A 65,195-nucleotide genomic window follows, 5' to 3' on the forward strand; every position below is an offset into this window, starting at 1 on the left:
GGGCAGCAGGTCTATGGAGAAGTAGCCAGACTGCTTTTTCATGCGGTCTCAGATTCTGTTTCTCTTCACTGGGTGGAATCTCCTGACTGAGGTTCACAACCACCCCAACCAGTGAGGTTGACAACCCCATCCCAGGTCTATACCTCTCTGAGATGAGCTTCTAGAGGCAGGGGCAGGCTGCTGTCTTTGCTGTTTCACAGCTTTCACTGTTGATACCTTCAAGTGCTGGAAAATCTGAGGTGACTAGGGACTGAAGCAGATCCCTCAGCATACTGGAGCAGCTGTAGGAAAAGTGGCCAGACTGTTTGTTACAGGACTCCCAATCCTATATCTTCTCAGTGGGCAGGTCCTGCTGGCCTGGGTCTCCAGTCACCCTCTGCTAAGGCTATCAAGCCATTAGCAGCTTTGTGACTCTCTGGGACAGAGCTCCCAGTGGGAGACAGGTTGACATCTTCACTCTCTTGCAGCTTTTGCCCTTGCTGTCTCCAGCTTCTGGAGAATCCACAAGGACCAGGGGCTAGTCTGGACCCCAGAGCACAGAGCATTCACCTCAAAGAAAAGTGTCCAAACTGTTCTCTACGTAGATCCCAGTTCTCACTTCTCATTAGACAAGACCACCTGACCTGAGACTCCAGTACAACCACCCTGCCCCTACCTGACTACTTCAATCAGTTAAAGGAACACCCACACACAGACATGAGAAAGAACCAGTGCAAGAGCTCTGGCAACTCAAATGCCTAGAGTGTTTTATGTCCTCCAGATGATCACACTAGTTCCCCAACAAGAGTTCTTAACCAGGCTGAGTTGGCTGAAATGACAGAAATCAAATTCAGAATATGGATAGGAATGATCATTGAGATTCAGGAAAATGGCAAAACTCAATCTAAGGAAACAAAGAATCACATTAAGATGATATAGGACAAACAGATGAAATAGCCAGTATGAAAAATAACTGATCTGATAAAGCTGAAAAACACACCACAATAATTTCACAATGCAATTATAAGTATTAAGAGCAGGACAGACCAAGCTAAGGAAAGAATCTCAGAACTTAAACACTGGCCCTCTGAAATAAGAGAGTCAGACAAAAATAAAGAAAAAAAAAATAAAAAGGAACCCAAAAAACCCTCCCAGAAATGTGGGATTATGTAAAGAGGCCAAATCTACAAAGTATTGGCATCCCTGAAAGGGACAAAGAGAAAGCAAGAAACTTGGAAAACATAAATTCAGGTTATCATCCATGAAAACTTCCCCACCTCACTAGAGAGAGGCCAACAGTCCAATTGGGGAAATAAAGAGAACCCATGCAAGATTTTACACAAGATCATTCCCAAGACACATAATTGTCAGATTTTCTAAGGTTAAAATGAAAGAAAGAATGTTAAAGGTAGCTAGAGAGAAAGGGAAAGTTACCTACAAAGGGAATCCCATCAGGCTACATGCAGACCTCTAAGCAGAAACCTTACAGATGAGAAAAGAATATAGGGGGCCTATATTCAATATTCTTTAAAAAATCTTCAACCAAGAATTTGATATCCAGCCAAGCTTCCTTAGCAAAGGAGAAATAAGATCCTTTTTAGAGAAGCAAATTTGGAGGGAGTTCATTACCACCACAACCACCTTACAAGAGACTTTGGAAAGGAAACTAAATATGGAAAGGAAAGACCATTACCAGCCAATACAAAACACACTTAAGTACACGGACCAGTGACACTGTAAAGAAACCACACAAACAAGCCAACATAGTAACCATAAGCAAAGCCAGAACTGAACTGAAAGAGATTGAGACACAGAAAATCACTCAAAAGGTCAACTAATCCAGGAGGTGATTTTATGAAAACATTAATGAGACAGGCCACTAGCTAGATGAATAAAGAAGAAAACAGAGAAGGTCCAAATAAACACAATTAGAAATGACAAAGTGAGTGTTACTACTGACCCCACAAAAATACAAACCATCAGAGACTATTATGAACACCTACCTCTATGCACACGAACTAGAAAACCTAGAAGAGATGGATACATTATCGGACAAAATCAACCTCCCAAGACTGAACCAGGAAGAAGCTGATTCCCTGAACATACCAATAATGAGCTGTAAAATTGAATCAGTATAGATAGCATATCAACTAAAAAAGAAACCCAGGACCAGATGGATTCATAGTGGAATCCTACTAGAAGTACAAGGAAGAGCTGATACCATTTCTACTGAAACGATTCCAAAAATTGAGGAGGAAGAACTCCTCCCCAACTTATTCTATGAAGCCAGCATCATCCTGATACCAAAACCTGACAGAAGCACAACATACACACAAAAATTAACACCAATGTTCTTGATGAATATTGATGCAAAAAACCTCAATGAAAAAATTGCAAACTAAATCCAACAGCACATCAAGAAGCCAATCCACCATGACCAAGTATATTTTTTTCCCTGGGATGCAAGGCTGCTTCAACATACACAAATCAATTAATGTGATTCATCACATAAACAGAACCAAAGACAAAAACTGCATGATTATCTCAATATATGCATAAAAGGCTTTCGATAACATTCAACATCCCTTCATGTTAAAAACTTTCAACAAACTAGATATTGAAGGATATACCTCAAAATAATAAGAGCCATCTATGATAAACCCACAGCTAATATATTGAATGGGCAACAGTTGGAAGCATTTTCCTTGAAAACCAGCACAAGACGAGGATGCTCACTCTCACCACTCCTGTTCAACATAGTGTTGGAAGTCTTGGCCAGAGCAATCAGGAAATAGAGAGAAATAAGGGGCATCTAAGTAGGAAGAGAAGAAGTCAAACTATCCCTGTTTGATATCATATGATTCTCTCTCTAGGAAAACTCATACACTTGGCCTGAAAGCTCTTGGATCTAATAAACAACTTCAGCCAAGTTTCAGGATACAAAATCAATGTACAAAGATGACTGGCATTTCCTATACACCAACAATAGCCAAGCTGAGAGCCAAATCAGGAAGGCAATCCCATTCACAACTGCCACAAAGAGGATAAAATATCTAGGAATACAGCTAACCAGCAAGGTAAAACATCTCTACAATGAGAAATACAACACACTGCTGAAAGAAATCAGAGATGACACAAATGGAAAGACATTTCATGCTCATGGATAGGAAGAATCAATATCATTAAAATGGCCATACTGCCCAAAGCAAGTTACAGAATCAATGCTATTTCTATTGAGCTATCAATGACATTCTTCACAGAAATAGAAAAAAAAAAACAATTTTAACATTTATATGAAACCAAAAAGAGTCCAAATAGCCAAAACAGTTCTAAGCAAAAAGAACAAAGCAGGAGGTATCCCATTACCTGACTTCAAACTATACTACAGGGCTACATTAACCAAAATAGCATGGTACTGGTACAAAAGCAGACACATAGACCAGTGGAGCACAATAGAGACCCCGGAAATAAATCTGTACACCTACGACCACCTGATCTTTGACAAAAATAAGCAATGGGGAAAGGACTTCCTACTCAATAAATGGTGCTGGGATAACCAGCTAGTCATATGCAGAAGATTGAAACTCGACCCCTTCCTTATACCACATGCAAAATCAACTCAAGATGGATTAAAGACTTAAATATAAAACCCAGAACTGAAAATCCTGGCAATATCATTCTGCACATAGGAAATGGCAAAGATTTCATGATGAAGATGGCAAAAACAATCACAACAAAAGCAAAATTTGACAAATGGGATCTAATTAAACTAAAGACTGTTAGTAACTCAGCAAAGTAAACAACCTACAGAATAGGAGAAAATATGTGCAAACTCTGCATCTCACAAAGGTCTAATATCCAGCATCTATAAGGAATTTAAACAAATTTACAAGAAAAAACAACCCTATTAAAAAGTAGGCAAAGGACATGAACAGATACTTTTCTTTTCTTTTTTTGCGAGATGGAGTCTTGCTCTGTCCCCCAGGCTGGAGTGCAGTGACATGATCTTGGATCACTGCAGCCTCCGCCTCCTGGGTTCTAGTGATTCTCCTGACTCAGCCCCCCATGTAGCTGGGATTACAGGTATGCACCACCACACCCAGCTAATTTTTGTATTTTTAGTGGAGACAGGGCTTCTCCATGTTGGCCAGGCTGGTCTCGAACACCTGACAGGTGATCTGCCCGCCTCAGCCTCCCAAAGTGCTGGGATTGCAGGCATGAGCCACCATGCCCGGCCAAACAGATACTTTCCAAAAGAAGACATACATGTGTCCAACGAGCCTATGACAAAAAGCTAAATATTATTGATCACTAGAGAAATGCAAAGGAAAACCACAGTGAGATATGACCTCACACCAGTCAGAATAGCTATTGCTAAAAAGTCAAAAAATAACAGATACCGGTGAGGTTGCAAAAAAAAAAAAAAAAAGGGAATACTTATAAACTGTTGGTGAAAATATAAATGTGTTCAACTATTGTGGAAAGCAGTGTGGTTATTCCTCAAAGAGCTCAAAACAATTAACATTTTACCCAGCAATCTCATTACTGAGCATATACCTAAAGGAATATAAGTTGTTCTACCATAAAAATACATGCATATCTATGTTTACTGTAGCACTATTCACAACAGCAAAGACATAGAATCAACCTAAATGCACATGAGTGGCAGATTGGATAAAACAAATTAGGTACATAAACAACACAGAATACTATGTGGCCACTAAAAAGATTTGAAAGCAACCTAAGTGTCCAACAACAGATGAATGGATAAAGAAAATTTGATTCACATACACAATGGCAAACTATTCAGCCATAAAAAAGAGTAATATCCTGTCATTTGAAACAACATGGATGGAACTGATGGTCATTGTGTTAAGTGAAATAAACCAGGCACAGAAAGACAAGGTTCACATGTTCTCACTTATTTGTGGGAGCTAAAAATGAAAACGATTAAACTTAGAGAGATAGAGAACAGAGGATGGTTACGAGAGGCTGGGAAGAGTAGTAGCGGATGTGGAGAAGTTGGAGATGGTTAATGGCTACAAAAATTAGAAAGAATGAATAATATTTAGTATTTGACAGTACAAGGGATAATAGTTACAATAATAGTAACAATAATAACATAATGTAGTTGTACATTTAAAAATAATAAAATGATATCATTGAGTTGTTTGTAACAGAAAGGATAAATACTTGAGGTGATGGATATTCAATTTACCCTGATGTGAATATTATGCCTTGCATGCTTATATAAAAATATCTCACATATTTCATAAACATATACACCTATTATATACCCATAAAATTAAAAATTAAAAACATTTCTCATCTCCAAGTTACTCCCCAACTAATTGCAATCATACTGATATTCCCATAAATAATAACTATAAATTCTGGACAAGGTACCAAAATAAGCAACCTGAATGCACTGGAGAATTAAAAAAATACAGATTCTGGAGGGAGTCAACACTTAAGGGAACTGCACTATCCAACACTTGGGAAAAGCCCAACATCAGTTGACACGTGGAAGCAGGAAACTGTATTGGGTGAGTTTCTATTTTCACAGCTTCTAGTCTAAGGGCAGAGCACATAGGCTGCTCAAAGCCCCAATAGAGAAGACTTTCTGTCCTAAAAGAACTGAGGACAACCACAGCAGCTGGAAAATGACGGTAAAATCTCAGAGAGGAGAGTAAAGAGAGGGGAAGCCTGAAATTCTACAAATAAACTGCCCAAATCCCTGTCTGACCCCTGAATCACATATGCAGGAGAAAAGTTCTAAGCAACCTAGTTAAAAATCTGAACTGAGTTTGAGGTGATGAATATCTCAGTTACACTGATTCAATTATTATACGTTGTATATAGGTATCAAAATATTGCATGTACTCCCAAAATATGTATAACTATTATATATTCATTTTTTAAAAGAACACAGAAATCTTAGTCAAGTAAAATAAATTGTATCTTGAGCTTGGAAAGAAACAAAAAGAGCACAAACTGAGATTTGATTTGAGAATCAATCTCAGTTAACTGCCTGCAACAAACAAACAAAAAAACCTCAATGGTTTTCAGAGGGAGATAACAGAAGCCAGCATCTCTACAATATAATATTCACAATTTCTAGAATTCAATCGCAAATTACTTCACAAGCCAAGAATCAGATAAATGTGGTCCCTTCTCAAGAGAAAATACAATCAAAAGCCCAATCCAAGATGACTTATATGTTGTAGACAAGGACTTTAAAACACCTGTTGTAACCATGCTCAATGACACAAAGAAAAATATACATTTGTAATAAATAAACAAATAGAAAATCTTAGCAGATAAATAAAAACCATACAAATAAACCAGATGAAAGTTCTAAAATTGATTAAATATCTAAAATTAAAAATTAACACCCGATAGATGACAGAGGAGTCAGTGAATTTGAAGCTGGATCAACAGAAATTATCTAATCTGAAGAAAAAAATTAAAATAGAAGAGATCCTCAATATCGGAATGTCTAAGATACTTTTAAAGAGTCCCAGAAAAAGAGAGAAAGAATATGCAGAAAAAAATATTGCAAAACAATGGCTGAAATTTTCCCCAATTTGGTGAAAGACATTAATTTGCAGGCACAAGAAATTCAGCAAACCCCAATCAGGATAAAGATGAAGAAAACTACACCTAGACAAATCATTATCAAACTAATGAAAACCAAAAAGAAAAAGAAAATCTGATACCTGTCAGAAAAATGACAGATTACACACTGGGAAATGACAACTCAAATGACCAGGTATTTCTTACCAGATACCATGGAGGCCAAATAACATTTGTAATGTACTGAAAGAAAAATAAACGGTCAACCGGAATTCTACTTCCAATGAAAGTAGCCTCCAAGAATTAAGCCAAAATAAAAGCATTTTCAGATAAAAGAAATCTAAAATAATTCATTGCCAGCCAGGTGTGGTGGCTCATGCCTATAATCCCAGCACTTTGGGAGGCTGAGGTGGGCAGATCACCAAATTTGAGACCAGCCTGGTCAACATCCTGAAACCCTGACTCTATTAAAAATGCAAAAATTAGCCAGGCCTGGTGGCAGGCACCTGTAATCCCAGCTATTCAGAAGGCTGAGGCAGGAGAATTGCTTGAACCCAGTGGGTGGAGGTTGCAGTGAGCCAAGATTGTGCCATTGCACTCCAGCCTGGGCAACAAGAGTGAAACTCCTTCTCACAAAACAAAAAAACAAAACAAAACAAAAAACCAAAATACAAAAAACAAACAAAAAAAAAAAACACCACCATCACCAAAAAGAATTCATTGCCAAAAGACCTACACTACAAAATAAAAAGTCCTTTAAGGGGAAGGGAAATTAAAATGTATGGAAAGATCTTCAATAAAAACTCTGGACAGTGAAGCTCAGGTGAGCTCTGTGATAGGTGATCATACATCAGTGTGCTAGGAAGGTGATGCATCCCCAAGGGTAAATTAAAATGGAATTCCAAAAAATATTTGAAGAATCTAAAAGAAGGCAAAAAAGGAGAAACTCGGGAACAGAAAACAAGGCCCATATGGGAAAAACAACAAAAATGTTGCAGACTTAAATTCAACCATATCAATAATTATATTAAATGTTAATGTACTACTTAAGCACTCCAATTAAAATATGGAATTGGAATTAGCTCTCCCAACTTACTGCTTGTTGGGGAAAAGGAATAGATCATCCATTCCCATTGCTTCCATACTCACTTGAGATATTTGGTATGTCTATCCAAAAGTAATACGCTGTTCCACTCCCGTGTACTCTGCCTTCAGCCTGGAATGTCCTTCCTATCTCACATCACCCTCACCCCCAGCATTCGACACACACACACACACACACACACACACTCATACTCCCTCATCTCTTACCTTCCCATGAAGGTGTTGTGAACTGACCACTTCACTTACTCCAATTAAAATAGATCCAATTTATGCATGGGTGAGATTATATCTTGCTATGTGAACTCACTAAGAGCTGGGATTTTATTTTGTTAGTGATTGTAGACCCTGAGCCAGGTGTATATAGGCTATTTAGCTATCAAAAGCATTAACTAGTAATCAAAATTAAGTGGTGAATATGGTAGGCTGTTCCCCACTAATATAATTTATAATAATAAGCTTGAATAGGGGAGTAATTCAACCCAGACTACACCCTCTGCTTTTTAAAATAATACCCTGCCAACTTGACATGGCATTGTATTTTTTTTCCCTGACCAATACTGACATACTTGCTCAAACAAATCAATATTCTTCCTTTGATTCACTTTTTTTGGGGGGAAATAAGTTCATATGTCAATGTAAAAGCTGACCCTTCCAACCTCTCCGCCAAATGAATTTTTATATCTTCAAGATAACAAGATAATTAAGGAACAATAAACTTTTCTTTAACTTTGCCTTTTTTTCTTCTTTACATTCCCCTGAACTTACGTGCGGAGCCCTCATTACTGAGATAGAAAAACAGTGATGCTAAATATTTACCAACCAGCCCTTGGGGAGAGACTCTGATTTGTAGCATTTTCCCATTTCCATGCTTTACATACTCTCATTATGGCCAATTTTAAGGTATTGGCATGATCTTACAAATGGAATGTTAAGAAGAGATGGACACAGTATCTCAGGCCAGTGTGAACCACTGTGAGAAAGACCATGTAATGTCAAGGACAGGGTAGGAAGAAACACAATTTTCCATTTTTAAAAATTAAAACACTAGTTATTCTCTAAAATGAGAGTCTGAGTGGCTGTTCATTGCCACAACTTATCCATGTAAGTTCACCCCAAATTCTGAGTGACAAGACCTTGAGGCTCTGAAATTTTTCTTTCACCCCTCCACCTCCACCATAAAAATCATCAACAAAAAAATGGACATATATGGTCATTTGTCCTGAGTTCCATGAGATCTGCAGCAACCAAGGTGACCACACTATGATCAAGATATTAAAAAATTGGTTGGATGCAGTGGTGCATTTCTGTAATCCCAGGACGAATCACTTGAGGCCAGGAGTTCAAGACTAGCCTTGGTAACATAGTGTGACTCCGCTTCTACAAATTGTTTTTTTAAGTTAGCTGGGTATGGTAGTGCATGCCTGTCTTCTGAGTGGAAGCAGGAGGATTGCTTGAACCTGGGAGTTCAAGGCTTCAGTGAGCTCTGATCACCACTGCACTCCAGCCTGGGTGACAGACAGAGACTTCATCTCTTTACCATATATATATGGTAAATATAGATATACCCTTTTCCCAGATTATTTATATATATAAAATATATATAGTACATATAATATATATTTTATATATACATTATATAATAGGATATATATATATATATACACACACACAATCTGGGATATATATATCTCTCCTTTTCCCATGTTTTTTATATATATTGTTTTATATATAATATATATAAAATATATATGTAATATATAATACATATGTTATAAATAAAATGCATATATAATATATAAAAATATAACATATAATATGTAATATATATTTATAATATATTTATATTATAATATATTATAAATATATAATATATCTATATTATATTCTGACTACTAATTATATATATTTATATTGTATATATATTGTATAAATATATATATAATTAGTAGTCAAAGAGAGACATTGCTGTATCTGCTTATTATGTATATAAACATATATATATATATATATATATATATATTCTGGGAAAATGAGAAGGCTCATAACACTGACTCTTGTAAATGTCAAGGAAGAGTCCTTGGCGTTTGGGCTGTGATTGCTGATTAGACGGGAATGGGTTGGTGGGGGAAGTGGGCGAGGAGATGTTTTAACCAGGAAAAAACAAACCAACTAAAACTATGAATGTGTGAAAAGAGACTTCTCACAGAAAGAAAGGAAGAGAACAGTACTGGTCACTCCCCACACAGACAGAATGCCATGGAGTTGCTGTTTCTTGCCCATGAGTTTAATGACAATCTTCCTTCCCCTTCACATGCCAACTAAGCAGCAGCCAGCAGGACATTCCCCGACTGTGCTGCCCAGCCAGGCCTAGAGTCTGCCCCAAACACAATCACAGATATTCCCAGGCTTGAATGCCATCCAGAGACTAGTCATTTGATGCAATTGCATGTGGTCTGACAAACTCCCACCCAAACATGTTGTACTTAGGGAGTCTGAAATCTATATGATCACATCTCCCAGAACTCAGGCCCACTCTGACCACAGGATTCTTCTAAAGACAACACCGACAGAAGTGTGTGCACTTCCACCATATAATTTTTGTCTGGGAAGTGAAATATCTCTGTCGTTACATCATCTTCCTTAGCATAGTGATCCCTTGAAAGAAAAAGCCTATATAAGATCCCTTCTCAAAGCCAACTGTTAAAACAATCACTTTTAAATATTCTCTCCTCTCTTCCATGCTGTACAAGTACAGCTTTCACGCAATTTCTCTTCTGATCCTCAAACGATGCATGGAGGTGTGTATTATTCCTGTGTCTTGGTCCAGCCAGGACTTCCTGCCCCCTTTTTCCCCTATTCCTGCAAAGGTGACATGGCCAGTTCGACCAATTCACGTCTGAGAGATTGGCTTCCTGTGACAACCTTCGCCCCCCCTCCCCTGACCCATAGACCTGACACAAAAGAGACTGCCGGAAACTCCCAACAACAGCCAAGTGGGTAGCCACAGTGTCCTGGAAAGGAATTCTAAGCCCACAACAGAGCGTTTCACATCTAGTTTTTTCTTTCTTTTTTTTTTTTTTTATGGGATTGGGGTTGGGGAGGGCTTGGCAGCCAGCCAAAGACGGGTGGCAGAATGATGAAATCATGCAAGCCCACGGCACCGAATGATGTCGTAGTGGAAATGGGAACAGGCTTTTGTGCTAACCAGAATGTTCCTGCATACAATCTCAGATCCTAATAGTGATGGCCCAGGAACAGCCATGGTAGTCAAAGAGAGACATTGCTTTATCTGTAATATTCTATTTTTTTTAAAGCGTGCATATTCATGTATTAGTTATGTAATATAAGTTATCTTGAAAAATGAAAAGAAAATGGCCATTGCTGCCATTTTGACAGCCCTCAGATTCTGGGGTGTTGTGTGTGGGGGAGGAGATTTCTAACTCCCTGCTTAATTATCTCAAAACACCCCATTCATTCAGGCCAGCCAGCATTTGACTGCCTGCTACTTGCAAAGCCGAGTACTGCACTGCCTAACAAGCACAAAGCCCCCAGTCCCTCCAGGAAGGCAGGGGGCGTGGATCAGAAAGAGCTGGCTCTCAAATTGCCCGTGCCTGTGATTGGATGAGAAGAAGTTGAAGAAACAAACAGGCAATTCACCATAACCAGAGGCAAAGGAGGTAGGTTCTGTATCAGTGATGGCATAGGAGTCGGTCCTGAAGAACTGCTGGGATTTTGATGAGGAAGGGAAGGGGTGGTGTGGGTGGGACAGTCTGCAGGAAGAAACATCTTGGAAGAAAATTAGGATGTAGATGAAAAGCAACCTATGGTCACTTCTGATTCCACCCCCCTGCCCTGTCTGCAGGTTCCACTCCTCTAAGATGTCCGATCTATACACCCATCTCCTGCCACTACCCCCATCCCATCTCAGCAGGAGACAATGTGTGAAAAGAAAGCTCTTCGTTTTTCATTCTTGATATTCACAGACTGCCCAGTTACAGACAGGAGTGGGCAGTGAAGGTCAGAAGGATGAAGGAGCTTGCCTAGCCGATGAGGAAGGGAACAAGATAAGATGCAAACCTCTGTCTCTGACTCTTGGTCAAGTGCTCCTCACCCCAACTAGCTGTTAAATGAGGTGGATGGGGTTTAGGTTAGGTACAGAGACAGCTGAGTCAGATCAACTTGGTATAAATCTCAGCTCTGATGTTGAGCTATTTACCTAGCCTATCTCTACCTCCACTGTCTTTTCATTTTTCTTTTCTGAGGCAGAGTCTCACTCTGTCACTGCCTGTTTTCCATAGCAAAACGGAGTTAATAATCCTTACATGAGAGCTGTTGCACAGCTGCTGGAACCTATTCCCTATGAATTCATGGCATAATAGGTGTTAAAAAAAATAAAAGACCACTGGACTGTAAAAAGAAAACAAAGACAATGCCTACATAATGCTTAGTATGATGCCTGGAACATAGAAATGCTGAAGCAGTCATTCCCTCTTCCCGCCTATCACTGTGGTCATTAGTAACACCACACACTGCCCCTCATTTAGTGCCCGAATCTTAGAGCCTGCCTGGAGGCTGGAGCCATGCCGGGACATTTCCCTTAATCTTGTTAACCTCCTCAGAGAGGCAGCACCCACCCCACTGGCGGACCACGGGAATTCTCTGGGTCTGCTTGTCATTGCTCTGGATGTTGTTTGGAGTCTTTCTATTAGCACAGCTGTTTCTGGGGCCTGGGAGAACTCTAATGGCCCTGGGCAGGATACACACCGGAGTGGGTCTGAGCTCACACCACCCTGCATCCCCAGGGCCTCCCTAGACACTGTTTGCACAGTCCTCCTCACCGTCTGGAGGTCCAGGAGCCCTTTTTAGCCCTTTTCTGCTTTTAGCAGAAGCAAAGAGCTTGTTCAGATCAAGAAGAGTGAGACTTTGACAGTCCCTCTTGGGGCACATCCCATGTTCCAGGGACATGGGCATGCGACTCTTCTCGTCCTCTGGCCTTTAGGGCTGTGGCCACCACCTTTCCATTCTTCTGAGCTGCCACAAGCAAGAGCTGATGGAAATGAAAAGGGTTATTTTCTTCTTTTTCTTTTTTTTTTCTTAAGATGGAGTTTCACTTCTTTTTGCCCAGGCTGAGGTGCAATGGTGCAATCTCAGCAGCATTCAAGTTCAACACGGCAAGTTCCCTCTTTCCTGCAGAGGGAGGACCAGAAGGGAGCAGGAGATGGGGGAGAAGGGTGGGAGGTTGATGGTTTGAAAAAGCGATGGAGACCCAGACAGAGCAAAGCCAGCCAGCTACAGTAAGGGAACCAGCTTCTGCCCAGGAGAGGCCTGGCCTCAGTCTCCCACCCTCAGGGAGGTAGACGCGGCCTGTGACAGCAGCACAGCATGGCCGAGGGAGACAACAAGGGCTGGCCAGGCTACAGAGGGGCTTCCTGGGAGGGTCCAGCCACAGGAATCCTGAGCTGAGATTCTGGAGATCTTCTCCCTCCCTGCAGCTGTGGGCTGGGCCACTGAAACACTTTCAGTTTTGTTTCCTTGTCTGCAAGAAACGAAACTCAGCAGAAAGACTGAGCAGAGAACAGAACATGGAAGAAACCTTCTTGCTGTGCAGGAACTGGTAAGAAACACCTTCTCCAGCGGCAGCCCCAGGCTGGATAATGAGAGCCATGGATGAGATAGGGCTGTTGCCAAAGGGAGGAGAAAAATGGTTCCTTCACTTAGGAGAACAAGCAGCTGGAGACCGTGGACCCCAAGGGTAGGAGGGTTTAAATTTAGTCATCTCTGGGTGAGGGTGAGCAGCATTACCTCCACTTCACTCCGTTTCCCCCAAATTTTAGGCTTTCAGGGACAATTCTGAAGCCAAATAGCCAGGACAGTTGGTTCCAACTGGGCTACTCATACTTGTGAGATCTTGGGTTCTAATCTGGGGTTCTGATTCTATGACCTTCACACCAGTCTGTGAAAGAAAGGGCCCCACAGGCCAGGTGCGGTGGCTTACGCCTGCAATCTCAGCACTTTGGAAGGCCGAGACAGTCAGATCATCAGGTCAGGAGTTTGAGACCAGCCTGACCAACACGGTGAAACCCCGTCTCTACTAAAAATACAAAAATTAGCCAGGCATGGTAGCACATGCCTGTAATCCCAGCTACTCAGGAGGCTGAGGCAGGTGAATTGCTTGGGAGGTTACAGGTTCCCTCCCAGGGAACTCCTGGGAGGCAGAGGTTACAGTGAGCAGAGATCGCGCCACTACACTCCAGCCTGGCAACAAAATCAGACTCTGTCAAAAAAAAAAAAAAGAAAGAAAGAAAGAAAGGAAGGAAGGAAAGAAAGAAAGAAAGAAAGAAAGAAAGAAAGAAAGAAAGAAAGAAAGAAAGAAAGAAAGAAAAAGAAAGAAAGGGCCCCACAGAGATCCCCCAGGACTATTCTCACCCTCCTTGGAAAGGGAGCTATGGGACAGGGCAGGGAGGACAGAGCAGGGGGCTGGAGGACCACACCTCTAACGGTGGGCAGAATCTGCCCCATCAAAAATCCCCATTCTTAAAGTTCCCTACCTGTGACAGGGACCAGAGTGGACCCTCCCCAGGGAGCTTTGCTCCAACCAGACCCTTCAAGTTCTCTGGTTTCTCAGCCAGCCCAGGAGGAGCAGGGGGTCAAGGGACCAGGCCGGGAAGAAAAGAACAGAGGAAGGGAAGAAGGCACTACCTGTGTGCCCACTGCCTGGGCAAAGTGGAAGCAAAGAGCTTGTTCAGATCAAGAAGAGTGAGGCTTTGGCAGTCCCTCTCGGGGCACGTCCCATGTGCCAGGGACATAGACATGCGACTCTTCTCGCCCTCTGGCCTTTAGGGCTGTGGCCACCACATTTCCATTCTCCCGAGCTGCCACAAGCAAGAGCTGATGGAAATGAAAGGTGTTTTTTTTTCTTTCTTTCTTTCTTTCCTTCCTTTTTTTTTACTTTTTTTTTTTACTTGAGATGGAGTTTCACTTCTTTTTGCCCAGGCTGGAGTGCAATGACTCAATCTCAGCTCACTGCAACCTCCACCTCCTGGGTTCAAGTGATTCTCCTGCCTCAGCCTCCCGAGTAGCTGGGATTACAGGTGTGTGCCACTATACCCGGCTAATTTTTTATTTTGTTTAGTAGAGATGAGGTTTCATCATGTTGGCTAGGCTGGTCTCGAACTCCTGATCTCAGGTGATCCACCTGCCTCAGCCTCCCAAAGTACTGGGATTACAGGCATGAGCCACCGCACCTGGCCAAAAAAAAGGGGGCCTTTCTCAGTGAAGAGGACGGTTAGAGAAAAACACCCTGCCCAGGAAGTGGGAGACTCAGAACCCTTCCTTCACTGTGGACTCCAGGAAGAACCTCGGAGCCTCTGTGGGTTAGCACAGGTGAACCTAGAGGCAGGAAAGACTTGGGAAGCTCTCGCTTTGGAGATTCTAGCAGTTGGCATGGTCCTGGCAGGAAGCATGAGCCTCGCAGGACTGCATTCCTAACACAGTGGATCAAACAGGGGCAGCAGAAAACAAGAAAAAAAGCTTCAAGAGAATTTGGCACTTCTCTCAAAGCATTTAAATTGAAATAATTTAATTATTTAAATTATTTACAATGAAATGTTATTTCATTTTAAAAACAGCCTTATAGAGGTATAATTGACCTACAGTAAACCGCACATTCAATAGCAATTGATAAGGTTGGGCCTATGTTATATACATCCGTGAAACACCATCCCTATAATTGAGATAATGAAGCTCCCCATCACCCCCAAATCTCCCCTGTGCCCCTTTTGTAATTCCTCACTCCTGGTCCTCCCCAGGCCCCGCCCCAGCAATGTAAGAGCTCTGTGGAACATCCTTACACTTATTCAATGATGATGTTCTGTTCTAATTTTGACCCAACACAGGGAGTGGGGGCAGGTGGTGTCATCATCATTACATGTTCAGTGCTTAAGTCCTCTGGAGATCTAGTCCCGGGTGGGAAATACAGCTCCATGTTTCATAATAGGAAAATAAGTCTATTTTCCTATCTCCCCTCCTTGACCCTGTAGCAAAAGAAATGTATCCTCTGCCCACTTTGCCCTCCACGAGGTGCACTGCCTGAGGTTCCTGGTCCTGTGCCCAGAGTGTGAGGAGCCTGTCCCCAGGGAAAAGATGGAGGAACACTGCAAGGGTGAGCACCAGCAGGTGAGCAGGTGGCAGGGAGGATGGAGTCCGGGAGTTGAGGTGAGGATGCCTGCAGGAGAGATGGGGCTGGGAGTTGGGGCAAGGGTCCAGTCCTCCCTGTGGGAGAGATGGGGTCTGGGAGTCAGGGAGTGGGACCAGTCTTGCCTACAGGAGAGATGGGGTCTGGGAGTCGGGGTGAGGGTCCAGTCCTCCCTGCAGGAGAGATGGGGTCCAGGAGTTAGGGTTAGGGTCCAGTTCCAGTCCTCCCTGCAGGAGAGATGGGGTCTGGGAGTCAGGGAGTGGGTCCAGTCTTGCCTACAGGAGAGATGGGGTCTGGGAGTTGGGGTGAGGGTCCGGTCCTCCCTGAAGGAGAGATAGGGTCTGGAAGTCAGGGTGAGGGTCCAGCCCTCCCTGAGGGAGAGATGGGGTCCTGGAGTTGGGGCAAGGGCTGGGGACTTAAGGCAGGAGTCCAGTCCCCCAGGCAGAGACTCACTTGAGGGCCATGGGAAATCATTTAGTTCCTTCACAGGAAGCCGCATGGGCAGGAAATGTTAATCCTGCCTTTTTCATGCTAATCTGAGCCTACCACCAATTTTCCCATCTCCAGTCCTTTCCCTACAGGCTTATGGGTCTAGCATAGGCAAAAGGATCTGGTTTCAGGAAAGATTGGCTCTTCTCTTGAGACCCGTAAAGAGGGGACATGAAAAGGAAAGCCCCAGAAGGCAGTCAGGTTGAGCTTTGTTTCCTGCCTTTCATGTCCATGCCTCCTGGGCCCCTGATCTGTCTCTCTGGAGATACTCAAGCTCAGGCATCCATTTCAACTCAGACTGGTCTGACAAACACTTCTTGAACACTGGGCTGGCGCTAGAGAGAGACTGAGGTAACCACACTGGATCCCTGCCCTCTAGGAGTTCACAGACTCCAACCTGGAACACTGTGAGCCAACATGGATGTGGGACAGGCCCAGGGTGCTGGGTGGAACCCACATCTGGGGTGTGTGTGTGTGTGTGTGTGTGTGTGTGTGTGGTGTGTGTTTAGGTTGGGTGTACGATGTGTCAGAAGAGCATACAGAAGTCCTCACTGGCGTTTCATGAGGTAAGACTTCATGTGATTTCTCCTTTACAGACAAATAGGCCAACCTGAGAAAAGGAGAGGAAGGGGAAAGGGGAGGCCGATAATAGAGAATTCCACCTGACCACTTTTTACACCCCATCAGGCTTAGAGAGCAGTGAAGAACTAGCCCACTACATGACACATGATCTCCTGTCCCCCAGATACTGGCCAGAAGTGCTTTCCATGGTCCATGAGTTCAAGAGAGCTCAGATCCCCCGAGGGCAGTCCCTCACTCTGGCCCTTCTCATCTGCTATCTCTTATTGGCTGTAATTCCCTAGGGAATTGGGCACAAGTCCTTGATCTGTCTGCAGTCAAAGAGGCCAGTGATCATGCCCTTCCTGCTGCCTCCCACAGGCCAAGGAGTGCCAGGAACACTCCGCTGAGTGTAAGTTCTGTGAGCTGGACATGCAGCTCAGCAGGCTGGAGCTCCACGAGTCCCACTGTGGCAGGCGGACGGAGCTTTGCCCAGGCTGTGGCCAGTTCATCACACGCCGGGTACTCACCGAGCACACACGTTTCTGTTGGAGTCAACAGGCCCAGCTCGGGAAAGGTGAGCACACAAACTGGGGCAGAAGAGAGACATTCTGAGGGCCAGAGCATTTTCTGGATGGGATGTGAGGAATGGAAGCTCTCAGCAGCATGGATGACAAGTGTATTTGCTGTGTAGGTCTCAATTCATCCAGCTATTCTCATTCTAAACCATGCATTAGAGTGGCCTTCCTGTCTGTCTGCCATAGTCTTCAAATGACTGGTCCAGGGAGACCAGGGGGCTGGGGCTAGAGCCTGCCAGCTGCAAAGTTGAGTAAGGAGGCCATGGGGAGTCCCAGGAAACAGGAGGCTTTCTTTGAATGCCTCCAGCACAGTCCTAGCCTGGCAGAGATCCATTGATTTCTCATCCTTTTACAGATGAGAAATCTACACACAGAATAAAGCAGGGGCTTGCTAGAGGCAGAAATAAGACTGGACTTTCACATTTTCCACCAAATCTAGGGCTTTTTCCATTATCAGTAATGGCCAGAAGGGACCTAGCTATAACTCCTGGCCTTGGAGCCTATGTATTGGCTCCCTGGTACCATTTTATGTTCCCTTGACTCACATACCTCTTTACAAGGGTATATTTACTGTCACTGTCACACAGTCATTAATGTGACAGATCCTTTGCTGTCTTTGCTGGTTGTTTTGGTAACATGGTAACATAAGAGACAGCCTAAAACTCCCCAGACAGTTCTCTCCTGATAAACAATCTACCCAAGGTCAAAACTGGCCAATGAAAAACTGAAAAGTGTGAGATTCATGTACATTTCCTTCATCCAGCATGGCTGGATTTCAACAGAACCAAACACAGTCTTCAACACAACAATCAACAAAGATGCGTTCAACCAACACCTGGTCCAATCACAGAGCCTGGAAACTGGTGGGATGAAGAGCAGTTAGATTGGAGAGGATTGGCATCCCTGGCTAGAGTTCCATTCATCCCCATAGAAAGCAGTCCCGCTCCGGAAGATGTCTCTCCATCAGGGTCACTACTGCCCTAAGTGCACATCTGTGGCCATAAAGGAAATGATGTGAGTGACTCTGCCAAGAGTTGCCTGTGTAGTCAAGGATGCCAGCAGTGCAGGAAAGTCAAAGCCAGACAGGCCTGGGGGCAGTTCATGCTCATGAGTACGGGCCATATAGACAGCTGTGGGCGAGCTGGGCTAGCCATCGTCAAGGGCAATCATTTGTGGTGTTGTTTCTGTGCTTATTCAGGGGAAAGAATTTCAGCACCTGAAAGGGAAATCCACTGTCATTATTGCAACCAAATGATTCCAGAAAATAAGTATTTCCACCATATGGTGAGTAGCAGTTAGTAATTTTCTAATGGTGCCAATAGTTAGTCCACATTCTGAAAAGTAGGATAGGAAAGGCAGATTCTGGGCCCAATTTTGCGTAGCATGAATATTAAATGATCATATATATATATATATATATATATATTTTTTTTGCTTTGTTCAAAAAGATATTTTAGTGACTAGCTTAGGCTAATCGAGCACACACAATTGGTCTTCCTTTGTGCCCAGCCCTTCAGGGGGCCTCCCTCACCACTCCTAATACCCGCGATCACCTCTGACCATCTCCAACCTTCATGACCTGGACATTGCAATTTGGTCCTCAGTAGGGCCTGTCTTACTGTTTTCTGTCCCATGTAGGAGTCTTCTCTATTAAACTGTGAGCTTCCTGCAAAACTGAATGACTTTTCCCATTTTCCTGGTATCAGGGCTTGGTGCAAAAAGGGTACTCTGTAGAGATGCAGTCATTGGTTGACTGACGGGCTGGTTCTGTCTGGGAACACTCAGACTCTTCCCTCCATAGCCCTAAGCGCCTTTTCATGCATTGCTGTGCCAAGTTGCTCCCTTCTTTCGGACAGAATGGAGCATTTTTCCTTTGGGAAACTTACCAAGGCTTCTCTCCAAGGAACTCATCTCCTTGGACAGAAAGTTGTTTACTTTCTTAACACTTCAGTTCCTAGAACTACAGAATATCAAAACTAAAGCAGCCATAGAAAGGATTCAGCTCTTTGCTTTTTTGTTTTGTTTTGTTTTTACTAGTGTGGGAAACCACATATAATGTAAAACTTGCCACTACTTTTGAGACAGTTGGTACATTCAGAATGTTGTGAATCTAGTTCTAGAATATTTTCATCATCCCAAAAAGAAATGCTGTGCCCATTTGCAGATACTATCCATTCCTCCATCTTCCCAGTTCCTGGCAACCATTAATCTACTTTCCATCTCTATGGATTTGTCTATTCTGGATACTTCACATCGATGGAGTCATATAACATGTGGTCTTATGTAACCATCTTCTTTCACTTAGCATAACGTTTTCAAGGTTCACCCATGTTGTGGTTGTAACACATATCATATCAACACTTTATTCCTTTTAATGGACTTTTTTTTTTTGAGACAGGGTCTCACTCTGTCACCTAGGCTAGAGTGTAGTGGCACAATCTTGGCTGACTGCAGCCTCTGCCTCCTGGGTTCAAGCTATTCTCCTGTCTCAGCCTCCTGAGTAGCTGGGACTATGGGTGCCTGTCACTGCGCCTGTCTAAATTTTGTATTTTTTTTAAGTAGAGATGGGGTTTTAGTACGTTGGCCAGGCTGGTCTCAAACTCCTGACCTCAGGTGATCCACCCACGTCGGCCTCCCAGAGTTAATAGCCTTTTTATGGTCATCCTACATTTTGTTTCTCTACTTGTTGATAAACATTTGAATTGTTTCCACCTTTCAGTGTGCTTTTTGAAGTGGAGTCTGTGGACCAGCAGCATCAGCATCACCTGGAATCCTGTTAGAAATGCAGAATCTCAGGCCCTCCCCTTAGAAATGCTAAATCAGAATATGCAGGGTCACATGATTTCACAGGCATTTCAAGTCTGAGAAGCACTGTCCCAGCCACATGATTCTCAGCCTCAGCTGTACATGGAAATCACCTATTGATTTGTTTTCCTCAGTACTGATATCTGCTAGATTCTATAAGTGGTCCATGTCTTCTATTTGAATGAGAAGACACTTGGTGAGCACAAAAACAAGAGTGAAGCTGACCACTTCCCTTCAAATGTTCAGCCTGGCAACCAAGGCACCTACATACTTATTTGAAGGCTTCAGGGAGGTGGGGAGCTCTAATACACATGGAACTGTGCTTAGAAACTCTGAATTTTAGTTCTGCTCTGCCCCTTACTGGCTGTGTAACCTCTCTGAGCTTCTTTTTTCTTTTGAGGAAAATGGGGATAATGGTTTGTTCAGGAAAATAAGACATTCACGATCAGCCAACACCAGATCTACCTCCTTGGCAGCATCCACACTCACTTACTTTGCCTTCCCACCTCTCAACCATAGAGGATCTTTCTATGTTCCTATCTAAAGCCTATCCCCTCCCACTGGTTGGTATACTATATCCTCTTTTATCGCCTACACAAGGTCACACAAGGTTATTGCTACACTGCTCCAGCAATTCTCCCCTCTCTGTCCGGCAACAGGGAGCGGTTAAACGAGCTGTACACATAAGCAACAACAAAGTCTCAAAACTCTAGGAGGTCCTAACATTTGTTATGATAAGTTTTTAAAGGGCTGCCACTCTTGAATATTTAGATGTCAATGGTGAATCTTTGGCCTTGCATGAAAAGAATCTTTTTGAATTTGAAAATTAAGGACGGAAATCATGTATATTAGGTGGTTTTGTGGTCTTCAGTCTTTAACTTTTTATTAACATGACCCAAAACCAGAAAAACATAAAGTACTTCTGACACCATTTCCTACAAGCTACCATCTTGTTTCTTTGTTCCCCTCTGTAGAAAAACATTTGAACCAGTTGTCTCTAGTCACGGCCTCCATCTTTTCTTCTCCCATTCTTATTCCCACTCCAATCTGGCTCTTATGCCCACCCCGCCCAATGTTACCAAATCTGCTCTTGTCAAAATCAATTACATCTGCATTCCTAGGTCCAGTGCTTAGTTCTCAGTTCTCAATTGATGGGGAGCAGTTACTGCTCATCACTCTCTTCCTCAGTGCACTTTCTTAGCCTCCAGGGTACCACACTCATTCTTTACCTCTCCAACCTCTTAATTTTGGGGGGAAGTAGGGCTCAGTCTCTGGTCTCTTCTTTACCTATATTCACTGTCTTGATATTTCATCCAACCTCCTGATTTTTATTTTTATTTATTTATTTTTCCTCCTGACTTTTAAAAATGTCATATGTAGTCAGACACTTCCAAATTTATATCTTAGTCTGGGCTTTTCTCCCCAAACTCTAGATTTGCATGTTACTATTTACTGCATCTTCACTTGAATGCTTGATAGATATCTTAAATATAATACATCTGAAATGGAATCCTCTGTCCCACAGCTTGGCCCATCTCAGTTGATGGCAACTCTATCCTTCCAGTCGTTTAGGCCAAAATCTCAGGTTCACTCTCAACTTCTCTTTCCCTCCGTGTTGCTACCCTAGTGTGAACCATCATCTTCTCAAGCCCAGATGCTGCAGGAGTCTCCTAGGTGGTCTCCCTACTTCTCACTTTTCCCCTACAGTCTATTCTCATCACAGTGGTCAACGTGATCCCTTAAAAATACAAGTCTTGTTTGGCTCCTCTGTTTAGATCTCTATACTCATTCTTTCCCCATTTTATGCAAACTCAAAACTACAATAGCCTTAGAGATCTATGTCACCTTTGCCTCCCTTCCTACCTCATCACATCTTTGATCTCATGTACTACTCCTGTTCAGCTCACTGGCCTCCTGGTTGTTTCTTGAGCATACTATGCCCTAGCCTTTTCTCTAGCTACTGCCTCTGCCTAGGAGCTACCTCCTTACCTTCCCCACCTTATTCCCAGAGCTAACTTTCTCACTTCTCCCAAGTCTTTGCCCAGATGGCACCTTCTTAAGGTGATATACCATAACAATCTGTTTAAAATTGCAACTCCCTCTCCATCACATATTCACCACCCCCTGGCCTTCTTCTATTATTTTTTCATAGCCTTTATAAACTTCTAACATATTATCTAATTTACTTATTCATTATGGCCCTTGTGGTTTCCCACCAACCCAGAAAAATTACAAGCCCCACGGCTCCCCTTTATGCTAACTACTCCCTAGACACAAATACTCTACTTTCACTTTTGCTGTTTCTTCTGGTAATCACCTTCATATGTCTAAACACCTTCTTATATTCTTTTTCAATTTTAGATATTACCTATTGACTCATAAGGATTTAGGAATATGGATTTCACTTTTTTATGCCACCCATCCCACACACATACCTCCAAAGTTCTTTATTTCATCCTTCCAATTTATTAATTTCACTCATTCTGGTTAAATATTCAATATTACATCAGTATAACCATGTAAACATTATGCATGGTTTTCCACACGAACTGTGATTATGTGTGCTTTCTCCTACAACTTGTTGTTTTCCTTGGACTTAATAATTGCTTTGGCTTTTCGTTTGCTTCACTTTCTAGGTACCTATCTCTAAATCATCCCTCAAACTCTCTACCAGATCTGAAAATTCCCCTGAGTACAACTAAACACATAAGCTAGTCTATCCATTTCATTTGGGAGCGTGCTGTTCCCCAGGTTTGATGATTAGCTGTTGGTCTGGAATTTCCTCCATTCTCTGCAGTGTCGGAGGCCTGTTCCTCAAGTCTCGGGTCCCGTCTTTCTCTTTTTTAGGTTCCCCCTTGTTGGATAGAACATAGCCTCAAATAGTTTCCTGAGAAAGAACGTAGGAGGGGCAAATTTTTTAGGCCTTATATGTCTGAAAATGATAGCTGGAGTGGCTGTAGAATCTACCATCTTAATTTTTTTTTTTAAGTTTTATTACCACTCTGATCTTTTCAAAAAGACCTGGATTCATGGTCACTACACACTGTATACATATGTTAGAATATCACTGTTCTACAAGTATGTATCATTCTTACTTGTTCACTAAAAGTTAAATTGATTATAAAAAAGTTTCAAACAAATATGAAACTAGAAAGTCAGTACAATAAATCCTCATGTATTCACTCCTCAGATACAAGAGTTGTTGTTCGGAGCAGGGTGAATAAAAATAAATCCACCCTTAGATACATTACCGGTAAAAGGCAAAGGTCGATTTCTCTGAACTCAACCGAAGAAGATTACAAGCAAAGGAATGGCAATTTGGCTGAAAGCAAATATATCAACAACAATAATAGAAGTGGGTATGCAGTGGAATAATCTTCAAAGTGCTAAGAGAAAATAGCTGCTAATGTGTAGAAATCAAAAGTTTTCCATACTTGAACTATTCTTTTTGTTTTCTTTTTTCTTTCTTTCTTTTTTTTTTTTTTTTTTTTGAGATGGAGTTTCGCTCTTGTTACCCAGGCTGGAGTGCAATGGCCCGATTTCGGCTCACTGCAACCTCCGCCCCCTGGGTGCAGGCAATTCTCCTGTCTCAGCCTCCTGAGTAGCTGGGATTACAGGCATGCACCACCGTGCCCAGCTAATTTTTTGTAATTTTTTTTAGTAGAGACGGGGTTTCACCATGTTGACCAGGATGGTCTCGATCTGTTGACCTCGTGATCCACCCGCCTCGGCCTCCCAAAGTGCTGGGATTACAGGCTTGAGCCACCGCGCCCGGCCTTGTTTTCTTTTTTCTAAAGTATGATAAAGCAAATGAATGACATCCTGGTATTTCACCATCATGCTTAAATATCTCAAAAATAGTCATTTACTTAATCACAAGGCCTTTATCACTCCAATGATATTAACAATAATTTCCCCCCATCATTTTGGGGCCCTGCATCTATCATTCTTGTTCATTACTACTGCTGGTGCTGGTGTTGCTTTCTCCTCCCTCGTCTTCTATTGGATTGAGCAAAATGTCTTTATTCTCTTTCTTCTTTTCTACTGATTCAGCAATTTTACACTCTATTTCTATCATTTCAATAGTTCCCCTTTTTTATTGCATCTATTTGATTCTTCTCTCTTTTCTTTTTTATTAATCTGGCTAGTGGCCTATTTTATTGATCTTTTCAAAAAAACAGCTCCTGGATTCATGGATTTTTTGAAGGGCTTTTTGTGTCTCTATCTCCTTCAGTTCTGCTCTGATCTTAGTTATTTCTTGTCCTCTGATAGCTTTTGAGTTTTTCTGAGCTTGCTCCTCTAGTGCTTTCAATTTTGATGATAGGGTGTCGATTTTAGATCTTTCCTCACTTCTCATGTGGGCATTTATTGCTGTAAATTTCCCTCTAGACTCTGCTTTAAATGTGTCCCAGAGATTCTGGTACATTATGTTTTCATTCTCATTGGTTTCAAAGAACATCTTTATTTCTGCCTTGATTTCATTGATTATCCAGTTGACACTCAAGGCCAGTTGTTCAGTTTCCATGAAGTTATGCAGTTCTGAACTAGTTTCTTAATCGTGAGTTCTAATTGATTTGCATTGTGGTCTTAGAGGTTGTTATGATTTCTGTTCTTTTGCATTTGCTGAGGAGTGATTTACTTCCAACTATGTGGTCAATTTTAGAGTAGGTGCAATGTGGTGCTGGGAAGAATGTATATTCTGTGGATTTGGGGTGGAGAGTTCTGTAGATGTCTGTTAGGTCCATTTGGTCCAGATCTGATTCAAGTCCTGGATATCCTTGTTAATTTTCTGTCTTGTTGATCTGTCTGATATTGACAGTGGAGTGTTAAAGTCTCCCACTATTATTGTGTGGCAGTCTAAGTCTCTTTGTAGGTCATTGAGAACTTGCTTTATGTATCTGGATGCTCCTGTATTGGGTGTGTATATATTTAGGATCGTTAGCTCTTCTTGTTGCATTGATTCTTTTACCTTTATGTAATGTCCTTCTTTGTCTCTTTTGATCTTTGTTGGTTTAAAGTCTATTTTATCAGAGACTAGGATTGCAACTCCTGCTTTTTTTTTTTCTCTCCATTTGCTTAGTAAGTCTTCCTCCATCCCTTTATTTTGAGCCTATGTGTGTCCTTGCACATGAATACAGCAAGACCGATGGGTCTTGACATTTTATCCAATTTGCCAATCTGTGTCTTTTGATTGGGGCATTTAGCCCATTCACATTTAAGGTTAATATTGTTATGTGTGAATTTGATCCTGCCATTTTGTTGCTAGCTGAATGTTTTACCCATTAGTTGACACAATTTTTTTCATTGTGTCGATGCTCTTTACCATTTGGTACATTTTTGGAGTGGCTGGTACTAGTTGTTCCTTTCCATGTTTAGTGCTTCTTTCAGGAGCTCTTGTAAGTCAGGCCTGATGGTGATGAAATCTCTCAGCAATTGCTTGTTCATAAAGGATTTTATATTTCCTTTGCTTATGAAGCTTAATTTGGCAGGATATTAAATTATAGGTTGAAAGTTCTTTTCTTTACAGAGGTTAAATATTGACCCCCACTCTCTTCTGGCTTGTAGTGTTTTGCTGAGCGATCCACTGTGAGTCTGATGGGCTTCCCTTTGTGGGTAACCCGGCCATTCTCTCTGGCTGCCCTTAGCATTTTTTTCTTTCATTTCAACCCTGGTGAATCTGATGATTATGTTCCTTGGGGTTGCTCTTCTTGAGGAATATCTTTGTGGTGTTCTCTGTATTTCCTGGACTTGAATGTTGCCTGCCTTGCTAGTTTGGGGAAGTTCTCCTGGATAATATCCTGAAGAGTGTTTTCCAGCTTGGATTCATTCTCTCTGTCACATTCAGGTACACCTATCAAACGTAGATTAGGTCTTTTCAAATAATCCCCTATTTCTTGGAGGCTTTGTTCATTTCTTTTCACTCTGTTTTCTCTGTTCTTGCCTTGTCATTTTATTTCATTGAGTTGATCTTCAATCTCTGATATCCTTTCTTCTGCTTGGTCAATTGGGCTATTGAAACTTGTGTATGCATCACAAAGTTCTCGTGTTGTGTTTTTCAGCTCCATTAAGTCGTTTATATTCTTCTCTAAGCTGTTTATTCTCGTTAGCATCTCATCTAACCTTTTTTCAAGGTTCTTAGTTTCTTTGCACTGGGTTAAAACATGTTCTTTTAGCTCAGAGAAATTTGTTATTATCCACCTTCTGAAGCCTGTTTCTGTCAATTCATCAGACTCATTCTCCATCCAGCTTTGTTCCCTAGCTGGTGAGAAGTTGTGATCCCTTGGAGGAGGAGAGGTCTTCTGGCTTTTGGCATCTTCATCCTTTTTGTTCTGATTTCTTCCCCTCTTAGTGGCTTTATCTACCTGTGGTCTTTGTAGTTGGTGACTTTTGGATGGGGTCTCTGAGTGGACATCCTTTTTGTTAATGTTGAAGCTATTTCTTTCTGTGTTTTAGTTTTCTTTCTAACAGTCAGGCCCCTCTGCTGTAGGACTGCTGGAGGTCCACTACAAACCCTGCTTGCCTGGGGATCACCTGCAGGGGCTGCAGAACAGTAAGGGTTGCTGCCAGTTTCTTCTTCTGTTATTTTCATCCTAGAAGGGTACCTGCCAGATGTCAGCCTGAGCTCTCCTTTATGAGGTGTTTCTGGATATACGGGGATCAGGGAGCTGCTTGAGGAGACAATTTGTCCCATATAGGAGCTCCAGTGCTGTGCTGGCAGCTCCATTGTTCTGTTCAGAGCTGCTGGGCAGGTATGTTTAAGTCTGCTGCAGCAGAACTCATAACCACCTTTTTTCCCCAAGTGCTCTGTCCTGGGAAGGTGGGCTTTATTTATAAGTTTCTGACATGCTGGTACCTTTTTTCAGAGATGCCCTGCCCAGCAAGGAGGTAGTCTAGTCACAGTCTGCCAGTGGCGGCATTACTGAGCTGCCATGGGCTCTGCCCAGCTGCTGTGTAAAATTCCTTGCAGTTTTGTTTACAGAGGTACAGTTAGAACTGCCTCAGTAATGATGGTCTGCCTCAGTAATGGCAGACTGCCTCGCTAGTGGTGGTCTGCCTCAGTAATAGCGGATACCCTTCCCCCCACAGAGCTGGACAATCCCTGGTCCAGCTGTGTTTGCTGCGAAACTCTCAACCCAGAGCATTTCAGATTGCTGGTCTTTGTAGGGGTGGGACCTGCCAAGCCATATCACCTGACTCCCTGTTCTAGCCCCTCTTTTTCAGTTGACAGGGCAGCTCTGACTCCCAGGTGTTCCAGGTGCCAGTTGAAATGGATGCCCAGATTTATGTGAGTTTTTGTGTGGAAACCCACAGCACCCAGCTGAAACGGCTGTGCTGGAAACTCATGGCACTTTTTGGCTCAAGAATTCCTGGTCTGTGGGCAGTAAAAACTCATCTGGAAATGTGGTGATCACTCACCCTCTGCATTGTTCTTGCTGGGAACTGCACTCCAGAGCTGTTCCTATTCAGCCATCTTGGATCTCCCAGAAATTTATTTCTAATAGCTCTGAAAGCTGGAAGTTCAAGATCAAGCACCAGCGCTTGGTGTCTGGTGAGGACCTTCCTGCTGCCTCCTAGCATGGTAGAAGGCAAAAGAGTAGAAGGATGTAGCCAAATGCTTTATGAAGCCTCTTTTATAAGGACCCTAATCCTATTAACAAGGGAGGCACTCTCATGACCTAATCACCTCCCAGAGGCCCCACCTCTTAATTCCATCACATTGGCAACACCTGAATTTTGGAGGCGTCACATTCAAACCATGGCAACCAGTCAGATCTTCATTCCTGGAATGCAAAATTTTCTTTCTTTCCTGCAAAGCCAGGTGTTAAATTGAATGTTTGTCACATTTTATACAGCATATAAAAATGTTTACAGTGGACGTTTTTGTGTTATCTAGTCTACCATATTTTCTGACCATTAAAGCTGAAGTCATTTTAAAATCTGACATATTATTGACAATTGCAGGGTAAATGTTGCCCAGACTCAGAGTTTAAGAAACACTTTCCTGCTGGAAAGCCAAAAATTCTTCCTTCATCTCTTCCAAGTCAAGCTGCTGAAAACCAAACTTCGGCAATGGAGAAAGATGTCCGTCCAAAGACAAAAACTATAAAGAGATTTATTCTTCATTCTGAAAGTTCATCAAAGAAAACACCAAGAGGCAAAAGCAAAACCTTGGATCCACTTTGGATGTCAGAGCCCAAGCCCAGGACCACCTCCCCTATAGAAGATGAAGCAGCCTATGACATTCTGAAGAGATGTTCTCAGTGTGGCATCCTGCTTCCCCTGCCCATCCTAAATCAACATCAGGTACTCAGCCTCTGTTCTTTGTTTACCTGGTTGTGAACCATATGTACAATGTCTTTAAAAAATCTAAGACCTGAAAGATATTCACAAATGTTGTGGCCCTTCTCTGTCTCCCACTTCTCTGGGTGTCCAAATGCACTCTCTTGTAGCACTCACCACCTGGTTTATTTGCATCACCTCTGAGACTGAGTCACCTTTGAAGGTCGAGCCACAGTTTCTCATCTCTGTGTCTCCAGCTCCTAGGCCAGGGACTGACATACAGCAAGTGCTCCAAAACTGTTGAGTAAATGAAAGAAGCAGAGGATACCCAGTCTGTCTCTCCCATGGTGTAGATATGGCACTGAGGCCCAGAGATGAGATATCTTGGTCAAGCCAGTTGGTGGCTTATCTCCAGCAGATCAAAGTTTGCTTCAAGCAGTTCAGGGTTTACAGGCATCTCCCTGAATATCCTGATTTTTACATCCTAGGTTATTTTCTAGTAATAATAGCAATTGGCATTAGAGGTTGTTAACCATTGTGTGCCAGTTAAAATGTGGAGCTCTTTATAATCTTCATCATAAACAATAGGTATGTATTTTATCCCCATTTTTCAGATAAGGTAAAGTAGCTTCCCCATTCTCTATAGAATTAGAGTGGCAGAGTCCAGCCTGAGTCCACATATATACAGCTCCAAAGTTTATGCTCTTCCACTCCAGACTGGATGCCTGTAGTTTATTTATTTTTCAAAATACAAAAGTACTAGATTTTGTTGGAGCTAGTTGACATAATACCATATAAAGAAGTATAAAAGCAAAGCTAGCCCTACTTCCCCAACCCCATACACTGAGATACCAATTTTGACAGTCTTATGTGCATCTTTTCAAAGTTCTACCTTTGCTTTTACAAATCTAGACAAGCATATACTGGGCTTTAATTGTTTCTTTTTCCGCACACATTATCTTACTGTACTTACTACTCTGCCACTTGCCTTTTTCACTTGGTGTATGATGCACGCTCCTTACAAAAAAGACTTAGCAGACCCAAACCTTTTTTTCTAACTTCCTTATGCATCCATGTATGCGCATAAGCATATCATTTTATAAAAACTGGCTAACTTCATATTCGCTGGGGGTGTTACTAGTGCCATTTTTCCTTGCCTCCCACAATTTGGTATATTTCCTTTCACAATTTTCTCCATCCTTATATAACAAAGTTGCCAGATTTAGCAAATAAAAATACAGGACATTCGGTCAAATTTGAATTTCAGAGAAACAAATTGTTTTTAGTATAAGTATGTTCCATGCAGTGATTGTTTTGCTGAAATTAAAATTTAACTGGGGCACCCTGTATTTCATTTAGCAATTTCTTACATAACCACATACAAACATACACATTTACAGTCCTGTTATATACATTTCTCCACATTTTTTTTTTTTTTTTGGGGGGATGGAGTCTTGCTCTGTCACCCAGGCTGGAGGGCAGTGACAGGATCTTAGCTCACTGCAATCTCTGGCTCCCAGGTTCAAGGGATTCTCCTGTCTCAGCCTCTTGAGTAGCTGAGATTACAGGCACCCGCCACCACACCTATCTAATTTTTGTATTTTAGTAGATACTGGGTTTCACCATGTCATCCGGGATGGTCTCGAACTCCTGACCTCAGATGATCTGCCTGATTTGGCCTCCCAAAATGCTGGGATTACATGCATGAGCCACCGTGCCCAGCCAACATTTCTTTATATCCTAATGTTAGGATTCAGCAATACCCAAGGAAATCCTTACAAGCCAAACAATGTGGCTTGTTCTTATTAATGGCTGCATAAAATTCCATGGTGTAAGTGTTCTCCCATCTGCCCCTCCACCCCATGATAGCAACAGACCCCTTTTAAACTTTGTCCCAAGCCTCTTATACCCCTGGCTCAGTGAGCTCCTGACCTTTTCTATGCCATTACACCCCAGACTTTGGGCAGGGCTCATGCTCTGTAACAAGGAACAGCAATATCCAGAGACGTTCTAGGAACTAGCACTTCCTACTTTAACCATATCACACGTTTTTATATCCATTTCTTAGGAGAAATGCTGCTGGTTAGCATCATCGAAAGGAAAATAAGTGAGAAATTTGAGCTAGATTTGGCCAAGAAAAAGTACTACAAATTCAGAAGATTTCACTTTTAACACTGGCTTTCCTGCCTACTTGCTGAAAAATGATGGTTTTTATTCATTGGGCTTTAAAAGAAAAGGTTTGGCAGAACTAAAAACAAACCTATATATATCATCTCAATAGATACAGAAAAGGTTTTTGATAAAATTCAACATGACTTCATGTTTAAAACCCTCAAGAAACCAGGCATTGAAGGAACATACCCCAAAATAATAAGAGCCATCTATGACAAACCACAGCCAACATCATACTGAATGAAAAAGCTGGAAGCATTCCCCTTGAGAACCAGAACAAGGCAAAAATGTCCACTCTCAACACAGTCCTATTCAACGTAGTACTGGAAGTCCTTGCCAGAGTAATCAGGCAAGAAAAAGAAATAAAAGGCAACCAAATAGGAAGAGAGGAAACCAAAGTATTTCTGTTTGCAGACAATATGATTCTATACCTAGAAAACCCCATGGTCTTGGCCCAAAAGCTCCTGTATCTCATAAACAGCTTTAGTTAACTTTCAGGAGACAAAATCGATGTACAAAAATCGGTAGCATTTTTATACACCAACAACATCCAAGCTGAGAGCGAATCAAGAATGCAATCTTGTTCACAATCATCACAAAAAGAATAAAATGCCTAGGAATACAACTAACGAGGCAGATGAAAGATCTCTACAACAGGAATTACAAAACACTGCTGAAAGAAATCGGAGATGACACAAATGGAGAAACATTCCATGCTCATGGATAGGAAGAATCAATATTGTTAAAATGGCCATACTGCCCAAAGCAATTTACAGATTCAATGGTATTCTTATCAAACCACCAATAACATTCTTCAGATAATCAGAAAAAAAAAGAACTTTAAAATTTATATGGAACAAAAAAAGAGCCGAAATAGCCAAAGCAGTCCTAAATGAAAAGAACAAAGCTGGAGGCATCACATTACCCAATTTCAAACTATACTACAGGGCTACAGTAACCAAAACCACATGGTACTGATACAAAAGAAGACACCTAGACCAATGGAACCCAATAGAGAGCCCAGAAATAAAGCTACATACCTACAAATAAGCAATGGGGAAAGAACTTCTCATTCAATGAATGGTACTGGGATAATCAGCTGACCATATGCAGAATATTGAAAGTGAACCCCTTCCTTACAGCATATGCAAAAATCAACTCCAGATGGATTAAAGACTTAAATGTAAAACCCCAAACTATAAAAACTTGGGAAGATAACCTAGGCAATACCATTCTGGACATAGGAATGGGCAAAGATTTCATGACAAAGATGTTCAAAGCAATTGCAACAAAAGCAAAAACTGACAAATGGGACATAATTAAACTAAAGGACTCTACACAGCACAAGAAACTACCAACAGAGTAAACAGCCCATAAAATGGGAACAAAATATTTGTAAACTCTGCATCTGACAAAGGTCTAATATCCAGAATCTATGAGGAACTTAAATATGCCAACAAGCAAAAAACAAACAACCTAAATAAAAAGTGGAAAAGGACATGAATAGACACTTTTCGAAAGATATACGTGTGGCTAACGAGCATAGGAAAAAAATGTTCAACATCACTTATCATTAGAGAAATGCAAATCAAAACCACAACAAGATACTCTCACATCAGTCAGAATAGTTATTACTAAAAAGTCATGAAATAACAGATTCTGGTGAGATTACAAAGAAAAGGGAATGTTTATACACTGCTGGTGGGAATATAAATTGGTTCAGGTATTGTGGAAAGCGGTTTGGCAATATTGCAAATAACTTAGAACTACCATTCAACTCAGCAATCCCATTGTTGGGTATATACCCAAAGGAATATAAATCATTCGTCATAAAGACACATATACATGAATGTTCACTGCAGTACTATTCACAACAGCAATGTCATGGAATCAAACTAAATGTCCATCAGTGGTAGAACGGATAAAGAAAATGTGGCACATATACACCATGGAATACTATGCGGCCATAAAAAAGAATGAGATCGTGTCCCCTGCAGCAACACGGATGGAGTTGGAAGCCGTTATCCTAAATGAACTAATGCAGGAACAGAAAACCAAATACCACATGTTCTCACTTATAAGTAGAAGCTAAACACTGAGTACACAGAAACACAAAGAAGGGAACCACAGACACTGGGGCTGGAAGGAGGGTGAGGACTGAAAAACTACCTGTCTGGTATGAGGCTTATTATCTGGATGATGAAATAATCTGTACAACAAACCCTCACGACATGCAATTTACCTATATAATAAACCTGCACGTGTGCCCCTGAACCTAAAACAGAGGTTAAAAGATTTGGACTATTTTCCTTCTTTTGAACAAAGACATTTGTTTGCCCAAGGACTACAAATAAGCCAAGGGGAGAGAAGGAAGGTTCCAGTTCTGCCTGAAAATTCTGATTAAGCCCCTGGGCCCTACAGCCTGGACACCTACAGAACCCAGCTTTGTCCCCAAAGAATAAAAATGCCTCTCTAAAAGCTGCTTGTCCACCTTTCTTTGGATTCCCCATTGGTTTACAGGGCCAGGGATGGCAGCAGCCGGGACCCCGGGATGAGGCAGTGCCCAGGGAGAGGGGAGCAGAAGACGTTCAGGGAGGGAGGGACAATGAGGCTGGGACAGTGGGGAAGGGCCCAGTGAAGAGGAGAGGGGCATCTTTGAAGGCTTTGGGCAGGGAGAGTGGCTGGGGAAGCCTAGCCATGCAACCTACCCAGCAGCAAATAGCACACTCCCACCTTTCTGCCTGGGCTTTGAGGGGAACCCATTAGGGCCCCTGCCTCTGCCAGGGGAGGAAAATAGGTGTGGGTAGGACATCTTTAGATTTCCCTCCCTGGTTGGCAGCTCTGTGATATGGTGGACCAACCCTGGGTTCGAATCCCACCTCCCCACTTACTACACGTTCTCACTGGGAAACATCTTTAGAGAAATGCAAATCAAAACCACCATGAGATACTATCTCACATCAGACAGAATAGCTATTATTAAAAAGTCAAAAAATAACATGCTGGTGAGGTTGCAAAGAAAGGGGAACACTTACACACCGCTGGTGGGAATGTAAATTAGTTCAGCCACTACCAGAATGGTAGTTCTGTCTTAAGTGATTTGAGATCTTGCCAAACTGCTTTCCAATACTTCCGTTTCGGGAGTTGTGAAGTGGATGTGTTTGTATTCCTGTCTTCCTTGACCCAAACGGTGGAAGCAGTTCTCAGGCTTTGCTTTGCCCAGGTAAGTCAGGTCCTTAAGACTTTTTGTGGGGGAGCCTTGTCTAAAAAGAGGAAAGTGAACCCAAGGGCTGAGCACGCAGCGGCAGCTTCGAAAGAAACCCGGGGTTGGGTCAGGATGGGAAACGCAGGAAACTGAACGGGCTTGAGCCCCAAGTTCGGACCCAACCTCTTCCCTGTGTGCAGAAGGAAGGGCAGGGCCATGCCGTCCTCACCCAGAGCGCCGCCCGAGCCTCCCAGCACCGCCGGTCTCGCCCTCTGCACATGGGATCAACTGACCTGGAAACTACAGGTTTGGGGCTCTGCGAGCTGGGGCAGGAGCAGAGCCTTGCAGGTGGCTGCGCGTCACAAAGGCGGCCGGTGCCTGGCATTTAACCTGGGCCAGAGCAAGACGCAAGCCCCAGGCGCCCACGGAGTTGGCATCGGAGCAGCAGCTGCGCGTGCTGAGCAGGCAGGCGCGCTCGCGGTCCCTGCTGCCCAAACACGGCACAGCCCAAGCAGGGCTCCGCCAACGGGAGCAGGCTGGGGTGGCGGTGGGAGGCCCTGAGGCCCGCGCTGGAGAAGCGGGCTGCTCTCATCACCGCCTCTGGGAAGCATCTGGCTGCAGGAGTTGCCGAGCCAACTCCCCTCCCGCGGTGGGTAGGATGTCTTTAGATTTCCCACTCCGCTTGGCAGCTGTGTGATAGGATGGACCAACCCTGGATTCGAATTCCACCTCCTCACTTACTACATGTTCTCCCTGGGAGCCTTTATTTACCTTCAACACCTCCGTCTCTGTATTTGTGGAATGGATGTGTTTGTATTCCCATCTTCCTAGACCAGATGCTGCAGAAGCCCCTCAGCACCAACTTACTTATTAATGGCAGCCAGGTCTTGTATAGCGTTTACTATGTGGCAGGCACTGATTCTGGTGCTTTCCATGTATCAGCTCACTTAATCCTCCCAACACTAGGAGAAAGGCACCATTATGACCCCTATTTACTGATGGGGAGAGGGGAAGTGGAATCTCTGGCTTCTAGAACATAATCTTTACCACATCGCTCAGGGCCCCTTGATCCAGCACCTCCCACTGCTCCCATGTGACCCAGCTTCTCCATTTTCAGCCCACTTAACAAGTGCCAGATGACCAATTTTTAGTTCCCTCAATGTGAGCACATCACACGCATTCACAGTTCTGTGGCTTTGCATGTATTGTTCCCTCTACCCAGAATGCATCAGTTCCTCCACTGCTACCACTAGGCCCACCTGGTCTGCCTTGCAAATCCTACTCACCTTTCAAAACCCAGCTCAGACGTCACCTCCTCTGAGCAGCCCTCTCTTCTTCCTCCTTAGCCAAACAGAATAAGTCACCCTCCGTGTGTGCTACCCTGCACTATGAGTCTGCCTGAACCTTCCCACTCTCTCACTGGGTTATAACTGAACTGGTCTGTGTCCCTGGATAGACTGTGAAATCCTTGCAGGTGTGGGCTGTCTCATGACTTTATCCTTGAACCACCCACACCTGGCACGGTGCCTAATACAGTTGGGACCACAGGGAAAGCTGGTTCATTTGGGTTTAATTTCTGTTTGACAAGTAATGGCACTTGATTTTTACTCTCCACAGAAAGCAAGTGATTACTTTTCTTTCCTTGTTTTTGGAAGCCCTGCCTAACATACAGCTGCACTGTTCATCCCAGTTCCTGGATGGACGAAGAGAGTGAACTGATCCAGCCCGAAGACGAGAGCTGCTGGGCCAGTCTGCCTGATCTGTGCCTGTGCCGTGTTTTCTGGTGGCTAGGAGACAGGGACAGGTCCAGGGCTGCTCTTGTCTGCAGAAAATGGAACCAGATAATGTATTCTGCTGACCTCTGGCGGTATAGGACCATCACCTTCAGCGGGAGACCTTCGAGGGTACATGCATCTGAGTTTGAGTCAGCTCTTTGGTATGTTAAGAAGTTTGGTCGTTATCTGGAGCACCTGGAAGTCAAATTCCTGAATCCTTACAATGCTGTCTTGACCAAGATGTTCCAGGTCACTATGCAGGGCCTTCTGTCTCGTCTGGGCAAAAGCAACAACCGTCTGAAATCTCTTTCCATCCAACACCTGGAGCTGGACCGCCTGGTATGGAGGAACAGTATCAGGAGATCGTTTGTCAGGAGCTTGAGCTTCTTCTTGAAGAAGATAGGCAAACACCTGGATTATCTCAACCTAAAAGGGGCCAGGCTGACGGTGGAGCAAGGCTGCCACGTTCTCAACTCCCTCAGCTACATGAGGAATAAGAATGTGATCTCGGAGCTCAACATCGAGGACTACTTCAGCCATCACCTTGCTGTCTACAGCAGCGCCCAATTCAAAAAGACCATGTCCACGTTCCACAATCTTGTGTCCCTGACCCTCAACTACAACTGTATCTCCGACGAGCTGCTTGAGAACTTGTGTGAGAACAATGCCAGTACCCTCTGGACCATAAACATCAAATGCCACATTCATGACCCCCATGGACAGGTCATCTGGGGTATGTCCTGGGCCAAGTTAGGCAGGGAGGCCACCAATCTGAAGGTGAACTTCTTCTTTGAACGGATCATGAAGTACGAGTGCTTGGCCCGGATCCTCTTGCAGGAGATCCCGGTCAGGAGCCTCAGTCTGAGAAGCTGTTATTTCAGTGACCCAGACTGTTCCATGAGACCCACTCTGACGGATCTCCTGCCCACCTTCCGGCATACTCTGCAGGTAGGTAGGACTTGTGAGGAGTGACTGCTCCTTGGGTGACTGGCTTCCCCAGAGGAAAGCCCACTGCTGCCCACTCTTGGTTGGGATCCCAAAAGTCACTCAATCTCAAGTTGAAGTTCTAGGAAATATCACCAACCAAGCCACCTGCCCTCCTCCCAAGATGACGGTAGGCAACAAAAGCTGCTGCTCACTTCCTACATGTGGCACAGACACAAGGAATTTTCTGGTTAGCTGTCAGCCAAGGAAAGCTCCTAAATCCCCACTCAGAGCTATGAAGCCTGAGCCAGGAGGTGCCTTGCTGGTGAATAGCGGTTGTGCTCCCTCTTCCTACCTTTCTACCAGGTCACAGCAGCATGTAGGAGACCCCATGGCTCCTATGGCCAGATCTCAGCAGGGGATCTGCCTGGTCATAGCAGTGCCTGCGCCTGGTAATTGGGAAGATAGAATAGGGAGGACCAGGACAAACAAAAACCCAATTTGATTTAGGCAACTGAAGAGCTGAGTTTCTGGGCTGCTCCCCGATCTAGCAGTTTTCTCACCTGTAAGATCAGTATCATTTTGTCTTTCCAAGGACCTCACAGTGGTCGTGACTGTAAGGTTGACCGAAAGGATGGAGAGGCAGACCCAGGCTCAGGTTTTGCAAGTTTATTTCAACCTGCCAGGCTGGCTGCCTCACCACAGGCCGTGAAGGCAGCAGCCTGGCTTACCAACTATGGGAGTTATGTAGGGGGTTTGCAGGTAGCCTGGTGCTATTCTAATAAAAACTTCATCTTGGTTCTCAGGGGCTAACATTCTGCTTAATTGGGTTAACGTCCTGGGTTCGAGAGCCAGGTGTGACCACATCCTGGAACCCACGTGCCCTGTTTACAAGGCTTGAGGCTGTTTTTGTTATGAGCTCGGCTTAGCAGGGGAGAACAAGGAGGGGGTCTATGGGCTTGCCTTGCTGTGACCCTAACAGTGACCATTGATATTAACAGGTTTATGTATCTCTACAAACATGGATGGACTGCAAGGTGCCAGTACCTCACTAGGTACTCACATAACCCTAAGGTGAGGTAGGGTGGACATCATGATGATCCTTAGGTGCTACAAAAGAACTCGAGGTTCAGTGACCAGCCCATAGTCACCCAGCCAGTCCTGCAGGGCTGGGATGAGCACCTTGCATACTCCAAGTATACTGCTCCAAATTTCAGGTTTGCAAACTTGGATGAGATCACCATCATTCTCAAATCTCTTCCTCTAAAATTTACATGTCCAATGTCCCTTATCTAAAAAGGCCCAAATTCCATTAACACCAGACCTGTCCTACAAGAAATGCTAAAGGGAGTCCTTCAATCTGAAAGAAAAAGGGCGTTAATGAGCAATAAGAAATCATTACTATTACTATTACTAGTAATAGTAAGTATGCAGAAAAACAGAATATTGTAACATTGGAATTACAGTGAGTAAACTATTCATATCTTAAGTAGAAAGACAAAAATATAAACCTATCAAAAATAATCACAACAACAACTTTTCAAGACATGACAGTACAATAAGATACAAATAAAGACAGCAAAAAGTTAAACATTAGGGAGACAAAGTTAAACTAAAATGGTTTTATTAATTTTATTTTTGTTTATACAATTAGTGTTAAGTTGCCATCAGTTTAAAATAATGAGTTATAAGATATTAATTGCAAGCCTCATGGTAACCTCAAATCTAAAAATACAACAGATAAAATAAAAACCAAGACGTTAAACATACCTCCAGAGGAAACCACCTTCCCTAAAAGGAACACAGGAAGGAAGAAAAGAAGGGAGAGAAGACCACAAAACAACCAGAAAACAAATAACGAAACGGCCAGAGTAAGTCCTTACTTGCCAGTGACAAGATTGAATACAAACGCACTAAACCCTCCAATTAGAAGACATAGGTGGCTCAACAAACTTTTTTTAAAAAAAGACTCAATTATCTGTTGCCTACAAGTAACACATTTTACCCATAAAGACACACATAGACTGAAAACAAAGAGATGGAAAATGATATTTAATGCCAGTGGAATCCAAAGAAAGCAGGAGTAGCTATACTTAGAATCGCTTTCAGGACAAAATCTATAAAAAAGAGACAAAGAAAGTCATTACATAATGCTAAAAAGGTCAATTGTGCAAGAGAATATAACAATTGTAAATATATATGCAGTCAACACTGGGGCACCCAGACATAGAAAGCAAATATTATTAGAGCTAAAGAGAGCAATAGACCCTAATAATAATAGCTGGAGACTTCAACACCCCACTTTCAGTGCTGGGTAGCTCTCTTCCAGACAGAAAATCAACAAAGAAACAGCAGACTTAATCTGCATTATAGACCAAAAGGACCTAAAGTATATCTACAAAAAATTTCATCCAATGGTTGAAGAACACACATTCTTCTTCGTAGCACATGGTTCCTTCACAAGGATAGGTCATATATTAGGTCACAAAGAAAGTCTTAAAGCATTCAAAAAGCTGAAATTATAGCAAGCATCTTCTCTGACCACAACAGAATAAAACTGGAAATTAATAACAAGAGAAATTTTGGAAATTATATGAACATATGGAAGTTAAACAATATGCTCCTGAATGATCAGTGGGTCATGAAGAGATTAAGAAAGAAATTGAAATATTTTTTGAAACAAATGATAATGGAGATACAACATGCCAAAACCTGTGGAATACAGTGACCAATACTAAGAGGGAAGTTTATAGCTATAAGCATCTACATCAGAAAAGAAGAAAAACTTCAAATAAATGTTCTAATGATACGCTTTAAGGAATCAAAAAAAAAAAAAAGCAAGAGCAAACCAATCCCAAAATTAGTAGAAGAGAAAAAATAATAAAGATTAGAGCAGGAATGAATGACAGTGAACAAATAATGCAAAATATCTTCAGGTGAAAAGGTTTTTTTCTGAAAAGATAAAATTGACAAACCATTAGCCAACATGAGAAAAAATGAGAGAGACCCAAATAAATCAAAGATGAAAAAAGGAGACATTAGAACCAGTATCTGAGAAATCCAAAGGATCATTAGAGGCTATAATGAACAACTATATCCCAACGAATTGGAAAACCTAGAAGATATGGATAAATTCCTAGACACATACAACCTACCAAGATTGAATCATGAAGAAATCCAAAACCTGAACAGACCATTGATAAGTAACAAGATAGAAGTAACAAGATAAAAAGTCCCCAAGCAAAGAAAAGCCCTTGACCTGATGGTAGTGCTGCTAAATTTCATCAAACATTTAAAGAAGAACTAATACCCATCCTACTGAAACTATTCCATAAAAAATAGAGGCAGAGGGAATACTTCGAATCTCATTCTACAAGGCTGTTATTACCCTGATGCCAAAGCCAGATAAAGACACACCAAAAACAAGAAAACTACAGGCCAATATTCCTGGTGAACATTGATGGAAAATTCCTCAGCAAATTACTAGCAAACCAAATTCAACAACACATTACAAAGATCATTCATTCTGAACAAGTGGAATTTATCTCAGGGATACAAGGATGGTTCAAAATATGCAAATAAATCAATGTGATACCTCATAACAAAATGCAGGGCAAAAAAATGATCATTTTAATTGATGCTGAAAAAAGCATTTGATAAAATTCAATATCCCTTCATAATTAAAACTCTCAAAACACTGAGAATAGAAGAAACATACCTCAATACAATGAAAGCCATATATGATAGGCCACAGCTAGTATCATACTCAATGAGGAAAAACTGAAAGCCTTTTCTTTAAGATCTGGTACACAACAAGGATGGCAACTGCCACCACTGCCATTCAACATAGAACTGGAAGTCCTAGCTAGAGCAATCAGATGAGAGAAGTAAAGGACATCCAAATAGAAAATGAAGTCAAATAATTCTTGTTTGAAGATGATGTGATCTTATATTTGCAAAAACCTAAAGACTCTACCAAAAAAAAAAAAAAAAACTATCAGATACACAAATTCAGTAAAGTTGCAGGATACAAAATCAACATACAAAAATCAATAGCATATCTGTATGCCAACAGTGAACAATCTGAAAAAGAAATCAAGAAAGTAATCCTGTTTACAATAGCTACAAATAAAATTAAATATCTAGGACTTAACCAAAGAAATGAAAGATCTCTACAATGAAAACTATAAAACATTGTTGCAAGAAATTGAAGAGGACACAATAAATGGAAAGATATTCTATGTTCATGAGTTGGAAGAACCAATATTGTCAAAATGTTTATACTACCCAAAGCCATCTACAGATTCAATACAATCCTATCAAAATACCAATGAAAGAAATAGAACAAAGAATCTTAAATACATATATATATATATATATGGAACCACAAAAGATGCAGAATAGCAAAGCTATCCTGACCAAAAAGAACAAAACTGTAGAAACCACATTACCTAACTTCAAATTATACTACAAAGCTACACTCACTAAAACAGCATGAAACTGGCATAAAAACAGACTTTGAGCTCCTTATATATTCTGGTTATTTATTAATCCCATAAAGACCAACAGAACAGAATAGAGAACCCAGAGACAAATCCATTCATCTATAGTGAAATCATGTCTGACAAAGGTGCCAAAAACATACATTGGGAAAAAGAGAGTCTCTTTAGTAAATGGCATTAGGAAAACTGGATATCCATGCTGGAGAATCAAACTAGACAGCTATCTCTTTCCATATATGAAAATCAAAATGAACTAAAGACTTCAATCTAAGACCTCGAACTATAAAACTACTAGAAGAAAACATTGGGGAAATTCTCCAGAACACTGGACTGGGCAAATATCTCTTGAGTAACACCCCACAAGCACAGGCAACCTAAGCAAACATGGACAAATGGTATCACATCAAGTTAAAAAGCTTCTGCACAGCAAAGGAAACAATCAACAAAGTGAAGAGACAACACACAGGAAGAATGGGGGAAAATATTTGCAAACTACCAATCTGACAAGGGATTAATAAGTAACTAGAATATACAGAGCTCAAACAATTCTATTGGAAAAAATGTAACAATCTAATTTAAAAATGGGCAAAAGATCTGAACAGATATTTCTCAAAAGAAGACATATAAATGGCAAATTAGATATATTAAAAGGTTCTCAATATCACTGATCATCAGAGAAATGCAAATCAAAATTACAATGAGATATTATCTCACCCCAGTTAAAATGGTTTTTATTCCAAAGACAGGCAATAGCAAATGCTGGAAAGAATGTAGAGAACAGGAAAGCCTCATACTCAGTTGGTGGAAATTTAAAGTAGTACAACCTTTGAAGGGAACAGTTTGGAGGTTCCTCAAAAAACAAAAAATAGTGCTTACATATGATCCAGCAATCCCACTGTTAGGTATATACCCCAAAGAAAGAAAGTTGGTATATCAAAGAGATGTCTGTACTCTCATGTTTATTGCAGCACTGTTCATATAGTCAATATTTGGAAGCAACTTAAGTGTCCATCAATGGATAAAGAAAAGGTGGTACATCCATACAGTAGAGTACTATTCAGGTATAAAAAAGAATAAGATTCTGTCATTTGCAATAACATAGATGCAACTGAGGTCATTATGTTAAGTGAAATATGCAAGGCACAGAAAGACAAACTTTGTATGTTCTCACTAATTTGTGGGAGCTAAAAATTAAAACAATTTAACTCATGGAGATAGAGAGTAGAAAGATGGTTACCAGAGGCTGGGAAGGGTAGTAAGGGGTGGAGAGGGAAGTGGGGATGGTTAATGGGTACAAAAAATGTTAGAAAGAATGAACCAGATTTAGTATTTGATAGCACTGACAGGGTGTCTATAGTCAATCATCATTTAATTGTACATTTTAAAATAACTAAAAGAGTGTAATTGGATTGTTTGTAACACAAAGGATAGATGCTTGAAGTCATGGATACTCTATTTATCCCAATGTGATTATTACACATTGTATGCCTACATCATATATACTCCATACAAAACCATAGGAACCACATTACCTGACTTCAAATTATACAACAGAGCTATAATCACTAAAACGGCATGAGACTGGCATAAAAACAGACTTTGAGCACCTTATATATTCTGGTTATATATGATATATATCATCATATATATCCCAGAAAAAATTAAAATTAAAATTAAAAGCCCCCAAACCATCATGGCTATCATGCCCAGAGCCAGGTCATGGAAATGACGCAGCCAGTCCCAGCATCTCTGTCTACACACATCTTCCCTTTTGGTGCTCTTCCAGAAATTAACTTTTGAATTCAACAACAACCATGAGTCACTCGACGAGGAGCTGCACGTCCTCATCTTATCCTGCAGGAAGTTGTTTTACTTCAAAATCTGGGCTTTCCTTGATGTTAGGTTTGTGGAGCAGATCCTGAAGAGTCAGAAAGAAGGGAAGTGTGCCCTGCGCACACTCAAGGTAAGAGGCCCCAAGGCTGGGTCCACGGGGTAGAGTGGGAACATCCAGGAATGGTGCTTCTGCTCTGGAATGAAGGGCAGAGTGAGGCAGTGGGGAACGATCATCTGTTCGTTGGAAATCAGCAATTTCACAGAAGGGACTTTGGAGCTCTCTTCCCTAGTAGTCGGGTTTGGTCTTTTCCTGATTTTGTCAACATATTTTCCTGATTCAACAACTGTATGTGTAGGTTATTTAAATTGTTGTCAAGCCCTGAAAACTGTAGCCACAAGGGGTGTGTTTGTGTGCGTGTGTGTGTGTATGTGTGTGAACACTCATATGCGCATGTATTTCTTTGTTGACACAGGTGAGAATTTATACAAACAGATATGAGACGAATGAAGAGGACAGGACCCTGCGGGAAATTTACAGGAAGTACAGAAAGCTGATCGATTCAGAGCTTAGCTATTTTGTCATCGCTTACCCTATGATGTAATAAGCACTCTCCAGATGAAAAAAGCTAGGAGCACTTTGAACGTGAAAATCATTTCTCTTAGAACTACATTTGGGCATTGCCTGCCCTTTTGCTCCTCTCTCTCCCCCTTTTTTGTCAGTTCCACCCGACATGATCAGCCCTGCAAAGACTGAAACTGCTGATGATCTGAAGGCTCCAGGTGGCTTTAAAGCGCTATGTTTACCAACTATCCAGGCGTAAATTCTCTTTTTGTCAGTTTTGCTTTTTGACACCCTTACCCCATCCACAGAGCTAAAAACCCAAAGTCACTCAGAGCAGCTTCCTTTTTTTTTTTGAGACGTGTTGACAAAAAGAGTCAAACTCTGTAAAATATTGTTAGAGATTTATTCTAGCCAAATACTTTGAGAGATTTATTCTCAGCCAAATATGAGTAACCATGGCCTGTGACACAGCCCTCAGGAGGTCCTGAGAACATATGCCCAAGCTGGTCGGGGTACAGCTTGGTTTCATGTATTTTGGGAAGGCATGAGACATCAATCAAATACATTTAAGGAATATATTGGCTTAGTTCAGAAAGGTGGGACAACTCAAAGCAGGGGCTTCCAGGCTATAGATAAATTTAAACATTTTCTGGTTGACAATTGGTTGAGTTTATCTGAAGACCTGGGATCAACAGAAAAGAAATGTTCAGGTTAAGATGAAGGATTGTGGAGACCAAGTTTTATTGTGCAAAGGAAACTTTCAGAGAGCAGACTTCAGAGAGAGCAGGTTGTAAAATGTTTCTTACTGAGTCTTAAAACAGTCCCTGGCTTAGTTGATTATCCCCTAGATCTGGAAAGGAAGGAAGGAAAGGAAAGGGGAAAGGAGATTATCTACAGAACATGGATGTTTCCCACAAGAGACTTTGCAGGGCAATTTCAAGGTATGAAAAGGAAATATATTTGGGGGTAAAACAGTTTGAGTGTCCTCCTTGCTATCCCAGAGCCAGACTGGAAAGGAATCACTATATACAGGGTTAAATAAAACTCATCTGATGAGACTTTATGGCTTCTAGGGCATGATTCCCAGACCCCTGAGATAGGAATTTGGGCAGGATTTTTAAAAAAGTCTGAGCTTAATCCTCAGATGGAGCCTGGCACTGTCAGGCTGGAGTGCAGTGGTGTGATCTCGGCTCACTGCACCTTTCACCTCTCAGGTTCAAGCAATTCTCCTGCCTCAGCCTCCAAGTAGCTGGGATTACAGGCATGCACCACCATGCCCAGATAATCTCTGTATTTTTAGTAGAGATGGGGTCTTGCCACATTGGCCAGGCTGGTCTCCAACTCCTGGCCTCAAATGATCTACCTGCTTCAGCCTCCCAAAGTGCTGGAATTATAGACGTAAGCCACCATACCCAGCCCCAGAGTAGGTTTTTACAAGAGGACCCTGACTCCTGCTAATCTGTGCACCTGAAAATGTGTGTGTAACCATTGAGCAAATGGAATCATGTTTTCTACTCACTGACATCAGTTTAGAAATCCTTTGTATCCAGGCTGGCCTTCATGTCAGAACCTCCTGACATTGACATTGTCTGGGCCTGATCTCAGATGCATAGAAATCTCCAGCCTGACTTTGGATGACACGGGAAAAGCCCCACGTTGAGGAGGAGTCTGCTCAGAACTGGAACTCCCTCCCACAGAAGGAACTCAGCCCCTGATTTACTGGCATCGTGGACTTGAGTCTCCTGCCTCTGTTTTTCCTGTGTCTCCTTTATTTTTCCATCCAGGCAACATCATGCTCAGCCTGTTATGACCACTCCATCCTCAGGTGTGGGACTGAACTGAAAGTGGTCTTTATGCTCATATTTATGAAGAATTTGTAATGTCATGGGGAAATGTTCCTAATGTAATGTTTTAAAGAGCAGGACAAGGACGGGTACGGTGGCTCATGCCTGTAATCTCAGCACTTTGGGAAGCCGAGGCAGGCAAATCATGAGGTCAAGAGATTGAGACCATCCTGGCCAACATGGCGAAACCCCGTCTCTACTAAAAATATAAAAATTAGCTGAGTGTGGTGGCACACCCCTATAGTCCCAGCCACTTGGGAGACTGGGGAAAGGAGAATTGCTTGAGCCCTGGAGGCAGAGGTTGCAGTGAGCTGAGATTGCAACACTGCGCTCCAGCCTGGGCAACAGAGCAAGACTCTGTCTAAGAAAGAGAGAGAGAGAGAGAAAGAGAGAAAGAGGAGAGAGAGAGAGAAAGAGAGAGAGAAAGAGGAGAGAAAGAGAGAGAGAAAGAGAGAGAGAAGGAAAGAGAGAGAAAGAGAGAGAGAAAGAAAGAAAGAAGAAAAAAAGGAAAAAAATCAGGACAAAAAGAACTAGAAATCATGAAAAAGGCATATAAGGATTTTTGCTAAAGTATAGAAGAGATATACCAAAAATATGAATGGTTATCTCCAGGGGATGGAATTATGGGGGGGTTCTTAGTGTCCTTTTTATGATTTTTCCAGATTTCTCATTTTTCTACAATTATCATGTGTTACTTTTACTATTAGGGAAAGTCTAGTGTGTTTTAAATAACGAGTGATCATAAATCCCCGAGCCCACGCCGCAGACATGCATTACTTCTGGTCCTTTCAGGTCTTCATGCACATGGTGGCATAGAGTTGTTTTTTTCCCAGTGGATATAAATTAATAAAATCCCAGAACACTTTTAACAAGAGACATTTCAAATTTTGTTTGTCTTGCCTCTTGTATGCTGTGCCCATATTAATAATGCTTGGCTGTTTAGCCCTTTGTTACAATTCTTATCTATCTAGTCCTTTTCAATTTTCAAAGCACCGTCACATTCACGATCTTGTTGGAATCTCCCTACAATGCTGCCAAACAGACCATCGTTCCCGTGTCACTAATGTTCAGAAAAGATGGGGCTGGTGAGGGGAAGAGGGTCTTCACCTGCAGGGAGCACCCAAGTTTGATGGGGGAAGATACCTTACGGTGTCAAAATGTGCTGAATCTGGAAGGGCCCTTGGGACAGTTCAGTGCTGTGCGGACCACAGAGAAGGTGACTTGCTTGGGGTGGGAGATGGAGCTGGAATCCACACCATCTGGCAGGCTGACTAACAGGTATGATGGCTTCTTCTGTAGTGTGGGCCAGCTCCTTTCACCCCTAAACGTGGAATCTAAGTGTGGATGACTCTTTCATGAATATATGTTAACATAAATAACATTTTTATGAAAGTGTTTTCTATAAGAGTGAATACATCCTACAGTTTTGCAAATCTCTGTCATGTCTGGCTTAAGAATAGATGACTGGATTCTCATCCCTGCTTCTGCATTCTGTCTGTTGCAATATCACATGCCATGTAGCCTCTGGAAAACTCCAGAGAGAATAAGCATGAAAAGGGCACATGATGTCTTGGTATTATTGCTAAAATGGTTTTGACCTCATGGACCCCTTGAAAAGGGAGTCTCAGGGATTCTCAGAGATATCCTGACCACCTCTAGAACTACTGCAAAGACATTCCAGTTCCCCTGAGGAATTGAAACAGGTTCGAGGTCAGGATGGTCCTAGTGGGAAAAAGGAGAGGACAAGAAGCTTTCAAAGCTACTTATTTTGTTTTAAATCATCCATTTTCTAAATTAGCACATCCAGAGACCCACTGGGTAGATGGAGACAGCCAACAGACTTGTGTCCTCTCTGTTCCTCTCTGAGCACAAGCTTTTTATGCATGCCTGTCCTTCTCCAATGCAGAGCAAGAGGGTAAGGGAGCCAGCTCCCACAGCCTCACTGGGCTGAGGGTCTGAAAAGAGTACCTGGCTCATTGGAGAAACATCCAGAAGGACTCTAGTGTGTGCTTGTTTTGTATTTAAGAGCAGAAGACACATCCTGACTTCCTGGATCCTCCTCTCAACTGCTGGCTGGAGCTGATGAAGTCCTGGCAACACAGAGGCTAAGCACCCTGAATGTCCAAGTTACAATGGACTGAATGTGTGTCTCTCACCAAAATTTATATATTCAAATTTGGCAGGGCGTGTTGGCTCACGTCTGTAATCCCAGCACTTTGGGAGGCCAAGGTGGGTGGATCACAAGGTCAGAAGTTCGAGGCCAGCCTGGCCAATATGGTGAAACCCTGTCTCTACTACAAATACAAAAATTAGCCAGGCATGGTGGCAGGTGACTAGTCCCAGCTACACAGGAGGCTGAGGCGGGAGAACTACTTGAACCCAGGAAGTGGAGGTTGTAGTGAGCAGAGTTGACGCCACTGCACTCCAGCCTGGGTGACAGAGCAAGACTGTGTCTCAAAAAAAAAAAAGGCTAATCCACAGCCTGATGGTATTTGAAACCGGGGCCTTTGGGAGGCAAACAGGTAAAGAGGGTAGGGCCCTCATGAATGGGATTAGCATCCTTATAAAAGAGACTCCCTTTCTCCCTCACAGCTCTCTCACCTTCTTTCAGCCATGTGGGGATACAAGAAATTGGCAGTCTGCAACCTGGAAGAGGGCCCTCACCACAAACCAACCATGCTGGCACTCTGATGTCAAATTTTCAGCCTCTAGAACTGGGAGAAATAGATGCCTGTTGTTTATAAGCCAACCAGTCTATGGTGTTTTGTTACAAGGCTCAAATGGACTAAAACACAAGCATATAAGGAAAGTGGAGCTGTGCCCAAATTCAGTGCAAACCATTTACCCACAGGCCAATTGACAATGCCAGGGCAGGGATGGGCCTTTGACTCTCTGGTCTGGAAGGGTCCTGGGCTGGAAGGGTTCATGGTCTATTGAAGCCACTATCTCGGGTGACCTTGAGTACATTCCTCACCCTGCCTAGGCCTAAGTTTTTGCTATTAGTAAAATGGGAGGAGCTGAGCCGCCCCATATCATGAATTTCCCTGAGACACAAATATGCTGGGACTGGGTCTGTGATAGCTAAGTTTGATGTGAATAGCTAAGTTTGATGGCCCCAAACCTTGTGGGCTATCAGGCACAACACAAAACTTGCCTTGTGCCTTGGGGCAAGAATTTAACCTCCCTGAGTGTCAGTTTCTCTGTGTATAAATGAAGAAAAAAATTAATTACCTGCACTGCGACACACACACCTGACCCCTGTTGGCTTTTATCTTGTTTAATAAATGAAGGAACAGACTCAAAGGAAGTTAACTTATCCCGAATCTTACCAGCCAGTCTGTGGCAGAACCAGTACCAAAGTCTCCAGATTTAGAACCCAAGACTCACCCTTCCACCCAAACAACGAAATGAGAAGAACTCATTCCCTCTCCCTCCCTCCACCCAGCTTACCTCAGACAGATACTAAAGTGATCACTGGTTGAGTGTGTATATGCTGGATATAAATTCACTTAGTTTTGTTTAATCCTCACACAGCTCTAGAAGGTAGAGACTACTGTTATCCCTCTTTTAGAGGGATCCTGAGAGTTGGCAGGACTAACCTGCCCTGGTCACACATTTAGGAAGTGCTGGAAAGTGAGTGTCAAACCCAGTCCAATCCCTTGAGCCCATGAGTTTGAGACTAGTGTGGACAACATGGCAAGACCCCATCTCTACAGAAAATACAAAAACTCAGGTGGGAGGATCACCTGAGCCTGGGGAAGTCGAGGCTGCAGTGAGCTGTGATTGCACCACTGTACTCCAGCCTGAGCAACAGAGTGAGACCCCATCTCAAATAAAAAAACAAACCACGAGCAAGATACACACATACATACACAGTCTTAAGTGTTCAAGTGGAATGATAGTTCTTTGAGAACATGGACTTTTGCTTTGCTCATTGTGAATCTCCAGAGCCTAGAATTGTGCTAGGCATAGAGGAGGCCCTATTTGTTGAATGAATGAAAATAAGATCACATTTGAAGATGATTCTACCATTTATTTACAGTGTTTCAAAGTAATATGTATTTTGTTTTAACCCATATTACTTAGCATTAAGACAAATATGTCCTTTTTTTTGGGGGGGGGGCGGTCAGAGTCTCATTCTGCTGCCCAGGCTGGAGTGCAATGGTGCGATCTCAGTTCACTGCAACCTCCACCTCCCGGGTTCAAGCGATTGTCCCTGCCTCAGTCTCTCCAATAACTGGCATTACAGGCGCCCACCACCATACCCAGCTAATGTTTTGTATTTTTAGTAGAGACGAGGTTTTGCCGTGTTGGTCAAACTGGTCTCGAACTCCTCAAACTTCTGACCTCTCGAACTCCTGACCCTGCCGACCTCAGCTTCCCAAAGTGTTGGGATTACAGGTGTGAGTCGCCACACCCGGCCCAAATATGTTTTTTAAAAACAGCCTTCAAGAATACAATATTTTGGGGAATGATAGTAAGAGGAGTTAAAAAAAGAAGAAGAGGAATACAACACATATGACTGATACAACTGTGCAATTAGTTTAGCCAACTCTATTGGGTATTTTGGGACCACCAGCTGGTAATACAAGGTTTCTTTCAGCAGGAAGTAACCTCACAAATCACCTCACCAGTCCCTCTCCCCACTGCCTGGGTATCATCTCTTTGCAGATGAGGAAAAGAAGGCCCAGGGAAGAGGAGTGACTCATCTACCATTCCTCAATCAGTTGCTAGTAAAGCTGACCCCACGGCCTGCAGGCTTTATCAGACAAAGCCACTTCCAGAGACTATCCAAGCCCTTGCTTCCAATCTGTCCCCGTCAGAATCTTTCTAGATCACAGTGTAACCTTGTCACTCATCTGTGTAATCCATAGCTTGTCTGTGACCGAAGAATAAATAGGGGCATTTCGTTGTTTGGGTGGAAGGGTGAGTCTTGGGTTCTAAATCTGGAGACTTTGGTACTGGTTCTGCCACAGACCGGCTGTATGACTTGGGGTAAGTTAACTTCCTTTGAGTCCTTTCCTTCATTTATCGAACAAGATAAAAGCCAACACGGGCCAGGCGTGTGTGTTGTAGTGCATGTAATTAATTTCTTTTCTTCGTTTACACAGAGAAACTGACATTCAGAAAGGTTAAATTCTTGCCCCAAGGCACAAAGCAAGTTCACGGCAGGCCAGTACCCAACCACTTAGATAAATACGGACTCAGAAAGGAATGACAAAGATGTTTACTAGAGGACTCCTACTAACAGCAGAAGATGTCAGCTTGCGAAGAGGTGATGTAAGCACTGGTAATTCGGTGTCATGCAGCAATTTAAAGACTAGCGTGGCTCTTCCTGCCTTGATGTAAACACCCTTCAAGACATACTAAGTGAAAAAAGCAAGTGGAAGGGCAATACATACACACTGATACCATTTATATTTCACAGGGCAGAGATTCTGGGAGGTCTCCCCCCGGCCCGCGTCATTCAGCATTCACTGACCATTCAGGAGCTCAGGGCGCACAGGTGGCGGGTCTGGGCTTAACCCTTAAGATCCTCCGGCCCCCCCGGGCTTCTGGGGCTCACCACACTCTCGACACGGCCTGGTCCCAGCTACTGCGCGCCGCCATGGCCCCACCCAAGCCAAGACCACCACCTGGGCAAGCGATCCTGGTAGTGGAGAGCCAGCTCCGCCCGCCCAGCCTCTTCCTTCCCGCAGCCAGGACAGACCTTTCAACAGCCACCCCCTCCCCTCTGTCTTAGAGCCTCGGGGCGGGACTCTAGGAAGCCTGGATTTCCGTTTGCGGTTATCGAGGAACCCAAGAACAACCAATTTCTTTTGAGGAGGTTGGGCACTGAGTTGATGGGGAGGTGAGAACCCGGACCCGCCCCCTGACACGCCCCTAGCTTCCAATTGTCTTCAGCGCGGGCCTCCGGCGATAACCACCCCCCCCCCTCCCCCGCACTCTGGAGCATTTCAGTGAATGGGCTGGAGGACCAATCTCTGGCTACCTCCTGGAAACCCCTCAGGTCACCCCTGCCCAAGTAAGTATCAGCAATTCATTAGCTTTGGGACCTCTGGCGAGTCAGTTCCTGTTTCTGCACCCCCGCGTTCTCGTTTGACATCCTGTCTACATTAGGAAGTGTAAAGCCCTCTTGTGAGGAGGTGGGAGAGCTCCTGGTAGCCGCTGGAGCCTGCCTTCTGTGGCCAGCTCTGCCCCAGATCACCGGAGGCACTTCTCTGCTGCTCGCCAGGTCTGTTTTCCCATCTGCATCATAAGGAGGTTGGATGAGACCATGGGGGTGTGTAGGTGGAGATTTATTCCTGGACATCCTGCTCTGTTTGGCCAAAGGAGCTCCCCCTCCAATTTTTACTTAATTGCAATTCTCCAGTATGATTTCAACAAAGGGATCCAGGATTAAACAATCAGAGAAAAAGACAGAAAGAGTAGAGAGAGAACTAAATCATAGATGGTCAGGCTCTGATATGCAGTCAGGATGCATTCCGGCCTAAGGGTCAGCCAACCCAACAGTGGCTTCAACAAATAAGGCCTTATTTTTCTCACTCACCAAAGATCTAGAGTTCATTGGCAGCTGGTTTTGCTGTGGGGCTTCCAAGGGTGAGCAATGGTATCTCCATGCTTTTCTCGGCCTTTTCCCATGGCCTCCAGAGGCTGCTGCAGCTCAAAACACCTCAGCCATCATCCAGTCAAGAAGACGGGGAGTCAGGGACAGCACTGGCGTGAAAGTCTTTCCTAGATATCCCCAACCAGCTTCCGCTTCTGCCCCCTTGGCCAGAGCTAAGTCACATAGCTACCACCCCACCTGCAAGGGAGGCAGGGAATGAATACGGCTCATGTAGCCTCTGTAATGGAGATGGACAAGGGAGACCCTGGGGGTAAGCAGGCCTGCTGGGCCAGGCAGCCGTCAAGGCAGGCTGTCACCTTCCCCTCAGACACTGTGTGCAGCTAATCTGCCAGGAGCATCCAGTCCAGGAGCTGTAGAGGGGCCTCAGGCCTTCAGGGGCAGGATGTATCCCCAAAGCTGCAAACCAAGCCAGCTCACTGTACTGATTTCATAATTTCCCTAACTCTTCTCTTCTGCCTCTGGGAAGCTGAGTTGTTGATTGTGCTTCCTCAGTGAAAAAGATCTTTTTGGGCATTTGTCTGGGACCTAAGGTTGCCAGTTTCTCTTCCAAACTTTGAGGCAAAGAGTAGAGTTTAATTCACAGGAAACAGACTTGATAAGATTAAACTATTAAAATCTCAGGCCTAATTTGGAAAACATAAGCTCAGTCTCTAAATCTGACACTGAGTCATTACGAGTGTTATTAACCCCGTGCCTCAGTTTCTCCGTATAGCATGTCTCCTTGCTACTGAATGGTAGATGCAGTAGTTTCAGGAATGTGTGCGTTAGGGTTAGCCTGCTTATTTCTGAATCTTATCTATGTGACCCCTCTAAGCCTCAGTTTACCCACCTGTAAAATGGAAATAACAGATTTTATTATAACTCATTCAAGCCCTCAACACGTTAGTGATTGTTATAACTGTCATAATTGGGTGTGGGTCTCTATGAAGTATGTTACAATCTCAAATCAAGAGTAAACCTAATCTTTCAAGGCTAGAATAGGTCCTCCTTGGCTTTGACTTGAGATTGCAACATTCCCTATAGGGACCCACACCCAATTCCTCACTGTTTTGGAAACAGATTCAGCTCTTTGAGACTGCTCACCTTGGTGTATGCTGGGCTGCTGCCTGGACTGTTTCCTCCTTTCCACTAAGCAATATCTGTTTCTCCCTCAAGGTCCCAGTCAGGGGCAGTCCCACCACCCTCCACTCCAGTCAAGCAGCCATGGCCTGTGACTTATCACACCCTCTTGGATTGCAGCCACAGATAAACCACTGGGAGTCAGCGAGCAGAAAGAAGGCAGCCCAGGGATGCTTGAGTGCCTCACGGAACACAGATAAGCCATTAGGAGTCAATGAGCAGAAAGGAGAATGCAGCCTAGGGATGCTTGAGTGGCTCATGGAACCCAAAGCCGCCAAGGAAGAGAGGGGGAGGGGAGGGGAGGGGAGGGGAGGGAGGGGTCCTCTCCTTTGCTTTGGTGCAAGGGGTGGGGTCCTCTCTGCTTTGGTGCAAAGGCTTCCATTTTTCCTCTTGCTGCAAACTGGCTTTCTGTGTCCCATCCACAGCACGATGTCTGTATCTCCTGATTCAAGAGAGCAGTCAGGTAGAACTAAATTATTCTTGTCCAGAGTCCAGATTCCTCAACAGATGGGCTCATCAGCCCAGATTCCATTAGCTGCTCCCTGGTGACCCAGACACCTGGGAGGTGGGAGGAGTGAGGAGGAGAGGGGTGAGGTGATACAAATAGGGTGCTTCTGTGGGATCTCAAAGCAGGGAAGGGACAGTCCCTGAGAGGTGACTTGCACAGTGGAGTGCAGACTTTGAATATAAGCTGAAGTCACCCTGCTGGCTACTTACAGCTCTACATCACATTCAGAAGCAATGTCCCCACATTCTCCAGGGCCAGCAGGGCCACTCACTGGCTTTCCCTCAACATATGTTAGTTAAAGCTCTTAAGAAAGCAAGTAACAGAAACAAATTTCTAGAAGTTTAACCAAGAAAGGGATTATATTGGGGCATCTTCTAGAAAAAGTTCGTTGTTCAACACTGCATGAGAGGACCTGGGGCACCTCTAGGGACCTCAGCCAAAGGAGTTTGTGACCCTCTAGTCACTCCCAGTCTCTGAATGTTTCCATTTCAAAATCCTAATTCCTAGGAGGCAGACTCAGAACAGCCCAGCTGGGTCAATGAGCAGCAGCCTGGGAGGCCATATAATACGGACATGGCTGTAGAGTTCGCTTGTGTATGATAGGGTGTGGTTCGCAGAGAAGAAATTACAAGGGGCTGGGAAGTTAGCTCAAGCTATAGTGAAAAGGACCCTGAGTTTGGGGCCAGGAGTCCAACTTTGTCTGAAACTCAAGCTACACCTTCGGCAAGTAGCTTATTTACCTTCATTCCTCTCTGAACGTCTATGTCTTCGTCAGCTCGGGCTGCTATAAGAAAATACAATATACTGGGTGGCTTAAACAACAGATATTTATTTCTCAACAGATAAATATGCAACAGATATTTTGTTCAGGAGGCTGGAAAGTCCAAGATGCAGGGGCTGGCAGATTTGGTGACTGGCAAGGGCCTGCTTCCTGGTTCATAGACGGCGCCTTCTCACTGTGTCCTCATGAGAGAAGAAACAAGCTCTCAGGTCTCTTCAAAGGACACTAGTCCCATTCTGGAGAGCTCCAGCCTCATGCTGTCATCTAATCCTAATCACCTCCCAAAGGCCGTACCTCCTGATACCATTGAGTTAGGCAGTAGGGTTTTCACCTATGAATTTTGGCAACACACAAGTGTTCAGTTTGTGACACTCGGTTTTCTCATCTGTAAAATGGGGAAGTTGGACTGATGACAGGACTCCTGAGCGGCTCTCAGTCTCACCATCCTGTCCATCCACACATTCTTTCTCTAGCATCCACCACCCAGTATCTATACCTTGAGGGGTTTCCCAGAGGCTTCTGAGCTCTTCAGAAGTGAGAAGTGTTGGTGGCATTGTCGGACAAAGGATTTGCAACTGTCATAGACTCACTGTCCACCACATGGCACGCACAGGTGGCATTTATTCACAAACAGACCTCAAGGACTTCAAAATACTGAGGATTTTCCATGATATCCAGAGATGATTAGGGAACGAGGGTCTATACCAGCTTGAGCGACAGGCACCTTTCGATATGGCTTGTTACTGACACATTAACCTCCGTGGCAACATAAAGCTATTCTTTCCTTAATTTTAACCATCCCAACCAATTTGAGAAATGCTAACTCCCCCCACTAAAGAGGTTTGTGAACCTAATTGAGATTGCCCTTTTAAATGCCAGTTATGATAGACGGCAGGCAACAGGAAGTGTTTTATAAGTAACTCATCTTCTTTAAGAATTTTAAGGAATCTATGCCAGGGGCTGACAGCCACAATTCACACAAGGCCCAAACCAAGCTACCTTGGGCTCCATAATGACTTCATTATGTAATTGTATAAAGGTAAACACAGAAAAAAAAAAAAGCTGGCTCAGGCTTTTTAGGTATTAATGAGACTGCAGTGTTCGGAGTACAGCTAGGTCTAGTATTCCGCTGCTCCCGTTTCTGGGCTAGATTAGATACTTTTCAGAGTCTCCATTCATAGCTTTAAGGTTTATGCCTTCAAGACACACATTTTTTAAAGCTGTAAGCCAAGTTGAAAGAAACCAACTTGGCATCTTATCATGTTGACGGTAGGCTTGCATGGTGTAAACAGGGAGATGTTTCACCATTTCTTCTCTGCCCTATCAGTTTTTCTCAGACCTTGCAGCAGTGTATGTACCAGCAGACAGCAGAGGTTCGTCAATTTCTTTACAAAGTCCAGCCAGAGATCAGCATCTTTAAGCCTCTGTCACACCACTGCACTCCAGCCTGAGCAACAGAGTGAGATCCCATCTCCAATACAGACAAACAGGAGTAAAACAAAAATAAGCCTCTATGCTTCTTGATGTCTTCCTCCAATACTCTATTGGAATTGCTTTTGGCAAAGTGTCATTGGTGGCTAATTGCCAAATCTAGAGGATGCTTTTCCTTTCTTAGCTGACTCTCTGGAGCATTCGACCTGCTAACCTAGTGCCTCAAAAAGTGGCATCCGTGACACCTATGCTTTCCTGGCTTCCTCCAGCCCCTGGGATGTTTCCTGAGAGTGCTGGTGTTTCTCAGAGCTCAAGCCCTCCATGCCTTCTGCCACCACCTGTCTGTGGATGTCTCCCAGCCCTCTTGCTATAGCCAGAACTTTCTCCACCCCTGGGCTCCTCATACTCAGAGAGCTTGCCCCCTTCCCTCTTTCCCCTTTCCCTCTCCTACTCTCCCCCTCATTCTATTTTATTTTTATTTTTATTTTTTTGAGACAGTCTCACTCTGTTGACCAGGCTGAAGTGCAGTGGCATGACCTCAGCTCACTGCAACCTCTGCCTCCCAGATTCAAGAGATTCTCCTGCTTCAGCCTCCCCAGTAGCTGGGACTACAGGTATGTGCCATCACACCCAGCTAATTTTTGTATTTTTAGTAGAAACAGGGTTTCCCCATGTTGCCCAGGCTGGTCTTGAACTCCTGACCTCAAGCGATCCACCTGCTTCAGGCTCCCAAAGTGCTGGGATTACAGGCGTGAGCCACCGCGCCTGGACTTCACTCTCATTTTAGAAGCCCCCCTCCTCCTACGTTCCATCCCAGCATTCCACTTGCTCTGCTACTCACGCCAGAAACCTGGGAGCCATGCTAGGTCCCTCCCTGTCCCTCGTCCTGTAAAACAAATCAGTCTCCAAGTACTTAGCCTCTAGACATTTGTGGACTCTATCCCTTCTTCACTATTTCTTTCTTTCTTTCTTTTCGTTCTTTCTTTCTTTCTTTCTTTCTTTCTTCCTTTCTTTCTCCCTTTCTTTCTTTCTTTCCTTTCTTCCTTCCTTCTTTTTCTTTCTTTCTTTCTTTTTCTCTTTCTCTCTCTTTCTTCCTTTCTTTCTTTTTCTTTCCTTCCTTCCTTCTTTCTCTTTCTTTCTTTCTTTCTTTTTTTTTTGTTTTTTTTTTTTTTTTGAGACGGAGTTTCACTCTTGTTACCCAGGCTGGAGTGCAATGGCGCAATCTCGGCTCACCGCAACCTCTGCCTCCTGGGTTCAGGCAATTCTCCTGCCTCAGCCTCCTGAGTAGCTGGGATTACAGGCACGCGCCACCATGCCCAGCTAATTTTTGTATCTTTAGTAGAGACGGGGTTTCACCATGTTGACCAGGATGGTCTCGATATCTTGACCTCGTGATCCACCCGCCTCTGCCTCCCAAAGTGCTGGGATTACAGGCTTGAGCCACCGCGCCCGGCCTCTTTCTTTCTTTTTTTTAGGAGTCTCGCTCTGTCACCAGGCTGGAGTGCAGTGGTGCAATCTCGGCTCACTGCAACCTCCACTCCAGGTTCAAGCGATTCTCCTGCCTCAGCCTCCCAGTTAGCTAGTACTACAGGCATGCGCCACCACCCCCAGCTAATTTTTGTATTTTTAGTAGAAACGGGGTTTCACTATGTTGGCCAGAATGGTCTCAATCTCAACCTGGTGATCTGCCCACCTCAGCCTCCCAAAGTGCTGGATTACAGGCGTGAGCCACCGAACCCAGCCCCTTCTTCACTATTTCTGTATTCATGTCTCAATCTCTCTTACGTCTACCTGGATTTCTGGGCCTCCTATATTGCCTTCAGGCCTCCACTTCTAATCTCTGCCCAGTCTTCGGCCCCCAGCCCCATCTATACTTGCCTAAACTCACCCTGATCTTTCAAGCATCTGTTTCTTCTTTCCCAACTTCCTGGAATGTCTTTCCTACCTTTTTCCTCAGCTACTGAATTTCTGCTCGTGTTCCACAGCAGGCGCTCACCAATGGTAATGGGTGTTTCAGATAGGCCCAGCATCATCCTTCCTGTCTCAGCTTAGGCAGCTCCTCTTCCAGGAAGCTCCTCCTGACCCCGCATGGCTGTTCTCACAGCTCTCATGATCATGATCACTTTGCCTGTCTCCCCACTATGCCCATTACATGATAGGTGCTCAATAAATGTAGGATATATGATTTTGAAATCTGTGCTTTTCTGTAGTCCCAGCTACTTAGGAGGCTGAGGCAGGAGACTCACCTGAGGCTGGGGAGGTCGAAGCCGCAGTGAGCCCTGATCACTACACCCCAGACTGGGTGACTGAGCAAGACTCTGTCTCAAAAAACAAAGAAAAGAAATTTGTACTTTTTACTTTTATTTTTGAGACCAAGTCTCACTCTGTCACCTAGGCTAGACTGTAGTGGCGTGATCCCGGTACACTGCAACCTCTGCCTCCTGGGTTTAAGCAATTCTCTTTCTTCCTGAGTAGCTGGGATTACAGGAGCCACCACCATGCCTGCCTAGTTTTCATAATTTTGGTAGAAAAGGGGTTTCACTATGTTGTCCAGGCTGGTCTCAAACTCCTGACCTCAGGTGATCCACCTGCCTCAGCCTCCCAAAGTGCTGGAATTGCAGGCACAAGCCAGTGCACCGAGCCAAATTTGTACTTTTTAAAGCTCTGGTACTACTTTTCAATATTTACTCTTAGTTCACAGATGCTTTTTCTCAAATTTTTGGAAAGCAACCCATTAAGAAGATACCATTTAGTGAGAAGCCATATCAGGCACCACACATAACATAACTCATTTTGTCTTCACAACAGCCTGGCAAGAAGGATATTTTTCATCCGATTTACAGACCAAGAAAATGAACATCAGAGAAGTTAAGTAACTTCCCTGAAGCCTCACCGCCACTGCGTGCAGAGCAGGAATTCGAATTCACACTCTCCTTCAGCTGTCCCACACCCTGCGCTGTGGCAGAGGCAGCATCCTGGCAAGACGCTGGCTCAGGCTTTTGAGGAAATGGTGATTTGGAACTTGACAGTGACCTTTTAAAAACTTCAGTCTTAAATTAGGCAGTTACCTGCTGACCTTATACCTAGAAACGCCTGGCTAGAGAGGCGCCCCTGGGATGTATCTAGAAACTTCCCTGACATGCATTGTTCAATTAGAAACCACAAGAATCTCACTAACCTGCTCTATCCCAGAGCCTGGGATGGCAAAGCGATACACCAGAAAAGGGCTATGTGGATCACAAGGACGATGTAGACATCATGACTCTGAGGTAACAGAACAGAGGCACAGAGAGGTTAAGTCACTTTCCCAAGGTCACATAGTAAGACAAAGAGTGAGCCAGGATTTGAAACTTGGTCTGTTTGCATACAGGCCGGCATCCCATCTACAAAATAGAGCTAGTAATAATACCAGCCTCTTCAGGTTTTTGTAAAGATTTGATAAGAAAATATCCGATAAGCCACTTTATGAACGTGGGTCACAGCTGAGAGTGACAAGTCATCACTATTGTCCATCAGTCAATTATCTGATAGGCCTAAGGTTGCATCATACCTACACAAGCCACAGAAAAACTGACTCATGAAAGAATCAGGGCTGGGCATGAATGAATGAGAAACTATGTTTAAATGGAGCCCAGACTGAACGGGAACCAAAGCTGGGTTCTAATACCATCGGATTGATGACCTGTGGTAGAAACAGCCCAAGCAAATATGTGACCAAATGCTAACGCCACACCTGAATGTTTAAGTTGTCCCTAATTTGAACATTAATCTGTTTTGGGGGGGTGACCCTGGGGAAAGAATAAATCAAGCTATTCCTGTGGTATTTGGGGCAGTGGTGACATCCGCTGACATGGTGAGAACAAGGATGCAGGCTGACTTTTCATGCTCTTAGGAATATCATTGTAGATCTGGATCCACTCCGAGGAATCTTTCCTCTCCACTCCCACTGGCTATTAGAAATCTTAGGAACCAATAAGCTAGGAATTTGACTATTTATACTTTCTTCTTCTTTGTTTTGATGGATTAAGGTACCTAATTGTTCTATGGTTTCCAACTGCCTTTCATTTGACGTTGACACTATTAATGTCACCACACAAGAATGAACTGTTTACTTGCCTGAGAAATTGCATGTGGGATTCAAAACTTCTTCTAATATTCATTTTTTCAACCAATTATCTCTCAAGATTTTTTTCTGATGGTGTTTGAGACAGTGACTGATATCAGCATTTTCCTCAGGGTCTGGAGGTGCACCAGTTTAAAGCCCAGCTGACTCTGTGTGCCAGACCTTCAAAAGAGAAGGACCAGCCAGGTGCAGTGGTTCATGCCTGTAATTCCAGCACTTTGGGAGGTGAAGGCGGGTGGATCGAGACCATCCTGGCCAACATGGTGAAACCCTGTCTCTAATAAAAATACAAAATTAGCCAGGTGCAGTGGTATGCACCTGTAGTCCCAGCTGCTTGGGAGGCTGAGGCAGGAGAATCGCTTGAATCCAGGAGGCAGAGGTTGCAGTGAGCTGAGATCATGCTACTGCACTCCAGTCTGGCAACAGAGTGAGACTTTGTCTCAAAAAAAGAAAAAAAAAAGAAGGACCAGTGATGTAAGGGGTTCTCCAATTATAAAATTAACAACTGGGAGGGGAAAACATTACACCACTAATTTTGGCAAATTAGCTGAAAAAAATGTAGAGAAAATAAGACTCGGAAAATTGTCTTCTGAATGAAACATTGATCTTCAGGCATCAGCAAATAGAACGATTGATTGTGACCAAGTCCCTTTCTCATGGACCAAGTTCATTCCCACTATTTTAGCAGTGGCATGAGGTGGACTGTATACGATGATTCTCTTAAATAAGGTTATTCTCTTTCTGTGAAATATGGTTTTCACTGATTTATGGATACATCTAGAACTATTATTTTGGCAGGTTTTACAAGGCCTTTGTTTCTACACCTTCTCAGAATCAGTTTGGATGCAGCAACTCTTTGACGTTTATGTGAAAGTTCTCATCATAGCCTGGAAAACGTGCAGCCTCTTTTGCAAGAGTGAAAATGTTTGCCTTTAAGCCAGATCTTAAACACCGTTAGTTCACTGTGCAAAACACAAGTGCCAGTGATTAACAAAGAATGTTTACCTAATTTACTTCAGATCTGGTCTCAGTTAAAGGTTAGCTCATCCTTATCAGGTGGCCACGGAAACTATATCCCAGTAGCAGAGTGACCTTTGGAAGCTAGAATTCCAGTGAGTGGTCTTGAAGTGAGATCATGGGGTCAGTTCTTCACTTCATTAAGCAGAGTTGAAAGACTTTCTTCTTTCCAGCTTTCTATTTTCCTTCCTTGAGCTATTTTCTGTAAGTCAGACCTGGTTTGCCTCAATACTACGCATGGTCTGTAAATATAAATTAACTACATGAGACAGTTGGCTGCATGGCTGCCAGCCCTGCCCTGATGGACAAATGACTCTGGGGAGTGTCCTTTGTGATGCTGTATCTGAGGTGGAGGCCTCCATTCCTCATGTTTTTCATCCACTCCCCCTTTCCTTCCTCTCCCCCCAGCAGAGGACTCTGTGCACAAGGTTAGCCAGCAGGTATAGGCAGCTGTGAGGATAGGTCTCTCTTGCCCAGGGGGAGGGAGATATCTGCTTAAGTCATGATCAGGGACTTGATTCCCTATATCAGGGAGCTCAGAATCCAGCCTCAGTGTTCCTATTAATTTCTTGTTAGTTCTGCAGCTTTGGGTGCCTGCACTTGCCGACAATAGGCTGTTAACAACATTTATTGGAAACCACAAGAGTCTCACTAACCTCCTCTGTCCCAGGGCCTAGAGTGGCAAAGCACTACACCAGAAAAGGGCTATGTGGATCACAGACAGTGTAGGCATCATGACTGTGAGATAACAGAACAGAGGCACAGAGAGGCTAAGTCACTTACCCAAGGTTACACAGTAAGAGGAAGATTGAGCCAGGATTTGAACCCTGGTCTGTCTGACATCAAGGCCAGCATCCCATCTATAAAATGCAGCTAATAATAATACCAGCGTCTTCAGGTTTTTGTAAAGATTTGGTGAGAAAATACACGATAAGCCACTTTATGAACTGTGGATCACAGCTGAGAGTGATAGGTTATCACTATTGTCCATCAGTCAATTATCCGGGATGGCCTGCCATACCTACATAAGCCACAGAGAAACTGACTTGTGAAAGAATCAGGGCTGGGCATAAATGAAGGAGAAACTACATTTAAATGGAGTCCAGACTAAACAGAAACCAAAGGTGAGTTCTAATACCATTATTCATCACTGTTACCCAAATATGATCCTGCTCCCGTGGGAGGGTGGCTCTGACCTTGTCATTCCCAACCCTGGCACCCCCAGAACATGCTAGAGTGGTTGTGAAGGGAGAAGATGACAAGAGATGAGCTCTCTGGGTTAAGGTGAGTGGCAGACAACAGAATCCACAGAACAGAGAAGTACCTAGATTGAGTACACTGGGGGAAAAGCAACCTTCCTGAGATTTTCCCCAGAGTGCCAAATTCTGTGCTACTCAAGAGAATTCCCACTCATCACTGCCAAACGAACCACGGAAGAGATAGAAACTTTGGTCCTGTGTTTCTTTTAATTATGTGGATTACAAACATTCAATTTTGGTTCTGTCTTAAGAAGATTCAAGTTTAAATAACTCCCATTTTTTTTTTTAGATGGAGTCTCCCTCTGTCGCCCAGGCTGGAGTGCAGTGGCATGATCTTGGCTCACTGCAACCTCCACCTCCTGGGTTCAAGCAATTCTCCTGCCTCAGCCTCGCTAAGTAGCTGGGACTACAAGTGTGCGCCACCATGTCCAGCTAATTTTTTTTTTTTTTTTTTTTTTTGGTAGAGATGAGGTTTCACCATGTTGGCCAGGCTGGTCTTGAACTCTTGACCTCAGATCATCCACCTGCCTCAGCCTCCCAAAGTGCTGGGATTACAGGTGTGAGCCACCACACCTGGCCAAATGACTCCCAATTTAAGTGATGATATTTAAAAATAAATTTTGTATTATCTAAGAAGAAAGTTTTATCTTGAAAAGATATCTGGTTTGGATGGATCAGAGGGGTATGAAACAGGATGGCCTTAATCAGTAGCTAAAAAGGCTCTTGAAACTGTGGGCTAATGGCTAATGCCCTTCATGAAACACAGGCTAAGACCAGATTTCATTTGTGAAACACAGTGATACCCAATGAGACCCAGGAATTGCGTGAGCAGATTTACTAACAAAATGTTGTTTTCTTGAAATCTTAGATGTTTCTGCGTTTTGTGTCTACATGTTGAGAAATGGCCTTAACCAAAATCGAAATCACATTTCCCTTAAAAACAGCACGTGCCGGCCACCGTGTTGAGTCTTCCATGTGTTATCTCACTGATCTAGCCTTTATTAGTCTTATTTACAGATTAGGCAACTGAAGCTCAGGGCAGTTGAGTAACTTGTCGGGGATCACACCACAGGTAGACGGTGGAACTGATCCACCAGCTGATCTGAATCACATCTCCCAGCAGAGCCTGAAATCTGAATCCACCACTGAGGCTGGCTGCCTCTCAGAGCTGTATTCACAAGGAGGGATTTTGCCCAACGTCTTCACACCCTGCTGGCCACATCCTCTGGGACAGACCTCATAACCCTACCAAGTTAGCACAAACTCTGAGGTCTGCCCAGTGAAGGGGGAGGCCTATTCAGACTCTTCTGAGCCAGAGCAGAAGAGCACCCAGAAACTTCCCAGTGAGCAGAGAGGGGCCTCCCTCCTTGATTGGGGCATTGGAACCGCTGTGAATTTGCTCAGCACTCTAAGAGGAGATGTTCAGCACCTGCAGCATAGATCAGAATTAAGCCAGTGCTTTTGGCATCAAAGGGGCTTTCTCCATCCCAAATCAGGAACATCCCTTTCTGATGTCAAAGAGTCTCTGGACCAAGGAAAACCTCGATTGTAAAGCTCCTAGGAATTAGGCCCACACCCTGCATTGTCATTGTGCCCTATGATGCCATACGTGCAGATAGACAGCCAAATTCAGGGAACGGCAAGGATAGCAAGAGTTCCAGGCCATATAATCCATTCCTTACTTTACAGGTGGCCCTAAGGAAAGAGAGAAACTTCCCTGGCTAGTGTTGGAACTAGAAACTAGGTCTTCGAGCCCCACACTATCAGGTGTCCATAAGCATCAGGAAACCAAATGTTAGCAGAGCGTAGTAGCAGCTTCACATGTGGGAGGGTGGTGAGATGGTAAACCTCATACTTCGAAGGTGTTCCTTCAATGTTAGCGGAATAAGGAACGAATGAATGGTTTTTCACAGCAAAGGTCTCCCAGATAGATCCCTGAACTGCTGCAAATCAGCGGAAGGCAGCCGCCACCCATAAGCAGAACTCTCTTTGGAAAAGAAACAGTAAGTATATAAAACACTGTTGCTGAAAACTTTTAAAGAGGTACGTAACCATTAAAATAATTATAAAGACAATTTAGCAACATGAACAATGGCTTGCAATGAGCAGTGAAGGAAGAAAACAACTATATGAAATTGAGTCTATGCCATGAGTACGACTGTGCAGAAATTATGCTGGTATAGGGTGGGGCTGCTCACAATGGCTCACATTCATCAAACACTCCCTGCCCCATGATACAGGCTCAGTATGAACCCCTTTTGGAGGTACTTTCATTCAACGCCCCCTAACCCTGTGAGTAGGGACTACTGGAGACCCCGTGCTGCAGACAGCAGACTCCAGAACCTACAGCCTTAACCACTGACTTGCACCCATGGCATGAATGGAATATTTTCTTTTTCTTTATGTTATTTGAGTATTTAAAAGAAAAAAAAAACACTCCCAATGATTGCTAATTGGTCTGGAAACTACCACTAACTCACATTAGGTACACATGAGTAAGGATGCACATTACTGGTACCTGGAAAAGCTTGCACTTGGAGCCCGGGAAAGTTTGCCTCCTCTTTCCCAACCTGACAATTTTGAGACTGCAGTTCCTGGGGCCTGCACATAGGCTGAGTACCCCCACCAGCTGCCCCCCACAGCTGACATGCGCATCCACAGGCACCCTTAGAGCCCTCCTCCAGCCTGTGAGCCAGAGATATCCCCATTCTGTGACCCCAAGATATCCCCACTCTGTGACCCCATAACCCCAGACAACAGCAACCTGGCTCACCCACTCCTCATTCCCTTCCCCCAGATGGAATTTCACTCCAGAGAAAGACCCAGAGAGGTGCCTGCAGGCTCAAGAGGACTCCTGATCGGGCCTGCTGCTCTTTCACCTAGGTTTTGTAGGACTTGAATAAGCTTCCTGTGGACCATCCAGAGGGGTCTACGTCAGCCATCACCACA

General features: G+C 43.4%; 2 protein-coding genes and 1 long non-coding RNA gene across 9 annotated transcripts; 2 read left to right on the forward strand and 1 right to left on the reverse strand.

The window, feature by feature from the left end:
* Positions 1-13,213: 13,213 nt before the first annotated feature.
* XAF1 (XIAP associated factor 1) lies at positions 13,214-33,213 on the forward strand. Of its 3 annotated transcripts, none has more exons than XR_013535539.1 (6): positions 13,214-13,273; positions 15,699-15,834; positions 17,282-17,477; positions 18,677-18,762; positions 28,326-28,587; positions 30,632-33,213. XR_013535539.1 is itself a non-coding variant. In XM_035299743.3 (6 exons), exons 1-6 carry the CDS (start codon positions 13,314-13,316, stop codon positions 30,668-30,670), a joined length of 897 nt encoding a protein of 298 aa, XP_035155634.3. In that variant the 5' UTR covers positions 13,214-13,313; the 3' UTR covers positions 30,671-33,213. The 3 variants fall into 3 exon arrangements, 2 of the variants coding, with proteins under 2 accessions (XP_035155634.3, XP_035155635.3); XM_035299743.3 differs by having other exon boundaries at positions 13,214-13,411; positions 28,246-28,587; XM_035299744.3 differs by having other exon boundaries at positions 28,246-28,587.
* Positions 33,214-34,356: 1,143 nt separating this feature from the next.
* On the forward strand, positions 34,357-43,616 carry FBXO39 (F-box protein 39). Of its 5 annotated transcripts, none has more exons than XM_035299740.3 (4): positions 34,357-34,593; positions 35,558-36,663; positions 42,928-43,104; positions 43,448-43,616. In XM_035299740.3, the coding sequence occupies exons 2-4, from the start codon at positions 35,638-35,640 to the stop codon at positions 43,574-43,576; spliced, it is 1,332 nt and encodes a 443-aa protein (XP_035155631.1). In that variant the 5' UTR covers positions 34,357-34,593; positions 35,558-35,637; the 3' UTR covers positions 43,577-43,616. The 5 variants fall into 5 exon arrangements, with proteins under 5 accessions (XP_035155631.1, XP_035155629.1, XP_035155630.1 ...); XM_035299738.3 differs by having other exon boundaries at positions 35,596-36,663; XM_035299739.3 differs by having other exon boundaries at positions 34,357-34,589.
* A 10,828-nt stretch (positions 43,617-54,444) lies between these two features.
* On the reverse strand, positions 54,445-59,113 carry LOC144582565 (uncharacterized). The gene is made up of 2 exons (XR_013535540.1): positions 59,026-59,113; positions 54,445-54,598 (listed from the first exon to the last, which is right to left on the reverse strand). It is a non-coding gene; the product is annotated as an uncharacterized LOC144582565 (long non-coding RNA).
* Between the last annotated feature and the right edge of the window lie 6,082 nt (positions 59,114-65,195).

Source organism: Callithrix jacchus, chromosome 5 (genome assembly GCF_049354715.1).
Source record: "Callithrix jacchus isolate 240 chromosome 5, calJac240_pri, whole genome shotgun sequence".
NCBI classification, from domain to species: Eukaryota; Metazoa; Chordata; class Mammalia; order Primates; family Cebidae; genus Callithrix; species Callithrix jacchus.

Bases quoted from the DNA above. Each gene is read 5' to 3' on its own strand.
- XAF1 (XM_035299743.3), top strand. From the start codon at position 13,314: ATGAGAGCCATGGATGAGATAGGGCTGTTGCCAAAGGGAGGAGAAAAA. The intron at 15,835-17,281 runs GTGAGCAGGTGG...TGCCTCCCACAG, and splicing joins GCAAGGGTGAGCACCAGCAG to GCCAAGGAGTGCCAGGAACA. The intron at 18,763-28,245 runs GTGAGTAGCAGT...TGACAATTGCAG, and splicing joins ATAAGTATTTCCACCATATG to GGTAAATGTTGCCCAGACTC.
- FBXO39 (XM_035299740.3), top strand. From the start codon at position 35,638: ATGGACGAAGAGAGTGAACTGATCCAGCCCGAAGACGAGAGCTGCTGG. The intron at 36,664-42,927 runs GTAGGTAGGACT...GTGCTCTTCCAG, and splicing joins CCTTCCGGCATACTCTGCAG to AAATTAACTTTTGAATTCAA. The intron at 43,105-43,447 runs GTAAGAGGCCCC...TTGTTGACACAG, and splicing joins GTGCCCTGCGCACACTCAAG to GTGAGAATTTATACAAACAG.